This window comes from Sprattus sprattus, assembly GCF_963457725.1.
Source record: "Sprattus sprattus genome assembly, chromosome: 3".
In the NCBI taxonomy this organism is placed as follows: Eukaryota; Metazoa; Chordata; class Actinopteri; order Clupeiformes; family Clupeidae; genus Sprattus; species Sprattus sprattus.
The window spans coordinates 44,919,337-44,988,322 of NC_137922.1; the positions used below are offsets into that span (position 1 = coordinate 44,919,337).

Genomic DNA, 68,986 nt, shown 5'->3' on the forward strand with positions numbered 1-68,986 from the left:
CTCCTTAACGTTATGAGAGAGCCTTTGGGCCTATTAGTTCAGATGCTGTAATAATGATTACTTGATCCGGTAATGAAAGTCTTTCACTGAACACATGGTTTTGCAGGGCTCTCAAGTGTCACGCATTGAGCGTGACAGTCACTAATTTCGGTCTTTTGTCACGCTCTCGCCACACATCGTTATTCTCACGCTGAAAAAAACCTCTAGGCCATTTAATGTGCCGTAGCGTGCAAACATGACCTGGCCGCGCTGCCCTCACCATGGAAGAATCAAGCACGTCTCCCCGAATCCGCTGGAGTTGTACCATGAGGTGCCACTTATCAGCCAATCAAAAAAAAGAAATGGGCTACACAATAGCCAATCGGAACAAAACGTATATTTTGTATCTGTTGTATCTGGGTAATCCAGCAACCAATACAAATAAAGCATCCTGGAATGGCGCGCGACTGATCTTCCGCAACTGAAGTTTCGTTCAAACTACCGGAGCTCCGAGCATCAATCTTCTAACTTCGTTAATAGGCTATAATAAATTCGAGTAGGCCTATTAAAAATATATATAGCCTATAATTCGAACGAATGTAAGGCAGCCCTTAATATTCAATGATGTTATGGGCATTATTTTTTGTAAATGTGTTTGCTTGAACATTCTATTCAGATTCCGAAAATTCTTCACGCCTGGTGAAGTGGTGAATCGCGAACTCATTAGGCATAGGGGAGAGTGGGGTGAGTTGTGCCAGTTTTTACTTAAAGTGTCTCTTAAGCGAGGCCATGACAGTAATGCTTCCGACTAAAATATGTACATATATTTCAGGATGTGGTGCATCCTTGGGAACAATCACTTTGGATCTTAAATATAGTATTTAAGAAATATAACTTTCTGAAAAAAAGTGGTCTCGTGGCACAACTTGCCCCTGGTGCGGGGTAAGTTGTGCCATTAAAGAGAATACATTGGGGTAAATTGTGCCATTGATTATTGAAGTAAACTAGTATATTTGCATCTCAGAAACTGTGATGCTATATAAAAGCTAGACAAATTCAATGCAAAGTTACTCATTAAAGGTTTATTTAAAGTTATTTTACAACATCAAAGGCCGATTTTCTACAAGCCTATTGTGCCACATGAGCACATCAAAGGACAATTTTCTTAAACAAGGCCTAGGGCTTCCTGAACACATCAGAACAAAGTTGAGTTGAGTCAATTATATTTAAAGGTTATTTACATGAACACATGTTCAGAACAAAATGAAATTCAAATTAAGACCAAATTGAATGCAATTCTCTATACAGATCTCTGGCACAACTTAACCCAGGCCCTTTGGCACATATCACCCCAATCCCACTTTTGCATCATCCAGCTGATTTGAGCTAAAATCATGCTAGCTATATAGACTTATAGTGTAGCTTACCAAAGCACTAAAACATGTGTGAAATGTTTTCAAACTTGTCTATAACTGTTCAGACACAACAATCAAAAAACCGTGATCATAGAAATGTTTACTTTGGAAGGCAAACAACAATGTGCTTATCTCTCATGCAAAGAGGCTCTCTTCTTTGCAGGATGAGTTAAATGTCTGACTCTTCAAAAATGTGTGGTCACTTGACAAATTTCTTCTATGGTTCCCTAGAAATAAGGCTCACAACTTCCCCGCTGGCACAAATCACCCCACTCTCCCCTACTAGCATGTTATAAATATCCTGGCCATGGATGCATTAATCATTGCATCTGTCTTTCAAAGATGTCAGGTTATAAAACAAAGGAGCATCCTGTCCTTCTCTCAAAGAGGAAAGCCCCCTAAAAAGGCCAGATTAGGCCCAGAGAAGGTCGTAAACACATTAGAGGAGGAGATGGTGGACGAGGAAGAGACAGTACAGGTGGAAGAGGAAGAGACAGTACAGGTGGAGGAGGAAGAGACAGTGCAGGTGGAGGAGGAAGAGACAGTGCAGGTGGAAGAGGAGGAGACTGTGGAAGAAACAGGAGGAGATGGCTAGAACAAAAGGGAGAAATCAGTAGCCAGCATTACATAGTTCTAGCAGTGATGATGATCCGGTATATGAGTTAGCACCTTTTCCTGCTAGCCTGGTTTAAGGTTAGCTATTGGTGATGTTCCATTTGCCCTGAGTCAATCAGTGCTCAGTAGGGACAGTCAGCAATGGGGCCCCCCAGGGATGAGGCCTCTCCCCACTGCTGTTTCTTGCCCTCTACACTAACAACTGCACCTCCAAGGAGCCAGCTGTTAAACTCCTGATGTTCGCAGTTTCTGGTTGCATCAGACTCATCCAAGATGGTGACAAATCTGTATGTCAGTAGGAGGTTGAAAGGCTGGTGCTCAGATGCAACCAGAAACAACCTGGAGCTGAACACACCCAAGAGATGTCAGTGGACTTTAGGAGACAGCCCTCAACACGACTCCTTCTCACAATATCATCAAAAACCATTCAGCTATGCACAATTTTATTATCATTTGTGATTTACTGATGTCAGATCTGGGAGAGTGGCATATGCACTTACGTGGATAAAACCATCTGCTCAATAGCTGACTTTTACCTTTATTAATTCAGCATTTCAATGCGAAGATGAATTTCCCCAAATTGTTCACAATGAATCAGGCAGATGATTCGTTGTCCTCTGCTGCAGACTCCCCTGTTCTGGCGTGACCTCTCTCCATGCCTGTAGAAGATGTGGCAAGCCAAATGGAACAGCATGTGACAGGCACAGACCCTGATGGTCATTTTTTTTTTTTAGTACCAAAAGATTGTTGAAGACTCAGTTTAAGGATTATCAGTCAAGAAACAGGCTTTATTCTCTGGGGTGATGAGGATTTTGCGGCAAACTCAAATCTCAGCTAATCCAAAAAAGATCTCACGGTTGAACCGCCATTAACCCTCAAGTGAAAGACCTGAGGCACAATCAAGTATAGGATCCATGTTGTTTAGAAAGACTGAGGATTTGAGAGCAAAAATAGGGTTGATTAATCAAAGGAAGTTATATTTATCAATATATATCCTACCATTAATGTAGTCAAATACCCATACAGCAAAAGACCACTGACACCCATTCATTTAGGTGTCTTTCCCTCAATGCAGATAGCTTATCCTTCAGGACACTGGAGTATAGCATTTGTTGATGAACAAAAACTGAGACAGAAAGCATCAGTGATGTATGGCTTTTATTGCTCAGCTGAGTTGCCATCTCTAGCCATACTCACTTAGTCTGGCTACACACCATTTGCAAGGACAGGAACAGCTGGTTCAAATTTTGCTTGACTTTGAAGTAAATCGGTAGAGTGTAAAGTGGTGGGGACATACATTTGTCAGGGAGGCTGGAAGTCATTGCCTTTTCTTTGCATTTTACACAATATACTAGATCAACATAGTACTGTATGTTATTGAACACAATAAAATAAATTATTGGTACAATGGCCCCATGTCTCCGTCTTCTCTCCACAGCAATGCTCAGATCAGAAGGATGTGGTCTTTGGAGAAACATTACAGCCAATAGTATATATTCTAACCTGCTCACTCCTCTTTTGGCATTAGCTTTCTCTGTTTCTTTTCCTGTCTCTTTGTTGTCTGTAACAACAACAAAACTAAATTCCTAAAGGAGAGAGCCTCTTTACCTGATTTCACACTTGTCCGGCCTTACGTTTGGCCATTTCCCATGGAAAGCATTTCAATGATACTGATGTCTTGCCACATTAGGAGCATAGCCTCTATCCAGTGTGAATGCGCTGGTGTTTTTTCAGACTTCCCCCTTGGGTAAAACTCTTGCCACATTGGGAGCAGGAGTATGGCTTCTCTCCTGTGTGAATGTACTGGTGTAGTTTCAGTGTTATGGCAGTAATGAATTTCCGATCACACTGAGTGCACTGGTACGGCCTTTCTCCTGTGTGAATGCGCTGGTGTACTTTGAGACTCCCACTTTGAGCAAAACTCTTGCCACAAGCGGTGCAGGAGTATGGCTTCTCTCCTGTGTGAACGTGCTGGTGTAGTCTTAGTCCTAGGGCAGTCATGTATTTCCGATCACATTGAGTGCACTGGTACGACCTTTCTTTGGGCTTCTCTCCTGTGTGAACGTGCTGGTGTAGTTTCAGTCTTCTGGCAGTAATGAATTTCCGATCACATTGAGTGCACTGGTAAGGCCTTTCTCCTGTGTGAATGCGCTGGTGTATTTTGAGAGTCCCACCTTGAGTAAAACTCTTGCCACAATGGGAGCAAAGGAATGGCTTCTCTCCTGTGTGAACGTGCTGGTGTCGCTTCAGTGATGCGGCAGTAATGTATTCCCGATTACACTGAGTGCACTTGTACGGCTTTTCTCCGGTATGAACGTACTGGTGTAGTTTCAGTCTTCTGGAAGTAATGAATTTACAATCACAATGAGAGCACTGGTACGGCCTTTCTCCGGTATGAATGCGCTGGTGTACTTTGAGAGTCCCTGCATCAATAAACGTCCTATCACACTGAGAGCAGGGGTAAGGCCTTTCTCCTGTGTGAATGCGCTGGTGTATTTGGAGAGACTTCCCTTGAGCAAAACACTTGCCACATTGGGAGCAGGAATAAGACCTCTCTGCTGTATGAATGCGCTGGTGTCGTCTGAGATCTCCCTCTAGGCAAAATTTCTTGCCGCATTGGGAGCAGGAGTATAACTTCTCTCCTGTTTGACTGCGCTGGTGTCGTTTGAGTCTTCCCTCTACACTAAAGCTCTTGCCACATTGAGAACAGCGATATGGCCTCGCTCCTGAGGGAGATGATCCTTTTCCTGTTTGACCAAAAAAATAAAGCACAACTTTTCATATTATGCAGACACACAAAAATATACACAGACACAACATGGGCATACACACAAAGGCTTCCAGCCGTGCATTGTGTCCACATCCTGTTGTGTTAAACACAAATCCTTATTAAACAGAGTGGCAAGATTTTTGTCTGTTTATTTGCCTATTTATTGTCTGCCGAGATCTTATCAAACATATTACAAAGGAACTCTGGAGATATTTGTTTTTATTTAATTTTTTATTTTCTGAAAAACAAAAACTAGTATTTAGAGTGTTCAGATACACACTCCGGTTCAGAAGGTGGCGGTAATGCACAGCATGAGTTGCTTGCCAACTGCCATAAAAATCCAAAAGAAGAAGACCTTCACTTGGCTGGTAGGTATTGGCATATACATATATACAAAGATGCCCTATTAACTGCTTCTGAACGTTGCTGCGACGTGCCAACATTGCTGCCATCTTAGGGAGGTGATATGTCTATGGGTATTGGCATAGACATACAGTGGGGAAAATAAGTATCTGAACCCCTGCCGATTTTGGAAGTTTGGCCACTTGCAAAGAAATGTGTGATCTAGAATTGTTTTGGTAGGTGTATTTTAACAGTGAGAAACAGAATATCAACACAAAAATCCAGAAAACTGCATTTTATAACATTTATGACTTTATTTGCATTTGGTGCAGAAAATAAGTATTTGAACCCCCAAGCTAACAGAAGGAATTCTGGCTCCCAATGACCAGTTATGTGCCCAAGAAGCACACAGATTGGTCCTCATTAGGTCTAACAAGGTACACCTGATCTCAACTGGTGATGTGTATAAAAGAAACCTGTCCAAAGAATCATACTTCACACCTTCAACCTCACCACCATTGGCAAAGCCAAAGAGTTGTCCAAGAACGTCAGAGATAAGATTGTAGAACTGCACAAGGCTGGAATGGGCTACAAAACCATCGGCAAGCAGCTTGGTGAGAAGCAGACAACTATAAGAGCAATTATTCGTAAATGGAAGCAACACCAAACTACTGTCAATCACTCTAGGTCTGGGGCTCCATGCAAGCTATCCCCTTGTGCGGTATCGGTGAAGAATGCTGAATATGACCCCATCCCCACCGTCAAGCATGGAGGTGGAAACATTATGCTTTGGGCTGTTTCTCTGCCAAGGGTACAGGAAGACTCCACCGCATCAAGGGGACTATGGATGGGGCCATGTAACGTGGAATATTGGGCTTAAACCTCATTCCCTCATTTCCTCCCATTGAAAACGCAACCTTAAAGGCCGAATTATGCTCTGTTTTAGACGTAACGCGTAAGCACGTAATTTACACAAGGAACTTGTTTTAGACAAGTTTTGATTTAAGGTTCGTTTTAGACGCAGAGCCGTGTTGCGTGTTGCAAAGCAAATTGACGCCAGAACTGTAGATTTTTTTTTGATTAAGTAAGCCTATTTATTGCAGCAGGACAAAGGAAAAAAACTTACCGGAGCATGAAAGTGTAGTGGGCGAAAGGCTTGATGTTATGAATACATGTGTGACACAAAATACAAATGTTGGCAATTCAGTACCAGTGGCGAAAAAGACAGCACATGACGCAAAAGTTCGTTTATTGACATCTTTTAATGACTGCGACAGGCTTTAAAACAATGTGTTTATGAGTTACATTATTCAAAGATGAGGTGGTAAACGGCGAGAGAAACTCATCATGTTGTCAATGCTTGTAACTACAATGGTGCTGGCCACAAGGTAACGGCAGGTTACTGTTAACTTTTGTATGAGCAGAACGGGCTCATTCTATCAAACTCGCTGGTGCAATTGATGGATTCACGTCAATATGAACTCAATGAAAGATATCACCATGACTCACAAGTGGCGGAATATGAAAGTACCTATTTGTTCGTGAATGACCACATTCCCTCCAAACAATCGCGGGTGAGAATGGGATATTTGCGGTAATTTGAGCATCCTTATAAGTGTTTAAAGAGGATTTGTAAAGGAGTTCATGTCTTCGGACCTCTTCTGTTATGTTTGTTCCTAATCCATAAGAAAAGGCTTGAGACGGTCTGCAGGGTATTCATGATTTTAAAAAATGTCTGGGTCTAAAAAAGACTGTATGCTATTAACCCGGAAACGTGAGACTGTGTGAAAGGCTGTGGTAGCCGGTAGGGCTGAACGATCTATCGTTTTCGACCGAAAATCGCGATCTCAAGCATTACGATTTTGGGATCGTCAAAGCTGCGGTTTTTCTTGCTGAATAATAATAGCCTAGGCCTAATCATTTCGTCAATAATTCCCATGCATGCTCAATGCCGGTGTAGAAAGGCTCTGTGTCAGCTACCAATCACAAAGCTGCAGGCTGCGCGTGACCAGGTGACGTTTGCTCCACTCCAATCAGTGTAGCTCGACATTCAACTTCAAGCATATGGCTGAAGCGGGAGAAGACGCAGAGCCGACGAAATTATTGTCGAAGAAAAACAGCACGTCGGTCATTTGGCAGTATTTTGGATTTGAGGCCAAAACACAGTGACCAAAGACTCATTTAAAAGTTTGCTGCGCACAATGGACAAGAGGTATGTTCTGGCCTCCCGCACCTACTTTAACCAAGTCGCCATCCCACAGCTGTACGGAGAATGCAAGGCCAAAGTTGTAAATGAGCTGGAAAAACATGGAGTTTTACGCGTCAACTATACGGATCTGTGGTCAAGCAGAACAACCGAGCCATACATGAGTTTGACGGTGCATTTCGTGAACGAAAACTTCCAGTTGGTTTTTGTTGTTGTTCTTCTGCATCTTACCCTAAAATCCCTTATCTGCACCTTACCCTGACATGACTTTGTTCCGTTAAGAAAAGGTGTTCACTCTTTTTACTTATCTTGGGCTGGCGACTAAATTGTCTCCGATGCTCCGCCACTTGGCGAGTGACATTGCGGAGCAAATCTCCCGACTATTGCGCCCGTCATGGTTAAAAATAGCTTTTTAATACAATCATTTTGCCAGCGAATACAAAGTTCTAATACTTTGCCGGCGAATACAAAGGTTATAAAGTTCTAATATTTCGAGCGCAATTTTAAAGTTGAAACCGACTTAGTTGACCACACGCAAGTTAACGCAGTTAAACGAAAGCTAAAATAATGTGCTGATTCATTGCCGTTGCATCACCTCAAGCAAAGGTGCAGAGAACATCTAGGGTGGAAGAAACAACAGCCACAACATCAGCTACAGCTACACCAAGGGCATGTTGCAGTAGGTGGCTCATTTTATTTTGTGTAACACATGTATTCATAACATCAAGCCTTTCGCCCACTACACAGTGTCATGCTCCGGTAAGTTTTTTTTCCTTTGCTCTCGCACGCCCCCTTCAGTGAAGCAGAGGTACTGTTTGCCTTCCCTTTGTTTTTTTCAATGCGGTTTTTTGTCAGATCAGTAAGACTATAGTATAATAAGCTTTTGAATATCCATGCTGTAGTGTTAGTTGGACAATATTTATCCATCATATAAGTGTCATTTAAAAGCTTAATTTAGATTTTTTTTTTTAGTAGCCTAGACCTAATGCAGCGCTTCTTATGAGGTTAAATTAATTCATCTGAAGTACATTTTTAATAGCCAACTCTTGAATGTGCTTTAAAAAATTGTGGTCATGCAAAAGTAAATTAAATAATGACTGTATCGTGAAGGAGGGCCTTTAAGGATTCCCGGGTATAGCATACAGCGCGTGTTGCGGAAGTCACCAGCCAATTGGGCAATATTGGTTGATTTCTTTTAATCCATTCTGAGAGTGATTAACAATGATATTAAAATCATAGGTAAAGATTGTTTATATCAAACAATGTCAGAGTAGGTCTGAAATGGCAGGTTTAATTTTGCCCGGTAAAAAATATGATTGGCTGGTAAAAAATGTCATGTTGTCTGGTAAGCCAAAAAGTTAATTTCGAGCCCTGATTACCTTAATGGAATTCATTGGTTATATTCATTTATACTGGAACTTGATATAAAGAAAATAAATCGTGGTTGAAATCGAAATCGCAATCTCTACCAGAAAAATCGCAATTTCAATTTTTTCTTAAAATCGTTCAGCCCTAGTAGCCGGCCAATCACAGCCTTTGCAAGCTGTGTAGGGCCGTAGTGTTTTAGTCGCATAGTCAGGAATTTTGGGCGACGCACTTAAGCACGTAAGGGGGGGTATTTTACCGCGCAAGGGGGGGTTGTGTATCTTACGTGCTTACGCGTTACGTCTAAAACAGAGCATAATTCGGCCTTAAGGATTTGGAGAGGATCTGCAAAGAAGAGTGGCCCAAAATGCCTTCTGTGATATGTGTAAACCTGGTGACCAACTACAATAAACATCTGACATCTGTGCTTTCCACCAAGTACTTAGTCATGTTTTGCTAGGGGTTCAAATACAAATTTTCTGAATCAAATTCAAATAAAGTCATACATGTTATATAATGCAGTTTTTTGTTGATATTCTGTTTCTCACTGTATAAATACACCTACCATTACAATTCTAGATCACACATTTCTTTGCAAGTGGCCAAACTTGCGAAATCGGCAGGGGTTCAAATACTTGTTTTCCCCACTGTATAATGGTAGACGCCCAATTGACTGCTTCCGCCTATAGACATTTAGGGTTAGGGTTAACCCTAGCTTAAAGACACACAAAAGCCAGGAAACAGAGAGCTATCAGCCATGGCCCTACCTGGCTAGACACCCCCATTATGATCTACGTGGAGTACCCCAAAAAAGATTTGTCTCGATGTTACATTGAATCTCCATAGTTAGTCTGTAATCGCCATACACATACATGTACATGTGCATGTGCATATGTCATAATCGCTGCTTGATGCTCACTTTTCTTGTGCTCCCACAGCTCGCGCACTTTGAAAAGACTGAGGAGAAATCAAAACTCTATTCGAAATAGTGCTTCTTCAACTTAATTATTGACCATCATTGAGAGAAATATAACAAAATCTGCAAATAGCCTGAAAAAAATACTGAGACACTGGCCGGCAGTCTGTTTTTTATAGTTGGGTTCAAATATGTGCATTGAGAAACATAACCTTGAAAAGTGCAATTGACAATAAACAGTCATTTCACAAACAAAAACCACTGATACAGTAGACAAAGGCAACCATTAGGACTGTAACGATACACCTACCTCACGATTAGATTTGTATCACGATTCTTGACCCACGGTTCAATACACCCCACGATATTATTATTATTATTTATTTTTTTTACCTCGCGATTTTTAAAATATATTTTCTAATTCACATTAGAATAAGTATGAGCTATAAAAAAAATGAAGAAACTATTTATAACCAAATATTGAGGTTTTTATTACTCAAAGCAATGCTGTTGTAAAACATTCAACAAACTTCGGAACCTGTTATCTATCTGCAGAGCAAATGTCAGGCTCATACAAAAACATTAACGTGAATTAATTGATGCTAATACCTAGCGCGGTCTCTATAGGATTTCCCATATACGTTAGCATTAAGCTAACGCATTTTCTACCACAGTAAAACATGCAATACTATGTGATTGTTTTTAGAAAACGAATGTTACGTGATGAGATTACTAAAATGTAGTCTGCATGTCTGCTCAGTTTAGCAGTGCTACCCAAGCAAAGGTTTGAAAAGAACTTCAAGCTTCAGACTTTCTGTAATATCGTTACAGCCCTAGCAACCATACATCAAAGCGTCTGCTGCTTTCTACACTGTGTGCACAATTATTAGGCAAGTGAGTATTTTGACCATATCATCATTTTTATGCATATTTTCCAACTCCAAGCTGCATAAACTTGAATGCTTACTGGATTTAAGCATATCAGGTGTTATGTATCTGTGTAATAAGGGAGGGTGTGGCCTAAGGAGATCAACACCCTATATCAAGGTGTGCATAATTTCTTAGGTAGCTTCTTTTCCTCAGGCAAAATGGGCCAAAAAAGAGATTTAATTGACTCTGAAAAGTAAAAAATTGTATAAAGTCTTTTAGAGGGATGCAGCACTCTTAAAATTGCTAAGATATTGGGGCGTGATCACAAAACCATCAAAAGTTTTGTTGCAAATAGTCGACAGGGTCGCAAGAAACGTGTTGAGAAAAAAAGACGCAAATTAACTGCCAAAGATTTGAGAAGAATCAAACGTGAAGCTACCAGGAACCCATTATCCTCCAGTGCTGTCATATTCCAGAACTGCAACCTACCTGGAGTGCCCAGAAGTACAAGTTGTTCAGTGTTCAGGGACATGGCCAAGGTAAGGAAGGCTGAAACCCGACCACCACTGAACAAGACACATAAGTTAAAACGTCAAGACTGGTCCAAGAACTATCTGAACACAGATTTTTCAAAGGTGTTATGGACTGATGAGATCAGAGTGTCTCTTGACAGACCAGATGGATGGGTCAGTAAGGGGCACAGAGTTCCACTTCGTCTCAGACGCCAGCAAGGTGGAGATGGGGGACTGGTATGGGCTGGTATTATTAAAGATGAGCTAGTTGGACTTATTCAGGTTGAAATGAGTGTAATGGACTCAAAATCAACTCTCAAACCTACTGCAAGTTTTTAAAAGACACTTTCTTCAAGCAGTGGTACATGAAAATGTCTGCATTTTTCAAGAAGACCATGATTTTTACGCAGGACAATGCTCCAGCGCATGCATCGAAGTACTCCACTGCTGGCTAGCCAGTAAAGGCTTTAAAGATGAAAGAATAATAACATGGCCCCCTTCCTCACCTGACCTAAACCCTATTGAGAACTTGTGGAGCCTTCTTAAACAGGAGATTTACAGTGCAGGAAAACCGTACACCACTCTGAACAGTGTCTGGGAGGCTGTGGTTGCTGCTGCACAAAACGTTGATCGTCAACAGATCAAGAAACTGACAGACTCCATGAATGGAAGGCTTATTACTGTTATTGAAAAGAAGGGTGGCTTTACTAAAACAGATGAAAATAGACAAGTGAGATGGGAAATTTGTCGTTTTTCATTTAGTTGCATAATAATTCTGCACACTCATAGTTGTCCAATAATTGTGCACACTATTCACTAAGAAAGCCAAAACCTCACTTTCACTTTCTTAAATATTCAGGTTTGAGGTTATTGACATTTTGGATTGACCGAGAGCACTGTAATTGTTCAATAATAAAATGAATCCTCAAAAATACAACTTGCCTAATAATTGTGCACACAGTGTATATTTTATTCGGACACAAAGGGGAGGTCTGGCCAGGTCCATTTGAATGCTAATATATAACCATCTCTTTGTGGCTGAAGCCAACCATCAAAGTCTAATAGCTCTAGCCTCAGGCCATGTACAGACGAAGTCTAGTTTGTCTGCGTCCGTAAAGTTCAGAATACAGATAGCCCTATCATTTAGACGCTCTCACTCTCTATCCGCACACGGTATCCACAACGATCCGAATCGGGGGTAGAAAGTGAGTAGATTGGAATCGGTACGGGGGCTGGTGTTCGTCTGCACGGATTCACGCAAACTGATGACGTCATTGCCCCACCTGATCACTTCGCGATCTCCAACCAATATATATATCACTTGTTCTCCGTTTACATCTCACTCGTGGTGGGTCTCGAATTCACTCTCATTAATCCAGCCTACTGATTTTAGTTTAGTCTCCTATCTTGATCTAATTCTTTTTATTCAGACATACATAACTTTCATGACCACAAATATAAATTGGCCAGCGATTTAATTAGCTTTTTTCTTCATATATTAATCAGGGTGTCTGCAGGTTTAAAGTGCAATTTTAGACTTTTTTAGACCATCATGGGTTCAATTTAAGACCTTCACGGAGTATCAAAAAAAGAAATAACAAAGCCAGACTGCGGTCAATTGACATTTATTGTCAATGAAACAAACATATATACATCCATTATTTTACATGCTTCTAAGTTGTGCACTTTTGGTGGCAATTTCATCCTCCAGAACCTTAAGCTGTTAGAGTTTGTCTTTAGCAGCCCTCCTCAGAGCATTGGATTTTGAAAGGAGCTCTGCCATTTTGCTGCCAGCCTTGCCCTCTGCTTGCTCTGCCAACTGAGCCCAATTGATCGCAAATGCTGGACGCAGCACTAGAACTAGTACTACCGGTAGAGGTATTATTTCTGCTAGCAGCAGAACAAAACTGGGCTATACCATGCGAATTTCGCGCCGCATTTGCCGAGTCCTGGTGCTTACTTGACTTTGTGTGCGATTCCAGTGCCTTAATGCCCAGGGTCCCGAGTTTTAGAGTTCTTTTGCAGAGAATGCAGTAAGCCTCACTGTCGTTGGGAACGCGTTTCAACCAGTCCGAAAATTCCGGTAGTGAGAGTTATCATTGAGTTTGCATTTCCCCATCTTCTTCTGCCATTTAGTCGTCTTCTACTTCATAACTTCCCGCCTTGCTTGCACACAGGGAATCAAAATACTTGCTACTGCAAGTGACGAGAGTACATTTCCGTTTCACATCCGTAGTTTTCTTATTACGTTCCACTAACAGCAACATGTCATGTAGAACTACACGGACCATAACTGTGCCCATTACAGGAAAAGAAAAAACAGAACGGCGTGGAAAAGGACGTAAAAAAATATATTTTTGCATTGAAACGTAGGTCTTAAATTACTCAAACTCAATTTTAGACATACAGTGCAATAAAATCGCTATATTTTAGACTTTTTTAGGCCTAAAATGGAAAATGTGTAATTTTAGACTTTTTAAGACTTTTTAAGACCCCGCGGACACCCTGATTAATGTAGAATGGTCGGAGCAAAGCCTCATGGGAAATGGGATGACAGCCATGTCATGTTGTACTGTTCCAAACTCTTTATTATCAATAGAAAATATTATTCATTTTTGCATAACCTTTAGTCTGACCACTGATTTTATTAACCACCATAATGTAATGTTGCTAATTGGAGCTTGAATGTCTTGTGTAATGTGTTTAACCGTGTGCTATTTAGTCTTTTCTTCTACGTTTTTCACGTTTTTTCAGTTGTATGTAGCAGCGCTAAAGCGCCACCCACAGGCGTGGGGTATGTACTACAGCCCGTTCAACACAATCTGGTGGCTCCGTTTTTACGCTAATCTCTCGTTACCAGGCTCCGTCTTTACGAAATTTAAAGATTCAATTCGTGTGAAAAATGAACTCTATTCAGTGAATCTAGGTTTCATGTAAATGGGGCTTCAAGACACACATAATCTAGAGCCATTAGACTCTGATTGTTGGCTTTTGTCTGTACCTGATGCTATTCAAACCATGAATTGGGGCCTATTTGAGATGTTGTTTGGTATTTGGAGTTAAGGTCTGATATCTGAAATTCAGGAAATTCAGTTACAAGGTGCGCATTTGAACTTAGTGTTGCAGTAATTTGTTTTTCTTCCTTAGATACTATTCTTTTGTTTACAGCCCTAAGATATACAAGAAGTTCAAAGTATCATTTAAATTGTACCTGAATAGGAGTCAAGCCTTTGTTCCAGCTCTGCATTTATGAGGTTCTTCCTCTTGAGATCCTCCAGAAGACCATGCACAATTTTCTTCGCCCTCTGTTCTCGTTTCTTAGTGTTCCTCATCTCTTTCTCAAGACTCTCCACTCTAGCCAAGGCTGCAATGAGTTTAGTCTTCAGCTCAGTGGGAGATGCAGGCATTGCATAGGTGTGTTCCTGGAAGAAAGAAAGACAAATGTATTGAGTGATGTTTATATCACATCATTCACGGTCACAGCTGGTTGATGCATAGCTAGTACATAATGCTATCAGCTGGCCTTTCTTAATCTCAGCGTTTGTGTGCATGTGTTTACGTGAGTGTGTCTGAAAAGAGTGGAAAAGATCAAGTGAGAGAGAGAAGTTAGAATATGACCAGGGCCATGATGCTCACTGCTGTCTGAGGCATAGCTAGTACAAAAATACTCACAACATTAGGTAAAGGTTCAGTGTTTATCTTTGATTCCTAATCATTCAAAAAGAACACACACACAAAACATTTTCAGCAATGTGTGAGTGACAAATCCTTAGGGATGCACCTACTCTACTCATAGCTAGTACAAAAATACTCACAACATTAGGTAAAGGTTCAGTGTTTTGTAATGGCAGAGATACGTCCATTGACATGCTCCCTTCAGCATTCCTGGCGGCTTTTATAGTTCTGGTTGCCACTTCCTTAAATAGAAGGGAAAAAATGAATATGACCAGGGCCATAATGGTCACTGCTGTCTGGGGCAAAGCTAGTACAAAAATACTCACAACATTAGGTAAAGGTTCAGTGTTTTGTAATGGCAGAGAAACGTCCATTGACATGCTCCCTTCAGCATTACTGGCGGCTATTGTAGTTCTGGTAGCCACTTCCTTAAATAGAAGGGAAAAAATATGAATATGGCCAGGGCCATGATGGTCACAGCTGTTTGGGGCATAGCTAGTTCAAATACTCACAACATTAGGTAAAGGTGCAGTGTTTTGTAATGGCAGAGAAACATCCTCTTCAGCCTTCATGGAGGTTTTTGTATTTCTGGTTGCCACTTTCTTTAATGGAAGAAAACAACTACTTTAAAACAACTTGAACAGGTGTAAGTATCTCGCAGTGTAATACACAATACATCTTTGATTTCTAATCGTTCAAAAAGAACACATACACACACAAAACATTTTCAGCAATGTGTGACAGTGACAAATCCTTAGGGATGCACCTACTCGTTGGAGATGAGTTGGGTAATTGAACAGTGATGGTATAACTCCATCCCTGAGCCTGACAGTCTGACCTGTCCTGTCGAAATCCTTCGGCTGAAAGTGTTGACTACAGAGCACAGAGGAGTAGGTGGGGGAAAAATTGCCCCCCCTCGCAGCAAGTCCCCACTGCCTGTTCAACTGCTTCTCTTTGGGAAACCTTCAAAGTGTATGAAAGGTAAGCTAGCCAGTCAGTTAGATTCCTAATACAGGTTAATCTAAAACAAATAATAATATAGCATGCATGGTTGCAAGGGAAAAACTGTAATGCCTGCATTTCGGGGGAGCGACCGAGATACAGGTGAAACTCAAAATAATAGAATATCTTGGGAAAAAATGTCCCGTCATTTAATTTATTAAGTGCCACCACCTTCATATATTCTAGAACCATTACACATAAGTGACATGTTTCAAGTCTTTTTTGTTTTTTATCTTTAATCACTTTTTAAAATAAATCACAGAAAAATGTACTTGCCCACGATATTCTATTCATTTGAGATGCACTGGTGTGTCTGTCGCTCAGCCGAAACGCAGGTATTACAGTTTTACGTCGCAAACATAAATGCTAAAACGTTATAGGCTACATACATTGTGATTACTTAAGCAATAAAGCACGAGTGGGAGTGGGGTAGGTAAGGGATAATCCCACGGGTGGTGTTCGGCCGTAGCCACCGAGGCCGCCAGGCCGAGTGGCGTAGGCAACAACACCCCTGGGATTATCCCTTACCTACCCCACTCCCACGAGTGCTATATTGCTTTTATAAAACAATTCTACAGTCAACAAATTAACATTTCAACACGAAGTTATTGATTAAAAATGGTTTATTTCGCCATTGTTTCTCCGCAACAAAAATAGTATAACGGTTATCATCAATGCGAATGTTTCATCCCGGAGTGATTTATTTTTAGCTGTGAAAAGTCCCGTAACTGTAGGTATGTTGACGAATAACCTATAGCATGGAACGTCTCTCGTCCAATCAGAAACAGCTAAATTACGCGCTAGAACCCAATTGTTTAATAATGACAATCAAGTTATGGTAAGTTATACATTAACACAATTTGTATGGACCATATCTTCTTTTGACAAACGAATAGATTAACGTAGCGTTATGCTTTGCTCCCCATGTCAATGTTGTAGTATTAGTTAGAATACAGCTTAAGAACTTTCGGTATGTAACCAGTAGGTGAAGTTCAATAAAGGAACCCAGTTCTTAAGATGCAGTCACGTCTCTGCGAGTCTCCCTGTTATGTTAGTTCACATTTCACGATAGCTATTAATAGTCTGATTCTGGCGGCAACGGTGGGTGTCCACACATGCGATAACTCGATAAGGTGAACAGCAGCCTGGGGTCATGGTCAGAAAAGTAACGTTTGGCTGTAGAAAAGTGGCAAGTTCAGTTGCAGTGCTGCGCTAATGTAGCAGATTAGCTTGTGGACTCTTAAAAGTGTTAGAGGCATGCTAGCAATAGTAGTCGACTTCAGTTGAGACCTACAACATTCTGTTTGACCCCACAGCATTCGTGTTACATATAATCAACAAACCGACTAGACTAGTCTTGTAGATAACAGTTTTCCCCTCAACAGGCAGCACATCGCATCCCACTCAATCCCAATGAGCAGCACGATGACGCGTGTGCAGTGAATATCCACCGGGTCAGTTAGCTCTCAACATAAATATATATATATAAAAAATAAAGTCTTACTTGTGAAAGGTTATTCCAAGCGATTTTGTTTCTGGTGTTCTGATGATCGAGCATCCCCAAGCTGTACAATTCTGAGGCATCTTGACGCAAATTATTGCCGCTCCAATATGGCGCCGACGTAGGCCTGCGATCTAAAGGCGAATGGGGCGTCTACGTCTGAAAGCCAAACGTAGTAGTTACTTCCTGTCAACATTAGCTACCAACCATGCTAACAACTGTTTCTGGTCTACAAATATTTGGCAAGTCTGTGACAGGTTGCTGAAACAACTGGATCGTGATTATGAAGGTACATCAGCCAACATCACGGTGCAGAATAAAAAAAAACTTCGGTAAAGTTGGAAAGATATTCGAAGTTCCCGGATCAATAATTCATAAGCGAAACTTTGATAATACCCGTCAAAACGACGCCGCTCCAACGTTAGTAAGGTAGATAGCGAGTTACAACTTAATTATCATCAAAACGAGCCCTCCAAGCTGGACAAATAACATTAGTCTCTGTGCAGCCGGCTGTGAGACAAGTGCTTAGGGACCGTTTACAACGTACAACACCGAAAATATATGGACTTAAATTTGTCTAAAAAATAACTGCAAATGCACATAGTTGAGTTGCACACGTGTTTTGCAATCCACAAATACAAATGTCCTATCTGTAATTTGTGTGTTATTTTTACAAATACATGTGTATTTGTAAATATATAATTTTACATTTGTAAAACAAAAAGCCATTTGTGAAACTGAAAATTCTGTTTGTGAAAATAAAATCACTGAACAACAGTGCCATCTGCTGGATGGTGGTTGTGAATCACGAGACATTAGTTTGTTGATTTGTCACGATTCACAAACAGCATTTTCAGTTTCACAGATGGCTTTTTTTTTTCACAAACAGAATTTTCAGTTTCACAAATGTTTTTTTTTTTTTTTACAAATTTTTGAGACAAATGTAAGCCCATAAAAATATGTTACAAAAATCTCTTATACAGTGTAGTACTACCGAAATCCACATCATTCGGGTGCTGTTGGTTATAATACAACACTGTACAATAGACAATGAGCAATAACCTAATTTTCATTATAACCGAGCTATACAAATAACATTGGGCTCGGGTGCGCAGGGACCGTCTCCAATGTGAAACATCGAAAAGAAACTAAAATATTCAGGCTGCTTCACTAGGCTTAGTGAAGTGTCTCCAAACTCACTTCCCACATCAACGGTCTCCTGTTAATTACACTTCAACACTTGCGTTGGGAAAAAAAGGCTTTTGCACAATTTGGGGGATTTTTTTATTGGGAAAAATATCGAATAAATCAAGTTTATACATTGTAGTGTCACCAAATCACTTCACTTATCAATTGTCTCCCATTGGTTATACAACAACACAGAGATGGGATATTTTTTTATTGGAAAACATATTCAATAACTTCAATAACAGTGTAGTGTCACCAAAATCCCTTCATACATCAATGGTCTCCATCATTTTGAGCCATAAAACTACAGAATTACCCCCTTGGGGGGACACATTCCAAGACATACCGCGAATTGTAGCGAACAACATATTGATTTTGTTATTTATGTATGCATACATACCTGTGATGAAGTTTAATTTATAAATCACACAAAATAACACATCAACAACAATAACTAATAATAAAACAAAACAACATACTGTAAGAAAAGTTATGTGAATAAGGTCTCTCTCTCTCTCTAGAGGTTAAGAAAAAACATCAGAATCCCATTTATTCTCTCTTTCTCTCTCTCTCTCTCTAGAGGTTATGAATGGGATTCTGATGGTTTTTTTTTTAACCCTCAATGTATATATTTATTCAGTCAAGACAAATACACCTTACAAAATGACATAAGTCCACCGTTACAACACTTTAAACCAATTTTTGTATCATACAAATAAAGTTCTAGCCGGAGAAACCTGCCATGTGCTTCACTTCAGCTTTATTCTATCTCTTCTCCTTCCACATTGCAACGTGTCTGTGCATAACACAGTGTCCTCAGGCAGCCGCCCAATGCAACAACACATTTCCTCTTTTTTAAGGGGAATCATTCCTATGTAAAGCAATATAATTAAGCCTTTTTGTTTGAAACCACATCCTGTAATAGAAACAAGTCTCAATTAACTTGGCATCAGAAAGGAACAACCTGGAGTAACAACATAAACAATTGAATAACCACAGTTTAACTGCTAAAACAGCTGGCGAATGGGTGTTTAAGTTTAATGCAATTAATCCATCATGAACATATTCTCAATTTGGCAGAAAAACAAGTAATCAGGTAAACCATAAAAGCAAGGCTTTTTTAACATCATTGTTATCTTATGCTGTAAATATACCACAAATGGAAGCCATGTCATCTTTTTTCCAGTCTAATTTTAAGTGCATGGATAGGGTAGCCTATGGGCTATATAGTTTAGCCTACATATATATATATATATATATATCTATAGATATAGATATATATGTAGATGTAACATGTTATTCATTTAAACAAGAAATTCTAGGCTATTTACATACAATAAAGACAGAAGGCAATTATAGCAGAAGCACATAGCCTAAAATATATTAATGTTACAGTTCTAATCCAATACATTTTTTGTCAAATTCAGCCAATTGCTCCTCACGGTCCCCCGTCCGTTCGGTGTGTGCGTTATGGTGTTCATACACAGTCCTGGCTCTGCAAAGGGAAACAAACAATCAAAACGGTGCCTTAGGAGCATTGAAGGGAGGGTTGTCATCTGATCGGCTTGATTCGCCAGAATCGTGAACTCTGCTTAACAAAGGGGTAATATAGACTACCCAGGGACACACAAACAGTTAACAATATTGCAATACAACATGCTTAGAACAAAATTATCAATGACTATATGAAACACACACCTCAGCTAACACAACTCTTCTTTTCTACCCAGGGTCTGAAATATATACTGTATATGTATATGTGTGTGTATATATATACAGCCGCGGAAAAAATTAAGAGACCACTTCAAAATTATCAGTTTCTCTGGTTTTACAATTTATTGGTATGTGTTAAAGTAAAATGTACATTTTTGTTTTATTCTATAACCTACTGGCAACATTCCTACCAAATTTCAAATAAAAATATTGTCATTTAGATCATTTATTTGCAGAAAAATGACAATTGGTCAAAATAGCACAAAAGATGCAGTGTCTTCAGATCTCGAATAATGCAAAGAAAACAAGCTCATATTCATTTTTAAACTACACAATACTAATGCTTTAACTTAGGAAGAGTTCAGAAATCAATATTTGGTGGAATAACCTTGATTTAAAATCACAACTTTCATGTGTCTTGGCATGCTCTCCACCAGTCTTTCACATTGCCGTTGGGTGACTTTATGCTACTCCTGGCGCAAGAATTCAAGCAGCTCGGCTTCTTTTCATGGCTTGTGACCATCCATCTTCCTCTTGATCACATTTCAGAGTTTTTTTTATGGGATTCAGGTCTCGAAATTGGGCTGGCCATGACAGGGTCCTGATCTGGTGATACTCCATCCACACCTTTACTGGCCTGGCTGTGTGGCATGGAGCATTGCCCTGCTGGAAAAAAACACTTCTCAGAGTTGGGGAACATTGTCAGAGCAAAAGGAAGCAAGTTTTTCTTCCGGGACAACGTTGTACTTTGCCTGGCTGAGGTTTGTAAAAGACCATAAGGATTGAACCAAAGCCGACTGGAGGGTCTCCTAGTTCGTCTTCTCTGATGAGTCCAATTTTCAGCTTTGCCCAACACATGGTCGTCTGATGGTTAGACGGAGACCTGGAGAGGCCTACAAGCCACAGAGTCTTGCACCTACTGTGAAATTGGACTCATCAGAGAAGACGAACTAGGAGACCCTCCAATTTCGAGACCTGAATCCCATAAAAAAAACTCTGAAATGTGATCAAGAGGAAGATGGATGGTCACAAGCCATGAAAAGAAGCTGAGCTGCTTGAATTCTTGCGCCAGGAGTAGCATAAAGGCACCCAACGGCAATGTGAAAGACTGGTGGAGAGCATGCCAAGACACATGAAAGTTGTGATTTTAAATCAAGGTTATTCCACCAAATATTGATTTCTGAACTCTTCCTAAGTTAAACCATTAGTATTGTGTAGTTTAAAAATGAATATGAGCTTGTTTTCTTTGCGTTATTCGAGATCTGAAGACACTGCATCTTTTTTGCTATTTTGACCAATTGTCATTTTTCTGCAAATAAATGATCTAAATGACAATATTTGTATTTGAAATTTGGTAGGAATGTTGCCAGTAGGTTATAGAATAAAACAAAAATGTACATTTTACTTAAACACATACCAATAAATAGTAAAACCAGAGAAACTGATAATTTTGAAGTGGTCTCTTAATTTTTTCCGCGGCTGTATATGTGTGTGTGTGTGTATGTGTCTATATATGTATGTATATATCATTTCAGACCCTGGGTATTCAAATGCAACACCAATTAAGCCTGAGGAAGAAAGTGACAAGCAGTGGCAGTCAGACGTCAGTTTCCTTTCAAATTATATTTATAAAAAATAAATATAATATAAAAAATATATATTTATAAAATATATAAAATTGGGCTAGTGCTGTTCGCATAGCACAGGGCTTATGTACTTTGTTGTCTCTAATGCTTATGAGTCACCATCAGCCAGAGCCAAACTCTTTGTTTGTTTGACATACTTGGCCAATAAATCCGATTCTGATTCGGAGAAGTCCTGTCTCTGGAATTCCAAACCAGGACATACCTTCCTCATTAGGTCAAATCCCTGAATGCAAGCCGTGGAGTTAGGTAATCATATGGATCACTCCTTTTTAAGTGTGTAACCCTTGTGACACGGCTTGCTGACCTAAATCGTCCCTCACAAAGACTTGTGGATGCCACCCAGTGATCTGTTTATGGCTTGTTTCTCTGTGTCCAGGACTGGAGTCTTCATGGAAGATTCAGAAAACCCAAATTCCACCTGTGGCCCCATTTCAGCAGCAGACATCATTAAACACCCATCCTTTTAAGTGAAAATTTAACTCATCCACGAGATGACTTGGTGCTGTGGAAAAGGCGCAAGGTGATTAATAGTACATTAAGGTACATTGTATGTATATAAAACATCAGACTCTCATCATGATTTTCTTTACAGTACACATGTATGGGATTGCTATCCTTGGTCACTGTAACTACAGTTCACTTTTAATTGTCTTAAATACCTTGTGTACTGTGTTTTCGTGCGAGTTGCTGGGACAACCGAGTTAAGACAGGTAGAAATCCCACTTTGCTCCAACCATGACCCTTCCCTCAAACACCGTGGTTACCTTGGGCAACTCTAAGACAAGAGCGCAGCGACTACACACACAGAGAAAAATGGCATTGGTTTTACTCTGAAACATTGTGTCCGTCTTAATAATTAATTTTTTTATCCAACCTACACAAACAACAGACCAACATCACCAAAGATCACCACCCCACAGGAAGTCTGTCGGACTGGTCTACACTGGTGGCAGCGGCCCAGAGAACATCACCTGATTGCCTGCCACCGCGCTGAGCCGTGAGCTGCTAAAGCTGCTTACTGACCTTATCAGATCAGATGAGCTGCTGTTTATGTGCTTTGGCCAAACGAAAATACCCAAAGAAAGTTGTCCTCTTCATTCCCTCCCTCCCTCTCTCGCCTTGACCCTGCGTCTATGTGGCACTAGAAGGACTTACACTTTATTTTGACACGTTCTAACCAGTGCTTTCAGGAATGTCAAAGAATAGCTTGAGGAAATTACCTCTGGTTGACCCCTGTGTGGTCAAGAATGGCCGCCGGACACTTTTGTCAGATATTGCGACCCAATTTTTAACTATACAAGAAAAAACTCTAAACTAGTATGTTGAAAGGCAGTATAACTTTGTTGCTTTTATACACAACAGGGACAACATCTCTACCCCCTAAAAAACATCTGTAGTCCCACTAAACACCAGACTACCCCACAGTTGCATGACGATGTATTTGGGTGCACGGGTCATTCATGTGTGTCATATGTGTGTGTTTGCGGCCCATGTTCTACTGCCCATGACCCCTGACCTCACAAGTGTGATGTCCACCCTCGGCGTCACAGTTCCCATTGAGCTGCCCAGTGCAATGGCCACAGTCATGTGCTGAGAAGGACGTGGACGCAATAAGCACATAATTAGCCAGCTGATCGCATGGGATAAGGGAGACCTCATACAGAGACTAGTCTCTGGCCTCCTCCACTTAGATCTTTTGCACACACACACACACACATACATACACACATAATTGTCGAAACTAGTATTTGTTACTATTTTCATGTTTATTTAGATAAAACATTCTACACAAACACACCCTTCATATTAAAAACAATAAATATAATGTGTATTTCTGTACAGTGAAATTTCTGTGTATAACAGTGTGTCTTTGTTGTTTGTTAAAAAAGTATAATATGTCCAAATTCTACACTATTTACAAAGATAACCCACCAGTTAAAATAACAGAATGTTTGGTATAGAGATGAAACAACCCCTGGCTTTTGGGAATGGGCAGAGTGTGATTAAATTATACGAGGGAACTCTCTTGTGATGCTTGCCATAGCCTGGGTACTTTCTGTTCAATGACCTTTGAACCTTGAACTCTAGGGGCCAGAAGTGCGGAGGTCTGTGGGGTGGTTTAGCTGCCAATCAACAAATGTCCTTCTCTGTTGTGTGTCACGTGTCCTGGTTTTCTGTTCCTGTTTCTGAAAGACTCCCCTCTGCACCCCTTCCGCACAACGATAGCCCATCGTTCAAAGCATTTTGAACAACAAACAACAACAAAACCAACAATCAACAACAACAACCGCTGTTTGTGTTGCTTAGCTGATGTCTTAAGAGTATTGTTGTGTCATTTTGTGGAGTCCAACTATCACACAAAACACAAGATGCTCTTGCGAGCGCTGTGGGAAATGGAAAGATGGCCAGGTGTGTGTAAAAAAAAAAAAAGTTTGTCTCTAACAAAACCCCATTCCCATCTCTAACAGCCCAATCCAAGATGGCTAGTGACTTGGATAAATACATGTGTTCACTTAAACCCCTCCAATGCAAATGAAGACAAAAAGAATGAGACTGTACAATGCCGACCCAATACCTACACATCTGCACATTTCCCCTGCATATCAGTCAACATTTAGCACCTTCTAAATTATCCCACATGTTCAGTTACCAGTCAACTAGGCCCAGTTCGTTTAGAGCTTTTATACGTTTGAGATCGGTATTACATAGTATTTACAAGTGTTCCATTTTTCAGAAAAAAAAAGATACTTAACCCGTCCCCCCCGTCCCCCCGCCCCCCACAGCTGAGAATGAATAAGTCTTGGATTAAATATAATTTTTCCAGATGATTAGCCGATGTTAGTGTGAAAGCATATCTATCAAAAGTATGAGGTCTGAATTGCACTGAAAGCTGCTTAGTAACAGTCGGGCCTAAAAAGACAAGGTATGTTTAGTAATGGGAATATTACTGATGTTAAACAAACTCAAAATAGCATATGTTTTTTAGGTCAAATATCTACTCAAATGTCAAGCAAATAAAAAAGAAAAGGGCAATGTTTAACACAAGAAAAAATATTGTGCATTACAGCATGAATGGTAAAAATATGAGCAAGGGAATTGTAATACAAAGTGATTCAGTCATTCAGAGAGCAAATTCACATTTATACACACAATTCTTGGAAGCTGTCATGCTTGAAAAGAAAAAAAACTGTAGGGACAGAGGTTTCAGTAGGTTGTGTGCCTAGGATCTTCAAATGACACATTTAGATTTAGATATGTTAGAGTTTAATTTAGAGTTTTTACACAAAAGAAAGAATTGTGGAGAGATTTTATTGATGAGATTTTGTTCTATTATTTACATGATTTGCATAAACCTATGGACAAATATTCTAGTTTTTTGTAAATGGCTTCTCTTCCTACCCTGGCAACCCGTAGTGTGGTGTTGGCCTTAGTGAGTAGCTTTGAAGCATGTCAATGTGTTCAGTGTGTTTAGAGGGTGGGTGCTCACATCGAAGAGGCAATAAATATCTCACATTCTTCCCCCTGACAAGGGGAGTGGTCTCAGTTCGAGGTGGGCGGGGTCTGCTCAGCTCACCGTGGCAACGCCATCACCGTCCCCTTCTTCTACCTGCCCCCCCTTGCTCATCGCCTTCATCTTGGCCATGATGTCAGTGAAGGTCTCCTTCACCGTCTTCTCCAGCATCCAGCCCTCGCTCTCACTCTCGGGGTCCTCGGGGTTCACCAGAGTGGACATGGCAGTGTTGACATACTGCAGACCAATCATCACCACCCCCTACAGGCCAGAGAAAGAAGTGCAATTGTAATTTTTATAGATTTGCAGTCTGACTCTTTACCTCTCTATAACCGCAACAAAACCATATAAACGTCACGTTTCACAGCCAACAAGTCACTAAGGTGCGACATTACCTGTGCAAAGTTACAGAGGCTAAAAGAATGAAAAAACCTCAGCCTAAAAAAATCAGAAGTGCTGGTACCACAAATAATTGTCAGACCCCGAATCAATGAGGACTATAGTTTTGGCCTATTTTGATCTATGCATGGTGTAGAACTTTAAAATGTGATGTTATTGCCTATGTTTGAAATCATGAACACTATGGGTAAACATTGGTAAACAAGCCTATAATATTTTAATCCAACTGTAGTGTAATTTGTATTTGATTAATCAAACATGGGTGTCAACAGATGTTGTTAAGAGAATATCCCATCACAATACAATGCCATATTAGTTTATCTTTGATGAAGAGCTTTTTACACACAAGCCCAACAAGTTGTTGCTGCACTTAGGACTGTAAAAGGCCTGGCATTTTCGACCCACATATCCCTGCTCTCCCTCCTCTTCCAGATTAAAACATCACGCGCCCCTCCGATCTCCCTGACTCCTCAGTGTCACTCCATCTTACCTGTGTAAGCTGGACTATTTCAGGTTCAAGGTCCCTTTGGTTGCTACTGCACATGATCACTCCTGCAGATTCCGCTTGAGATTTCTCTACGCATTCAGTGCAGGGATTTAGTCATACTACTGAAAAGGCATTTCGGGGACATTTTGTAGACGATGATTTAAGTGAATTGTAAGCTTAAAAAAATACTCAATGTGGGTATAAGTATAAATTAACCTTATTTGATCAGTATTTGTTAAAAATGCTGTATTGCTACATTCAGAAGCAGTAGCTCGCATATTTACACATTGCATATTGCACTGATGCTACACGTCACCAATGGTTGACATGACATGAGAAGATGAATGTCAATGAATCAGGCTATATCATAGCATGATTACAAACCTTTATCCTGGTCATGTTCTGTGCAAATATGCAAGAGTGAAGAATAAAACAATGTGTGGACACAAAGCCATGGATAAGTTCTGCATCATAAGAGCGCAACTTTGTTTGTGTTCTTCCTCGGGATGGCTTGGCCTGTGCAGACATCAGCAGACGGTGCCAAGCGGGTCTTAGGGGACCGAATTAGTCTAAACCCAGCTACTGCTACCACACATGCCACCCTGGGGACGATTGCACGTGGCGCTCGGGAACATCTGGCTTGACCAGTAGGTGCGCAGCAGTCAACCATTAGCGCCAACCTGTTTCAGCCCAGTGCCAAGGAATATATAACCAAATGCCAGTGGTACAGGAGGTAGAGAAGTTGTTTAGTAATCAGAGGGTTGCTAGTTCAATTCCCTGTCGAAGCGTCCTTGAACATGACACTGAACCCCTGATTGCTCCTGTGCGCCATCAGTGTCAATGTAAAATGTGTATACAACCCTGTCAGTCGCTTTGGATAAAAGCGTCTGCTAAATGACTTAATGCAAATGTAAATATCCAATAACAACGCCTACGAGAGGTCCAAAGAAGCCACTGCTAGTGGTTGTGCTCATCTATAAGACAGCAGAATACCAGATGTATGCTTATAGGACATAATATAAAGAAATGCAGTGTACAGCTGAAGTGAGTCCACCCCTGTGCCATATCACTTAAATGTCAAATGATTCAAAACTGTATCGCCTCTCAATATTAGATTTTTTTCTGAGTTGAAAAGTAGATTATTTCCTCTTATGAACAATCAAAAACAAATAGCTTAGAAAGGCTACATTGAACATACAGAGTAGATACATTAAATTCAAGTAGAAACTCAATGCAACAAAGGTGAATACATCTGTGATCTCTGGCACACAAGTTAGAAAACCGCTGATCATTGAAACAAAACTGAGTACACCTGTGATTTCCAATTATGCTTAATACACAAACATGGTCTTTAAGCATGTCTCCACTTGCAAAAGCCAGGATGACCACATTGAATGCATCGTCCCGAACAGAAAAGCATGGAGGTGGGAGTGTGATATGGGGCTGCATGAGTACAAATGGTGTTGGGAAGATGACATTAATAGATGGGACCATGAATGCCTGTGGATATAACAAAACACTGGTTCTGACAGGGTAACTCCCAATCTCCAGAAGCTTGGCAGAAAAGGAATATTCCAGCATGATGATCGGAATCACACTGCTTCTAAAGTTTCTAAAGAAGAAAAAAAGTGAAAACTATGACCTGGTACCTGGCAACACTGGATTGAGTCCGTCATTAGAAATAAAGGCAGATGTACGAAGTATTGAAAAAAAAGATTTGAATCTCAGTAATGAAAGGTGTACTGACCTTTGTTGCACTGAGTTCCTACTGTGGGGCCTGCATTTTCAATATAGTACATCTAAACTGTTAGTTTTTAATTTAACATAAGAGCAACTAACCTACTCTTTAACTTGTATACTGTACATTTCCTGTGTCTGCCATTCTCAGGTCTCTCAATATAGAAGTAGAGAAGCATATCAATGCCATATATTGTCTCTTGGCAACGGATGTTCCTATTTTTCCAAAGGCCTTATCCTAAACACTTTCAGGCTATCCACTCCGCCATTACACAGTCTCCCTTCCCGTCTCTCTCCGCCTAAACGCCATTTATTAGCCTCACTCGGTTTCTCTCCTCCTCTTCCCTTCATCCTTCTTTTCTCTCCTTCTTTTCTCTCCATCTGACTCCCCAACTCACCTCTAGCAATGTGACCAGGATCACCAGTGCCCCGATGGTGTTGAGCATGCCACCATAGTAGGAGACCAGCGCCTGCTGGCACCCACGCTTCCAGATGTTCAGCTCCTCGCTGTAGTGGTCGTAGCTGTAGTGGGCCGTGTTGTTGGTCAGCTGGGCCTGGATGCAGGGCCGGGGGGAGGTGGGGTTGCAGCAGCTGAAGGGCACCGCGTCCATCAGGTACTTGCCGTCCACGTTGCTGCTGATTCGACTGGAAGAGGCACAGGTCAGAGGTCAGAGGACAGAGGACAGAGGTCAGGGTCATCTCAAGATATATAACTGGGTCTCACTCAATCTCATTGAGAACTACAAATGGCACACAAGTTGTCCATTTCTGATTGACATTAGCAGCCTCAAAGAAATAAGTACACAGCATTTTGTCTTGCTGATTCGACATCTTTAGGTTCAGAGAACCTGTACAAACGTAGGTGCACTGAACTGTGTCGAATTTATTTCACTGGAAAAGGCCAGCAGCAAATAGCATATCAACTTCTACAGATACTCTAAGAACAAAGCACACAAAACAGTACTATTGCTCCACGGACAGCAAAGGGCGTCAGTGAGAGGTCCTGCGGTCAAGTTTTCCAACAGTCTTAATCTGCTGTGCAACCAAAGTGCACCAGAAGCCACATGCGGTAAACAGTGGTGTTTTTCTTCTGTCTGGAAAGCCTATGCGGTGTATACAGACTATCAGTGAACCCTTTTAGATTATCAGTGACCCAGAAGGCTGGAGAGCCTGGTGATATCTCTTTAGAGCTTCTTTGCACTTGAAGTCTGCCAATACATTCGTCAACCATAGTGTAAGCCAACTCATTGGTTATTTGTCACCTCACCAAACTGATTTTGGGCTTGGAGGTTAAACGAATCGAAGCAAGATATGGAGTGATTTCCAACATTTGGAAACCTCTTTAAAGCAAGAGTCTTGAGATTCCTTTTTTGTATTGTAGTTGGCCCATTTGTAACCAGAGTTGAGAACATTTGAGAGATATTTGTATATGTGTATGCAAAAAAAAAAGCCAAGCGTCATTGGATCTCAGTCAACACAATACTGACAATCACTGTCTCCAATCAATAATTGATTCAATTTATAATTCAATAATTTAACTCAGTTCTTGTGTGAGGTGTGAATGAACATCACCCACTGCATGTTTATGCCGATTCACTCTATCTGTGGTAATCAAGGATTACCTTTTGCCGCTTAACTTTTTAGCACCAGAGAGAAGCATGACTGACGCTTGTAGGGCAACTGTAAATCTGGTTTAAGATATCACCTCCTGGAGTCATGTGGGGCGGCTAACACTCACAGTTCGATGAGTTTCCCTTTCTTGTTAGCATGTTAAGAGTTAAGAGAGTTTTCTGGAGGTGTTTGTCAACACCTGCTGTTTGCAATTTAGAATAGCTGATATTTCTAATTTGCCAGTTTGCCAGTTTGCACTGTAGAGTTCAATCATGCTTTTCGCACTGAACCTTGTAATAACACTCCATTATAAAACTCATTTGCGCACCTCATCAACAGTGAAGAATGACAAAATACATTGATCGAAATGTTCCTGATTGTCACGGCGAAATACCAAAAGAACAAAACAAAACAAAGGCCCCACTCAAAACCACGCCGTTGCAAATGTATTGGAAATATAAAAGGTACTCTTAGGAATAGGCAGTTGGTTGTCTTCATTACCCAGAAGTGCTAATAAGATGACCCGTCATCACCATGCCATGATGAGCCATGATGAGCCATGATGGTGATTTCAGGGTCTATTCCCAGCCAGTCGCCTGGGTCTTGGCATGATTGGAAGGGACAGTAAGCCTTGAAGGACGAGGAAATGTGATCCAAGAAGATTATCTGCTAAGTCCAAATTGGCTCGCGAGCCTGATACCACTTACACTGCACGCTGACCTCCCACACACCACCACCCCGAAATCAGACCCTAACTCTCTATTTCCCTCAGGAAAATGACCGCTTTCACTTTAGATTGATTGGTTAACTGAACCCCTCATCCCCTTTATGAGGTTCTCATCACACAGGAAATGCCACCGAAAAGTCGGTCACCCCCCCACCCCCCCATTTCATACCAAATAATCAAATGTTTCAGCAATACGTTAAGAAATGAAAACATTCACCACCTATGCATGCATGCATGCTCTATGTAGGCTCTAACGTTTGTCTGACAGACAAAAAACCTCAAAGATCAGCCAATGACTACTAGAATAGATTAAGACAAAGGGTACTGTAGAGCATCAAGCTAGAGGCTCCATGACACCGGACTCCAGTCCCACCTTTCTCAGTGATGCCATTCTTTCTGTATGTTTTAGCTTTCACTTTTGCACTACAGCACATACAAAGTGGATAAACAAGGAAAACATTTACAGAGGTTAGAATTACAAGCAAACAGGTAATTCCACTCACTCTTTGACCTCCTTGGCACTGAAGTCCAGGTAACGGTTGCTAACCCACTGAATCTCGAACCAGTCCTTGTAGTTGTTGTTGCCGCAGCACTTGAACTCCATCTGCATCTGGTCCAGCGTCCTCTTCATGTAGCAGCGGCCGGGCGTGTCGGTGTCTTTGTAGAACTTCATGCCGTTCTTCAGTCCCTCCGCCAGTGTGAACTGCAAGGGGATCCGCATCATGAAGCAGAACAGGGCAGTCAGAATCAGGAGAACCATGAAGAGTAGGCAGGAGATCAAGAAGGGCTTCATGATGCCTTTCCACTTGGCGAACTTGGTGGAGTCCAGCGAGTCGTAGCAGATCTTCCCGCCAAACGCGTTGATGCCGCAGGCCAGAAGCCCAACGGCAATAAGCAGGTTCGGCACAAAGTGGCTTTCACTGTTGTCCATCAGCTCGCTGTTCTTCCGAAGCTCAATCTTGAAAAACAGGCCCATGGCGAAAACCAGCACGCCAGCCATCACTGCAAACCAGTACATCAGCCATAACATCTGGGCCAATTGCACCCGTTTTTTCAGGTCAAATTTAATCAGGAACAGCGCCATTGTGGCTATTACTTAAAGATGCTAAACAATAAAATTCTTCTTTTAAAAATTGCAGTCCTCAAAAGTGAGTGCTCAGGCTTGATTTTTGCCTCAGTTCTCTGGTACAAAACAAACAAGCAGTCCCTCTGCTCCACTTCAGTCAGAAAAGGCACTGCCTAAACCCACTGTGTAGGTGTGCCAGTTCAACAGGCAATTCCTGATCCATCCCAGGGAAGGGCGAACCTCTTGGTTATCTTGAGTACCTCCTTAGTACACCCATACTACAGGAAATCCAGAAATGTGAACAACAGCCTAAGAACCAAGAAGACCAGCAAAAAAGAAATGTGAAAACAATATTGAAACTATAAAAATGAAACAAGAAAAGTAGACAAGAAAATTATACTTCAGGCCAGCAACAAGGCAGAGGCTGACACCAATAACAACGCACCTTTTCCCGTATAGGGAGGAGGACGACGGCAGATCCAAATGATTAAACTCCAAGTTGCAGTACGTCATCCTAAACCCTGCTAATCAGTGTTATCCCATTTAGGAGAAATCCTTTCGCCAGCAGGTGAGCCTTTGTGCTAAGCTCCTGGCATGATGTTTGATTGGCCTCACTGGTCACATGGCTCAGTTAACATCTCTTAAGAAAAGATGCAGACAAGGGGGCCCAATACCGCACGCTTAATGTGAGCACTCTTAATCATCGCTTCCGCTTTAAAGGGGTCTCCGGGTCTATGTAGTGCAGAGGTTTTTGCAGTCGCAAGAACAAACAGTTCACCGCAGAAGCTGTAAATCCTGTGAAGTGATTTAAAGTTCCTGTGAAGCTAGGAAATAGTGATCACAAGCAAGCTGTGAAAACCTGAGTTTGCTCACACCCATAAGTGACACATATTTAATTTGCCTTCTGGAAGGCGGTATCGTAGCATCCAGTCTCGTACACGCAGACTGGAGAACAGTTTCTTCCCGAGGGCCATCAGCCTGCTAAATGGACATGGGTACACCAGTGGCGCCTCCAGAAAATTATTCCAGGGGTGGCCAGTGGGGGCCACAGCAAATCTTAGGGTGGCATACAAAAAAAAACAAAAACCTAACCCAATTTAATAATCTACTATTTATTCTAATAAATCTATGTAATATGGTGTATACAGACATATTTTGATCTCTTGACTGTTAATGGCAACTCTCAAACAAGCAATCTTGTTTTACATGTGTATGTATACTATACAGTAGCCTATTTCACAGTAGCTAAATAGTAGTACCATTTATATAACTGTACTTTTCCTTGACAATTACTCTAGTTTAATTTTGACGTTTAAATGAACAACACCCCAAAAATATTTTTGATATTGCTTTATTGCGCAGTGCACAGATTTACAGCACAGGTTATAATAGGTCCATTTAAATAGATAGTTAAACTATTAAAACAATTAAACAGTTCCATCTTAGAATATTGCCTAAATATATTCACAAGCTTGCCATTTTCAACAAAATCTGTACGAACAGAAATGAAACATTAAAAAAAACAATGGACAATACATGAACAGTTCAGATACATTAATTTGCAATGAATTTGCAGAAATTGGATTGCTTTGTTTTTCCTTGAAAATAAAATTAAGATTGCACTTTGATAGAGCAAATGACCAAAAACATGTAGCCTAATCTTCTCAACCGAAATTAATCCTCAGGCATTCCTATCAAACTTTCGGATTCCTGGTATATTGAAACATGATGCCATTACATTACCGATGTTAGCCTATCTGAAATATCCATAGCACGGATATCTATTTTATCTCTGTAACTTTACCTGCTGGCCCAGGAACCGTCGCTGACATGGCGTGTTCTGTCCCTGATCTATCCACCTCTTCCAGTTCATTGCCTGTTCCTCCTCATTCTCATTCTCCCCTGGCTGTTTTTCCGTTTTTCGTTTCATCCTCTGAAAATTGACACACCATTTCAGTATTAGTTGTTAGCTATGCTAACTTTCCCGCTTAGCAATGCTAGCGTGAATTCAACAATAATAAAAACGTAATGAGTAAGTTCAGTTTTAAGAATGAAGTAAACATATGTATGTATTTCCTTTGAGAGTTCACCATTGTGTGATATACATACCCACTAGAAGTTTTCTCGTCGGAAATGTTGTCCAAGTGCTGTTCAAAAGGTGTTGTCCAAGTGCTTGTACTACTACGGTCTCCGTCTTCCACGTTTCCTTCAAATCGCTCATAGCAATCACCAGCAACGTCAGGGAGGGGGAGCTAGCTACAATGTCAGCAAGAGCAGCGCGCTGTATCTTGCTACAAAATCGTTTTCAACAACTATTGTGAATTTAAAAAAAATCTCGAGTACATTAAATATTTAAAATAAATATGCATAATAAAATTTGTCTTGCGGCTGCATGCTACAGCGTTGGGGGTTAACGGTTGCGCAAAATTTACTCGGTGCAGTTCATGCTCCCAAAGGTTGCGCGTGTTGTCATGAGCCTGCCATTTGCCTGGCAGAAAGAAAGCTGTTTCCCTAACAGAAAGTCTGAAGCTTGAAGTTCTTTTCAAACCTTTGCTTGGGTAGCACTGTTAAACTGAGCAGACATGCAGACTACATTTGAGTAATCTCATCACGTAACATTCGTTTTCTAAAAACAATCACATAGTATTGCATGTTTAACTGTGGTAGAAAATACGTTAGCTTAATGCTAACGTATATGGAAAATCCTATAGACACCGCGCTAGGTATTAGCATCAAGTAATTCATGTTAATGTTTTTGTATGAGCCTGACATTTGCTCTGCAGATAGATAACAGGTTCCCTAACAGAAAGTCTGAAGCTTGAAGTTCTTTTCAAACCTTTACTTGGGAAGCACTGTAAAACTGAGTAGACATGCAGAATATTTTAGTAACCTCATCTCGTATCATTCGTTGATAGAATGCAGGCTGCGAGGCTCGCGTAAGGGCTTACGTAAAAAATGACGCAAGTCTAGAAAAAGGGGCCGACGCACGCAAGACGTAAGAAGTCGCGCAAGGGTCGCGCAAGGGGCTTGCGCGGCCTCTTGCGCTTGCGCTTACGCTTACGTAAGGAAGCATGAATCAGCCTTTAGGGGTGGCAAATGGGGTGGCAAAGAATGATTTTGGGGTGGCAGCAGCCACCCCTCGCCACCCCTTGGTGGCGCCACTGGGGTACACTTTGCACTCGTCACTTAACATACACTGTCTCTTTTTAAATTACTGTTTGCACTACACTTACATATACTGTCACTTCCAACTTACTGTTTGCACTAGCAGTAATATTATCAGAAATATTGCACTACCTTTAACTTCCTCACTGGGTTGTCTGTAGGTTAGTATAGGTTTATTAGGTTAGCACTGTTAATTATATGTGTATTATATGTTATATATATATGTAAGTATTAGGCTATATGTATAGGTTGTTATATGTTTAGCATACTGTATTGTATATTTTGGAGGTTATGTGTTTATTACTTTTAAATTATGTTCAGAGTACTTGTACAGAGTGTATGTCATGTTATGTTATACTATGTAATGTTATGGTAGGTTGTTGTACGGAGCCATGTCCTAAGAATTTCAGTGCCCAGTCTGATCCTGTGTCATTTTTGTGCATCTGACAATAAAAGACTTGTAACTTGTAACTCTTGTTCTGTGCTGGACCCCTTCCCATTGCTATGCCCCTGCTTGGCATCTACTTCAAAACACTGCTGAGACAATGTTTAAGGACACATGAGGTTCAGGTTATCCAACATTGGTCATGCGTCATTGGGAAAAAGTTGATACTGTTCTTTACATGAGCTCAGTGGCAGTGCTCTGTGCTGTAGCATGAGAAGTACATATCACAGAGAGGAGCGTATGCAATCTTTATATGCCAGTATAAACCCTAAAAGCCAGAGCATATAAATTAACAACTAGTGAAACAGCAGAATTCGGAATGCAAATGGAAGAATGCATGTGCCGTTGCAGTTACTATGAAGAAAAGCAGTGTATGATGGAATACAAGTCCGTGAAAATAGAAAACCTGAACAAAGGGCATATTTTTCTGTCCAAGAAAACAGAAACTTTTTAATGCATGATTAATCTCCAGATGTCACACCTTTACTCAGAAACAGAATGTCTGCCCTTATAGTAATTATTCCATTCTGACTCTTTGACAATGCCACATTCAGGAAACTTGTCGTGCATATTACCATCACTGCACTACTAGGAAGAACAGGTCCTTTCTACAGTGTACTTACAAATAATAACTAATAAAAAGTAACATGTACTTGCCGGAGAGAAGCAAACCTGAACCCTAACACCCAGGACTACTATATGTCTTTAATATAACAAAGCATTTTTTTATACATGCCATAAAAATTAGATAATTGGGCATTAGGAACATAGTATCTGAGGTAAATCAATTTGTGTGGTTGATTTGACTTGTGTCTGAAAAAAAAACACTGCTTAAAACTAATTTATTTGTGCACAGAAGTGCTTGGTCTAAATCAGGGCTCTGCCCTGTGCACAGAAGACAAGAGGGCTGGGTAATCAGAGGTTTTATTTTGATCATTCACTGGATGCACATTCTGCCTAAAACATACAAATCTATTAGTATTGGAAGACATGCCAACAGTGCATATTTTCTATAAGGCTGGGTTGTGGAGGAGACTGAGAATAAGTGAGTGCAGCTCATCCCCAATTTTTAGGCAAACACTGATAACCATCTATTCAGAGGAAGCTGGAACTAAGTCATCCCAACTGGTTTTCCGGTCAGATACAGGAATAACAGTCCAATTTGGTGAAGGTGTATCAAATGCAAGCCAGTTGAAATCATCGACCTGATCCCAGTTGTTACGATTCTTGTCCAATCCAGACAGTGCAAAATCAGCATCCATGTTCGAGTATGTCCAAGACAAGGGAGCAAAGCTGACTCCTTGACAGTCCTCAATGATGGCGCGACTTGTGACGTGAAGATAGATCTGAGTGTCCTTAGTGTTGTGGGTTCGCAGCTGCTGGCAGGGGAAGGCGAGGGTGCTGTCCGTGCACTGATCCACGAAGACCGAGCTTGACACTGGCCCGCTCATGATCTCACAGTCACGAACATGTTTGATATGCAGAGTGCTCGGCGAGCCGAGAAGCCTCACCTTGCAGTTCGTCAGGTGGGTCAGCAGCACGTCCCGCTGCTGGATTTCATCCGCTTCCTTAATCAGAACCTGAGAATCGGCGTTTGAAAAAACGCACTGCACTGGAGTGACAGCTGCATCTGTGACTGTATCGCGGTTGCTGGCCGACTTGGGAAGATCAGTGATGGAGGTTGATGGGGGTTCGGCCGGTTTGCTCTTCACGTTGCGAGATTTGAAGGCAAACTTCTTTTTGGGCAAAACGTCATCTCTTTTTTCAGATATGGAGCTCAGGAGCGCTTGTAAGGTTGCCTGGGCCTGTCTCAGTTCGTATGGCGTCAGAAACATTATACTGTCGTTAAGAAACTTTTGCAGCTGTTGCGTTTTGACCGTTGCCTCTTCCAGAATCTTCGGAGCATTTTCACGGTTTGCCTCGGTGCAGATAGATAGTAGTTCATCGATGGTTGCCCTCTCAGTGTTAAATGTGGTGGAGAAAAAGTCACTCTTTTCCTCCGTAACTGACCGACATTCCTTGATGTCTTTACGTCGTTCTGCTTCTTCCAACCTTGCCTGGTCCCTCTTCAAAAGTCGGTCTGGAATCTTGACCGTTTCAATTGGTTTCACATCACCATTCCCTTGACTTGGACTGGTCTCCATTGCAAGAGACATATCGTGCCGCTATGATATGCTATAACAGGAAGTGCGCGAATGAATAACAAGTGCTCTCGAATAAAACGATTTCTAATTGGTTCTGAGGTACGAACCCTTTTGACTATACAGTGTTTCAATTGGTGGACTGCATACATAACATCCGGTTACCGGGTTTAAAGAAACTCGCACACCACACCCCTGTCACAGAATGAAGGGAGAATTGTTGAGAGTGAAGTGTTTCTATGTGTCATTTATTTGCTTTGATGTGCTCCTCGGCGAAAACCAATGTGCAATATGTACGTTTGCGTGTGTGTAGGAGGTAGCCAATCCGATTTTGTCCGATTTTTCCAAAAAGGCTGGCAATAGCAAAGTCCTTCATGTATCTCAGGCATTAGTACCAAAAATCTGATACCCATCACGCGTTCTACAACACATCAAGAAGGCTTGCAACAAACCTGACTGTTTGGGCTGCAAACAAATATACACACACTACAAGCTGTGTTAATTAAAGGAAAGCAACCACCTGATATTTTGTGTGCATTGTATTGCATTATTTGGAGATGGGTGTCAATGTCAAAAGCTAAAACAGCTTTCTAAAAAATCAACAGTGAGGTGTTTTAAAATCACGGACAACTGAATAAAGAATATGCCATATGACATTCAAATAGTGTATTTACGAGGACTTTCACTCCATGAACAACGGATTCACCGTCTTGTCCCTTGAGGTGTCAAACAATCCCTGTAGGTAACTTGTGGTCGAGGTTATTCAGTATCCCGCCCCCTATCGTTGGATGGTTGTCGTGTTTACAGTTGGATAAGTTAATTTGGTTGTTGGGGATTGATAACCATATAATAACATTTTACGACGCCTCTACTAGACTACACATAGCTGTTTCAGATTGTTATAGGTATGGCATGCAATAATGGAGCACTTTTCCAAGGAAAGATACCGCTTAGTCCTTAGACAATTATGTTATGTTTGGATACTTGTAGTTTCCCAAGGGCTGCAGATGCTGCCTTCTGGTGGAGCGGCACTGCCCTAACGGCCCGTGCAGAGATGGCGAGGAAACCCCGTTGACAAGGCACTGCTTTTTCATGACGGTGAGTTTCCCTTTGAGTGTATTATAATTTTGTGATAAAAATTTCAAGGAAAAAACACACACAACCTCCTTCCTCCCTTCCTTCGGGGAGGGAAGAGAGTGAGCGTGGAGAGAAAAATCTTTCTGAGACAGAGCAAGGACAGTGAGAAAAATATATGAGTGGGAGAGGGAGAAGAAGGGGGAGGAGGAGGAGGAGGAGGGGGAGCAAATTAAAAGTTGCCAAATGGAGATATTGGGTTTCAAGAGGAGTGAGACAGGAGTATGGGTTTGCCTCTTTTTCAGTCGTCTTTATGTTATGCAAATGGCAATAAATATTTATGGTTCCACGCGGTTCAGTTCGCTAGGTCCGTCGGCGAATTCAACCCGTTTTGAAATAGGTTGGGAAACGACACCGTTGCTAGCTCGTCGAGAAGGCCAATGTTCACGGAGAAACGCTAGCTTAAATCCGCTAGCCAGCTAAGCTGCTTTTCTTAAGCGTCAGGTTCTTTTCGTTAACGGCAGCGTCGAAATTCATCTGTTCCGCGACTCTAGAGAAATGTGACGTTTGCCATCCTGCCAGATGAGCTAAACAGAAGACAAATGGTAGCTTCTGAAACCCCACGTCCACCTCTCTAGAAAAAGAGACCGCGTCAGCGACAATCTATAACTAGGCTGAGGCAGCTAGCTAACTGTTACGTACTGTACTCGCATGAGATTATCATTGTCTGTCGATTTGGTCTATTTTTGGATGTAAAATCGCAAGCTGCATTTCCAGGAGGGGGAAAGCAGCATATTTGTTGCTTGCCCTCTTGACAAACTACTGAGAGGGAATTGGCTTTTACGGAAGCGTTTGTAGTGTCGAAATAAACCGAATCCTTCTCACGGACCGCATTTTAAATTGTTTTTGAGGGTTGCTACGTCTACTTTTCCGCCCCCTCTGATCATCATCTTAAGAGGGGAAGGAAAGGAAAATTTGTATCCACCTCCCTTTTTATTTGTCTAACACTGGACCATCTTAACAGATAACGTTAGCATGCGGAAAATATGTGAAATGGCTAGCTAAAGAGCTAGGTAGCCAGCCATGAATGTTGTTACCTACTCACTGACCCATTTTGTGTGTTGCTGACCTTGGGCTCTTTGTTAAAGGTTGCCTTTGTAGTAAATTACATTAACTTGCCCACCTTAAGTTAAACTATATAAAAACTGAACGTAAGCGAGACTTTTTACTTGCAGTCTTTATATAGTCGGACAATAAGAAAACATGCTGTTAGCCAACGAAAAGAGCAATCAACATGTTCTGTTTCTGTTCTTTGTTTGCTAAATAAAGAAATATTGCAACGGTGTTTGGTTTTATTGCAAACAAGAAAGCGAGTCTAGGTTTAAAAAAAAAAAAAAAAAAATGTGAATGAACTAGATTAGTTGGGGTGCATGGACACGGATACTCACTAGCTGCCTGTCAGAAAACTATATATACAGCTAATTGGCTAAATTATTGCACCGCATTACTATGGTGCTTGTGGTAGTTAAGTTGCCAAATGTATCATTTGCGATATTTCAACTGGATAATTTATTTTTTCTTTTCTTTTTAATGCCTAGGGAAAAGGCTTTTATGGAGAACCCCGTAGTCCACCACTGCATTCTCAACATGTTAGCCATACTTGCAAACTATCGATACGTTATTCACATCAAGACAAATATGTTTATACCTCAAGATTTAACGCTATGTTTTTCTAGAAAAAATACATTGTGGATCACTTATTAAACTGATACACATCCGATGACACCTTGTTCTTTGTCACCGGCGTTGAGCCACAGTGGGTGTCGCAGTGTGAAAACAACAGCCGCCATTTTGATATCAAAAGCTTATGTTCGGAAAAGGGACTAGAAATATTTTGTTTGAAGCTTACACTAAAGCAAGTGAGGTGTCAGTAATATCTAAATGTAGGCTTCTTGGCGAAGTATTATTATTATTATTACAGTTACTGCTCCATCAACAGTTGTTAAATTCGTTTATTTTTTATATTACATTTTATGTGGAGGCACAATTATCTCCCACATTTACAACCTACTCAACCAGTAACAATCGCACCAAGTTATGTACAACACTATACTTTTTATGTTTCCCCTTGTGTGTGCCCCCACAACCACAGTACAAAGAATCATATTTGTTCTTGGTCCATTGTCATAATCTGGTGTCAATATTATCTGTGTGGTTCTTTGCTTAGAACTAGGCTACCACATAGTTCTATCTACTGCTGTGGTGGACTTTCACCATCTGACCGATTCAAATACTTCACAGAGTGTTCATTTGAGATGTGGTTACAAACTTTCCACTGCTCAGATTTAATATCAATAAGGAAAAACATCCATTGATGTTCATTGTGGGTTTTAACCGGTCCCAAAGCGCAGAACAGCCACCTGAATACAATACGATGGAAAAACAGACAACTAAAAAACTTAAAATTGGTGAAATTATAGTCCAAGAGTCATAATGGAAACAATGTGGTATTTGTACTTTTGACACTCATTTGGAAATGGGTATGGTTCAAGCATACCAGAAAGAAAAAGAACATTTTCTTTGAAAGAGGATACACTTTTCACAGCATTGTTTTAGTTCCTTGATTAGAAGTAATAACCTTGTGGAAAGCCATAGCACTTGTGCAATTAGTGATGTGCAAAACCTGATGGTGGATCTACCTCTGCTAGTACTAGTCTAATGTCTGTGAAATTGCCTTCTCAGGTGTCATGGACGATGAGGAAGATCGGCGTCTTCTGGATATCATAGGGTAGGTCGATTTGCTCCTAGCGAGCTGTTCTTCAAATTCTCAGGGAATCTTAATGGCTATCCCCCCTGAAATGAAAAGTTTTTCATCCGTGTGTTTTTCTTTGACAGAGATGTGCAGGCTTTGAATGACTATCTTCACGGCTCTAATACCAAGACGGTGAGTGGAACACTCAAATAGACACATAAGACAACATGTTACTTTAAAGAATGTCTCCATTAATAGAAAGATATTTAGATAGTTAACTTATATAGGCCTAATTGTATTGACTAGAGCCCTCAGGATTATCCTAAAGGAATAACAGCGAGATTTAGTAACCTCATAAATATAGTAGTTTTATTAGGCAGAGATTGTAGTTTTATTAGGCAGATTCATTGTGATTGTTAATTTTAATAATTGCTAATTTTTTTCTAGATTGAGGAGGAGGATGTGACAAATGCAGCATTTGGCAACTCTAGCTCTTTTTTTACCGGTGGCACAGTAAGTATAGGTTCATTAAGCATCTCAAAATATTCCCAGAATTTAAAAGTGGCTACAACAAACATGATTGCATTTAATCTATGATATGTGCACGTCCAGGGTGGATCCAGTGCCGGATTTAAAGACAACACAAATCGTCTGGGGGAGTTCAGCGATGCTAGTGAGGCTGGCCTGCAGCTCTCCAACAGCCTGCAGTTCATCGAGGATGAGCTGGGAGGGGATGTGTCGCCTGGCGCAGTGGACCTCGGAGGCGAGGACCAACCTTTCGACATCCTCCAGAAATCCCTCTTGGAGGCGGACATCACCGAGCAGACGTTGGCACAGGAGGCTCTGCTGGACTCTCAGCCCGCTCCTGTGCCCACCACCACTGCCGCCACCTTCCCCCAGCAGCTGGTCTCGGGGGGGTTTGGTGGCGGGGCAGGGGTAGTTGCCCCAGTTGCTCAACCTCAGGCTTTCATCCAGCAAGTCCCCCAGTTGCCCATGCCAAACGGCCCCACGGGGCACATTCAAGTGCTGGGGTCTTTCAATGGCAACACACCCTCTATGATGGCTATCAACAGCCTGGAGCGCCCCCAGATATTGCTGAGGCCTACTGGGAACGCAGTGACAAACACTAGCAGCCAGGGGGCAATGTTCGCCCCCACGGCCACCAGCCAGGTATCTATGCCCTTCAAGGGTTGTGGGACATCCATACCTGTCCAGAACATTATCATTCAGAGGGGACACGCTCCTCAGACATTGGTAAGACCCATTCAGCCCAAACCCTTGCAGCCGGGGGGACAGACCGTGTACAACATTAGCAACCTGGGCCTCCAGCCCAACACCACTGCCCCCATCAACCCCGGAAGTGGGGCCTACACGGCCAGTGGTTCCCCACAGGCTCCTCAGCAGGTGAAGGTGGTCAGTCAAGCCAGCAACATTGTGGTTCACTCAAACTTTAGTCAGCAAGGTCAACACCAACACCAACAGCAGCAGCAGCAGCCCCAGGGGAGTGTTGCATCTGGGCAGTTCCTTACCCTCACCCCTGGATCTTCAGTGCAGGGCTTCCAGGCTGTGAATGGACAGGTGTTGCAAGCCAACACGCAACCGGTGGACCAGGCATCCTCGAACACCACCACCACCACCACCACCTACTCCATCTTGCCCAATCACAGCGGTTCGGTCCAACTTATTGCCGGGCAGAACTTCACAACCACCAGTGGGCAGCTCATAGTGAACCAGGGGATGGTGGCTGCAGCGGGGAACACAGTAGGGCAAATGTCCCCAAACATGGTGACCCAAGTCCCCCAAAGGTCGAGTGGCGGCATCACCACCAAAGTCTGGACGGGGGTCACAGCCAGTTCAACGTCCAGCCTGGCACCTGTCCAGGTTAACCCTGCTCAAACTCGGCTGACGTTGGTCAGCTCGTCGGGTCAGGGCTTCCAGACGCAGCAGCAGGTGACAGTAGGCCAGGCACAGCGCCTCCTGGTGCCCATGGCGCAGAATGTATCAGGGACCACACATGGCAATATGCAGGACCTGCAGTTTGAGATGCAGGCTGTGCCTATGAGTCAGGTGAGACAGGCCCTTTGTGCCCTTTCTTTGTATTATATGTATGTTATATATATTTATAAAAATAATGCATTCTGTGAGTTTAATGAGGCGTTTTATAAGGACTGGCTTTATCTTGGGGACAAAGGTAGACAATTCTTGAGGGGAAAATCTTTCATTTTGCGATTGCATTTCTCACAGTGTCTCTTTTGATTGTTTCGTTTCCCAGGAGTCCTCCACCGCTCAGAAAGCACAGCCTCAGTTGGTCAATCTTCTTGGTACCAAAGGTAGGTGCATTGATGTGTGCTGTATCCTTTCCTGACTCACATCACAGACAATGACTTGTTTAGGTCTGGTGGTTCCTTTTATTATAGAATTCTCTTATAATTCTGACTATTCTCTTATAATTCTCTTCCAGCTGCGCAAACAATGACCCCCATCAAGCAGGAGTCTCCATGCCTGGCCAGCACACAGGTGAGAGATCCGAAATTGAATGACAGAAGCCTGGTTTCAGATTGATAGATTCAGTGATACTCATCAACACTGTCCCGTCCCCCTCCCCCCCAGGTCAACCAGCAAAAGAGGCCGGCACCCCAGCAGCTCACCAGAGGAGGAATGTGAGTCATCCTGAGTTGAACGTCGTTGTGTTTCTTTCAGACAGTTTGACAAACGCAATGTGCCGTGCACTATGCCTCGGCTAGGAAAAATACATTGATAATAGGAACATAAGAGGGAAATTAGGACAGGATTGAGTAGTGTTTAAAAGTGTACAGCTACTGTGGTCAATGAGCAAAACTATTTGCATGGTTAAAAAAAAAATCATGCTGTAACCCTGAGCTGTCAACGTATCCTTGGTGTCATCATTTCTGAAGTCTGTGTTTGACACGGTCTTGTCTTGGCCCTTCCCAGGATCCTGCAGCAGCTGCGACAGGACCATGATGATGTTTTATCCACAGACCTGGCTCCATTCACCTGTCTAGATGATGTCATGTACAGACTGCTGCCCTTCCATGTGTTCCAGGGAGCCAGACCCAGCGAAGAGGAGTTTGCTAAAGGTGTGTTCTGCAGATGATAAGTGGCCTTGCGAATGTGCTGCAGACGTGGGAGCCTGTTGAATGTCTGTTTTTAATTGTTTAAGTCAGTCGAGCTGAAACTGACGTTTTCTCTCTGCCTCAACACTCTATTCGCTCTTAAGTGAAAACAACACTTTCTCTATGCGCGTTTCTCTATGCGCATGTTTCTCTACATGCGTGTTTCACTAAGTGTGTGTTTCTCTATGTGCTTGTTTTACTACGTGCGTGTCTCTACGTGCGTGTTTCACTATGTGCGTGTTTCTCTGTGTGTGTTTCTTTACGGGCGTGTTTCACTATGTGTGTATTTCGTTATGTGTGTGTTTTACTACGTGCGTGCCTTTCATTAGGTTCGTGTCTCTCTACGTGAGTGTTTCACATGAGTGTTGTTTCCCTCCTCCACAGTGGATGAGGAGTTTGAGGCAGTGGCCACGCAGGTTCTGAAGAGAACTCAAGCCATGGTGAACAAATATCGACGCCTTCTTATGGTGGAGGCCGAGGTGGGGGTAAAGAGCTGGCAGAACTGCTGTTTTATTTCTCATTGCCTAACATTGCATTTGTTCAGTGTTTTTGTTTTGATTTTAAACAACCAGGGCCGTGCTGGTGAAAATTAAAGTCTCTTAAATTACACTCTTATCATTCCTTTAGTTACACAAAGGTTTTTGATTAAATCAGTCATTTATATATTAAGTGATTTCATTATTATTTTTAATTTTTTGCAGCGATCAAGTCCCTCTTCAGAGATGGTGATGATCGACAGAACCTTTAATCAAGAGGAAAGGAGCAACTTGACCCAGGACAAACGCATGGTTCTGGTAGACCCAGGTGAGACTACAGGACCAGCTAGGGTTGTGGGTTTTGATTCATAGTATGGGTTTAATGTTGCCAGTTTCACCCAGTGCGATGACACATTAGTGCAGATACACCCTCCTAGGAACTTTTTTCTTTATTGGATCTCTTCTGTTGTTCTTAATAGGACTGGACGTTGTTTATAACTTCTTCTTAATAGGACTTGATGTTGTACTGAAATTGTTCTTGATAACCTGATCAAATTACTTGATGTTGTGCACATGTTTTTTTTTCACAACCTGATCAAATTACTTGATGTTGTGCAGATGTTTTTCTTGATGACCTGATCCAATAACTTGATGTTGTGCAGAGGTTTTTCTTGATGACCTGATCCAATGACTTGATGTTGTATGTAACTCATGCCTGTGTGTTGTTTGTGTGTTCTTCTGTTTGCGGCGCTTCTCGCAGACGGATTCTTGGAGGATTTCTGCTGCATGCCCAGTCTGCCAGCCCCAAGCGCCACCCCCAAGGTGGACCCAGCCTGCCTCAGCAGGACCCCATCTCTGGGGCCCCCCTCTTTAGGGTCCCCCTCCTTGGGATCGCCCTCGTTAGGATCCCCCTCTCTGGGGTCCCCAACCAGCTACCCTGGGAGACCAAGGGGGCAGGGAGGAGGAGGCGGGGAGGGTCTGGGCCGGCCCGTCACAGCGACACAGGACTCGGGTTACAGGACAGAGTACCAGCCAGGTTTCGAGGACCCGGGCGGGGGGGCGGAGCAGGGTGGCGGCGGGCACCTGGCTGCAAACAACATTCTACAGATGAAGAAGAGCCAGAGATGCAGCAACAACAACGTGATCATCAGCAGTGGCTACCACCAACTCCAACACCCGCACCAACTCCAACATCCAAACCCACACCCAAACCCACATCCACATCCACATCCACATCCACACCCCCACTACCAGGTCACTCACTCTTCCTCCCCAAGCTCCGCCCAGCACAGCTCTGCCCAGCTACAGGCGGCTGGCCAGGGGCGGGGCCACGGACAAGCCCCGCCGCCTGAGCATGGCCACCAGCCATTGGTCGAAACGGACTCTGTGCTGGAGGCTGCGGTGAATAGTATATTAGAATGTTAGATTGTGCCATAAGTTTTTTTGTTTTAGTTTTGTTTGTTTATTTGTTTTGTTTTTGTTGTTTGTTCTTGTATTTATCAGTTCTATTCTCCTCCCTCTTTATTACACGTTCTTTCATGAAGGTCAACATTGTGAAGCTGCACAGTCGATGGCCTGAATAAGGATGGCAAGAGTAGGAAGTGGAACGGGATGTTGAGCCTGGTAACACAGACGTGCCCATCACAAGTTATTTTTTGTCCCAGTGAAATTGACTTGAAGATGCCTTGGGTTGAAAACATTTTCCCACAGATTGCTGCCATATATGAACACCAACACACACATAGGCGCACAAGTGAATGAGTGTGTGTATTTGTGTGTTTGCCACTTTGCACACAAAGTCGTGTGGGTGTGCTGTATAGGATATCAGATCTTATTGAGCCAGTAGGTGATTGTTATTAGTGAATGAAAAGGTACACGGTCTTCTTTAAACATTTCCACTTTTTCCACTCTGGTGGGATCAGTGATCCTCAAGTTTCCAAACAGTCTTTCAAATTGTCTTTCTTTTCAAACAGCTTCTAAATCATGTTCATTCAGGACAGCCATGTCGTTGGTGATTGTGTTCACCATGTGATAGAGGTCTTGATTCTCTGTTGACTGTGGGGATGCTGGTTTGGCCTTGTCCTCTGAAGTCAACTACGGTTGATAACATGAGCAGAAGCAGCAGCACTTTGGATCAGAGTTAGGAAAGAACAACAACAATTCAATGTTTAATTTCTTTTGCTTTGAAGAGAGTTTTTACTTTCTGCGTTGTGTAATTTTGTTTCGATCTGGCATTATTATTTTTTTGTACCTTAAAGGTATATAATCACCTGCAAAGACAGAAATTCAGTGACATGGTTTTTGTGCAGGGAAGGGTAAATCCTCAGATTGAGGTTGAATATGTTACAAAGTTCAACATGTTAGGTTTTTGTTTTGTTTTTTAAAGTGATATTTGCAAGAAATATGTTGCTTTTTGACAGCACTGCTGCCCTGCAGTTCTGGCTTATAGATTTAAAACACGCACACTGGGTGTTGTGATATGTTTAGGAGCCTTCTGAAATGGGGCAATTATGTCTTTCGTTCTTTTCTGGAAGTTTTCTTAAGATTTTATTTTGTTTTCTGAACGAGTGCCACCCCTGCTGGTCAGGTTCTGGCCTCTTGGTGTCAGGCTGTGAAGAAGTCTTGTGCCCTCTAGTGGTAAAGCTCAGTTGCACACATACGCTCACAACATAGGATGCATTCATTCAGACGATGCTTTACGACTTCAAGGCTACACCTATGATCATGAGTGTAAGTGTTGTGACTGATCTTACTGGCTATGTAATTCTCACTATTCATAAGTATGGCAATGGAGGTGGAGGTTTAAGCTGGAGAAAAGATCCTCGAAATGTTTTGCAATGACAACATTCTAGAAGGAACCCCCTTTTTCTTTTGGCTATTTCAGCATTTGGTGAATGGTGGAGAAAGAATGTTTTACTTTGCCTGTCTGGTTGTGTCTATCGTATTGTGCATAAACATTCTTCAACACCCCCCCCCCCCCCCCCACTGCCCTCTACACTACAGTCTGTTCTTTTAGCCAGCAATTCTACCAAAAATGACTGAGAAGAGATGTGCATCTGTGAACTATGCTCTAATGTACCATGAGCACTTTTGAAGACCTTAAGTTTGAAGGGCTTCCTTGCCTTAGGTGAGCGCAAGTGGAAGATATGTACATGTTTGCATATTGTTGTTTTTGCGCTGCTTTGTTATTTTGTTTCGTTTTTTTTTTATTTGTTGGGTCGAGCAAGAGTGGCCTTCAAAATACCCCACAGCATCGGAGTTTAGTTTTTTTTTTGTCTTTCAACATTTCATTTTCTATCAGTATCACTCGAGACTTGATTTTTTTTTTTTTACAAAATAATAAAACGTGAAACACAAGATATTTATAATTTTTGTAAAAAAAAAAAATGAATATAAAACAAAAACAAAGGAAGTTATTTTTATTATTTTGGTTATGGCGTGTTTATGTCAGATCAATGTTATACTGTCAGTTCTCAATTTTTTTTTGTGAGTGTTCACTACAGCAGAGAAGAGAAAAAAAAAATCAATATTAAATTCATTTTTGAATACTGTCACAACAGCGTTGGTTATGATTCATGTCTAAATTGGTTTAGGCTGGTCACACAATATTGTATCTTTAAAGAGCATATAAAGGCATTTGCAAAAATAAAATACACCACAAAACATATATGACATGGTGCACGCATTGTAGGTAGCAATTGTGAGGTACTTTGTCTAACTCTTCGAAGAACCTCTCCAAGGGTTGAATATTTATTATCTGGACAAATGAACAGAGACAGAGAAAAGCTGTGATTCCATTATCGGGCCACTACTGGGGCCAACCGAAGACTGCTTTATCGCCCATGAGGTACGCCATTTTACAACCAGGGCCCAACTATCCCGGTCTGGCACAGTAAGCATATAGCTTCCCAGTTTGGTTTACATGTTGAAGCAAAGTAAATGGGTGTGTTATTCAGCCACAAAAAATATTCCAAACAAACAGCAGATCACGGCATCAATATAATCACTGGTTTATCATTATGTAAATCATGGAAAGCAAGGTCACACTACTATCCAACTAGTCTGTATGACAGGGTTCATTTTCAGCAGCTGCGCGTGTCAGCTACCAGCTACAGATCTTTGAATATGTGGGCATATAATTATGTCTGTATGACTACCCTATCTAGGAAATAACCTGTATGGAGAATGTTAGAAAATTTGACACGTTTCAACCCAATTGGGAAGATTTCTGTACAAAAATACAGAGTTTGTAAGATAGCAGAGAGAGGTGGTTGAAAGTTGACAGACCACATTCAAACAGATGGTATGAGGTTATGTAAGTGCTGTGACAGCTTGACCTTTATTGGTCTAAAAAAGAAAAATACATGTTAGTCAGTGACGGTTGATGGAGATGGAAAAACACTCCCTTAGTTCATGTACATTAATATTACATACATTAATCCATGGTGTTTAGACAAAAATACATTCCTTTTATCAACTCATTTAAATACATATAAATGCTCACATTCAAAAATGCTTAATTCATTATCACTTGTCCGTTGTATCGAACGCACAGCACACAGTATATTCTTCATTCAGAGGTGATCTGAGGTTCATCGGTCAAGGTCCCACATCAGACTGGTCCCTCCTCAATGATACTTCCTCCAACGTTCATGTTCTTTGAATGAGACACACAAATGCAAATCATAAGGTATAACAATATCCAAATCATGTAATGGTATTTCGAAGCAAGAGGTACCTTATCATGGAAAACTAATCAGACATTACAAACTGCTTTTCAGAAAGGAATCTGATACAGGGTGTGGTGTAGTGTCATAACACGTGAACTCCATAGCCATAGCTTTAATGCAAATAGTTTGACCTTTTAGACACAGCGTGCTGAAGGTGACTTTCAGGTGAGTACAATGCAATGCCACAGTAGGAAAAAATATTTAGTCTCATAGGATACAGGTTTCAGAAAGGGAAGAGTAAAAAAAATTATATTTATTTGTGAACATGGACAGAACTCACTTAGGTGTGGATAGTTCCACACGTAGCTTAGGACACAGTAGCCCGCAAGAAGCATGGATATCCCGCCAATGCCACCCTTGCGCACGTCAATATACCGCTTATAATACCAATGCCAACCTGCAGAAACAGAACCACACCAAGACAACAGGCAGTCGGATCAGTGTTTTTTTGCGTGATGTTGGGTGTGATACACTGTTAACACATGAGGTGATTTTGAAAGAAACAAACAAAAGAGATTAGCATTCTGAGCTGAAAGATGACTAGTGTAATCTTAGTCCTGTGTGGATGTTTTATTGCTGTCCTGTCTATGACTGTATTGCTGTCATCTTTCACACTGATCTCATACCGGGTCTTCTTTGTTGTTCCTGCATTGCTTTATGTCCCTACAAGCCATCTGTCTTTTAGCTGTAAAGGTGTTTCATAAAGGGTGCTGTTCTCCTTATAGAATGCCTTTTAGTATTGTATGTAGCAGCTGATTAGCATGGAAGCCTTAACTAAAAAAAAAAAAAAAAAAAAAAAAGACAATGGCAACATTACCAAAGGGTAATACTAGAAAAGACACAAAAAAAGACAATGGGAACACATGATGAGTGTGAATAGAAGCACTGACCATTATTCAACAAAGTCACTCCCCCTCTAGGTGACTGTGGTATTCGGTCTGCAAGCCAGGTTGGCAGTTCACTCAGCGTCACATCAGCAAGTCTCCTCTCTGCCAGGGGTACTACACACACCCAATTACACTGCAATTAGCATCTTCCAACAAAAACGACAAACGGCTCACACAAGGGGAAAGAAAGAGAGGAAGAGGATGGAAATATATGGAAACTGAAGGCATTTTTTTCAGTACCAAAAGATTGGTGATCAGTCAAGAAACTTGCAGTGATGAGCATCAAAGCAGATAGACAGAAGTTCCACTCAAATTCACCTATGTCTCATCTGGTCAGCCATTGAAACAGTTCAGTTTAAATATCCTACTGAAAAAAATGCCATCAAAACACACAGAGGAAAAACAGACGCTTTCACATTCACAGCACCAGATACAGGATACAGAGACAGCATACACACACAGCGTGGTGTCGGAGATGCTGCTGGGGAAACTGCAATGATGACAGGAGCAGTGGGGATAAACCACTAGGATGAATGGAAGAAGCTGAGGCCACTCTTACTGAAGAGGACAAGAGAGATGGGACGGCATTACGAATACCTGCTTACCTATGCTGGGACCAGAAGCCTGTCTTGCTGAGTTCAGAGCTGATGATGGCCCAAACGGCCTCATGGACCCACCTAAAACCTCAGATTCTAATGTACCAGAAAGGGATCATGTGTGTGTTTTTTTTATATAGTTTCCAGTGTTAACATGCAAGTACATGTGTTACGGTAATGTCATGAGCAGACTCTATAGTTTCATTTGAGCTTCAGGACCTGAATGTGACAGGCCCGAATGCATTTCTTTACTGCAAGACACTGCATATCATTTGTAGTCTCCCACTCTCCTACTGTATTAGTAGTAACTTAGTTTGTGCGCACCACATGACACTGAAGACATCAAGTCCCACCGCAACATAGTAGCACAACTCTACATTAACTACATTCTGAGTTGTACCTGGTGGAAGTTTGGGCGGTGGGGGTGCAGAAGAGGGCTTTATCCAGTCGTGCTCGTGCCCTAGGGCGGTTCTCCCTGGAGGCCTGTACACTTGCATCCCATGATAACCTGCAGTAACAGTCGACATCCACTCCATGCTCTGAGGCTTTGAGCTCGGAGCTTCACTATGGGACGCAAGGAGCCCTTGGATGGGGCTGGCTTGAGGGGGCCTTGAGGAGTCAATGGGCTTCATGTAGGGGCTTTCCAAAGCCACGGTGGTCTGAGGATTTATGAAGGACTGAGGGGGACTGATGTTGAAAGCTGAGGTTAGGGTAATTGCACTGTCAACCACAGGTTTAGTCCCAGTCAAGGACACAGTCATCGTGCCTCCATATTTCCTGCTCAGTAGACCACCCCTGATGTGATCCCATACGCTCGTTTTCACCACTTTGTAGGTGTGTGATACATTACTGTCCGTCACTTTTACATCCATCAAATCTTTGGCTAAGACCTGACAACTTGCCTTAACTTCTTCCTGGAAATGTGTTTGGACTTTGGGTTTGGAGTGCTGGTTGTTTTTTGGGTGAGGTTTGTGTAAATGTGGGGGTTCCTGAACAGATACTGTCCCTGCAGTAAGAGAAGCAGGAAGTCCACTCTCCTTTCCTGGCAGGCTAAGCGAGGCCTTTGACTTGGGTGTTTTTTTGGGCTTGGCAGGTTTGACCTCTCCCTGTACTCCTACACTGGTTGTTCCCTTCAGGACATCAGCAGCCAGTGTGATTTTTCCTAAAGCCATAGCTTTCACTGATGATTTTCTGGCTGTTTCAATCAAAAAATCAGACAGCTGCACTTTCTCAATCTCCTGGTTACTTCTACCTGGCCATTTCCTTTTAAGCTGACCAGTGTCTTCACTTTGCCTTTCTGACATAGGGTTGGTAGTTTGAAATGATGTGAGACTGGTGGGGGTATTCTGATGTGTGAACTTGTCTACACTCTGTTCTGCTGGTTTCACAGTTTTTTTATTTCTCTTTTTGGTCTTCAAATCAGACAGAGTTTCAGCATCATCCTGACTGGATGAAGAAAACTTGTCTCGACTTGTTACGGCAACAGGCTTCTTTTTGTTCTTGACTGTGGTGGTCTTAAGGAGAGCATCCCCACTCTGGGTGGCTGAGCTTTTGGAGGCTGTGACAGCGGGAGCCATCTTGCAGTGATTAAGGTGAGACTTAAGCCTCTTGAATGTCTTCCCACAGTATGGGCACACGTCTCCCACAATGTCGCCTTTCTGCTTCCCTACATTAACAAATCAATAAAAAATAAAAACATACAAGATGTGTATTGCATTAGCAAACAACTTTAAGTTTGACTTATCAGAATAAGTTAGTCTGACCTTGGTTTTCTGACACAAAACCTTGTTAATTTCAGATATGGTAACCTTAAAGTGTCCAACACCAAGTATAATTGAAGCAAACTCGTTTCTACAGGTGTGTAGAACATGTCTAGGAAACGTCCCTAGGAAAGAGTCAAAACAACGTCTGAAAGAGATAGGTAGCAGAACTCACCAGTCATCTTGGCCTCTTATTTTGATTTACTCGATGTGAGAGAAGTTGGATAACCAACTGGTAAAGTTTTGACAACCCACTTAACGTTGACTGATATTAGGGTCAACCATTCTCAGGTGAGTTGTGGGTCATCTTTGTAGCAACTCACCGCGCCCTTATATTAATTGAGTGTTAACATAATATACGTGTCATAAATAGTCTGTGAAGTCTCAAAAACAATTCGGTTTCGGAGACGATTTTACAAACCACCGTATTGACCGTGGGACGTCCATGCTGTATTATTTTCAGAACACAGCTACGAAAGCCCTCGTGGGTAGCAAAGGTTGCGCCTGTTTAGAATTCGCTGATGCTTTGATGCAAATTGAGATTTACAAAGTAATCTTCTATATGTTTCTGAGTCCACGATTTGTCATATTACAATTCTTTTTATATGTAAAAATCCCCAGCAATAATCCATCCCTCTGGTTTTCCTACACTATTACGTCAGTATTTTGGAAGATCGAAGGCAGTAGTCGCAGTTGCAGATGACCCGAGACGTAACCACAAACAGACGGGAGTGTCAGTAGATGCAGATACCGGCATGATTTCAACGTAATGTGTTTTTTTCTTGTTTTATATCTACGATGCCTGTTTGAGATGCAGGGGGTTGAAAGTTCAGCAACTAATGAAAGGTTTGTTAGATTTCAGTAGGGACAGTTGCTGTCTTTAGCTTGCTAGCGGTTGCTAACTTATCTGTGCTAAGCTAGTTGGTATTTGTTGCGTTCGTTGTAGTTAGCCTGGTTTTGTTAGCAAGCTACAGAAAGTTATCCTAGTGATAGCTAGCGCTATATCTCGTTTGCTTGCTGATAGGTAGCACCGTTGATGATCTTACGTTAGCTTACAAATCAAGGAATATTATTTAATGCACGGGCTTTTCGATGTTGTTTTATTGATGAATGGGCTACCCGTGAAATTAAGGGTTAGTGGCTTGGTCTGTCTCAAGTTATTTGATGGGTGCGGTGATACCAGATAGTCACTGCCTGTTAGCTGGAACATGTCAGTTAACTATCAAAACAAGCAGCCAAGATAGTGTTAGATAACGTTAGCTAGCTAGCCAGATTGATAGGTTGACGTTAAATAAACTTCTGTCGGTTCTCTGTTGCTGTTGCTTTGTGTGAACTTTGGGTTGAAGGATACTGTTAGTGATAGTCAGCACCAACTAGGCATTATCAGCAAACAATAGGTGGGTTATTTGAAAACAAACGTAGCTTGGCACTAGTGAACGTGTTAGTGAGCCAGCTCACGCCAGTTGGCCAAACAACACAGCTGACGTTAGCATTTCTTAAAGCTAGCTAGCTAGTTAGTTAGCTAGCTAGCTACATACAGGCCGTCGATATTGCTGCATTGGCTGTGTTGAACACAAGCAGTGAACTTGGTTTTAATGCAATCTTAAGTGGTGTTTTATCAACTTGTCGGAGAAGTTTTAAAAACATACATTTAGCAAGGATTTGTGATTTCCCAATTTGTTTGCCACTTAGTTGCCTGGCGTTTGCTCACTAGTGTTACAAGTTCCTGTAGATAGCCAAGTGAAAATACGTTCCACCATCTTGTTCATTAGCTAGTCATACCCGGACCCGGTTTCTCAAGACAACGTGATCTGTCAGTCTTTCCAAACACCATCTGCCAAATAACCAGTACGTCCGATGTTGACAGAAACCAGGTAAGACATTAACTTGACAGCCCTTGTCTTAAAAAGAGCGTTAACGATATGTATTTGTTCAGTTACGACTTGGCATCACCTGTTGTGGTATAAATTAGTGAACATTAGCTCGTTGGCAGTTACTTATTGCTAATCGACTTGGAATTACGCAATAGCTGTCAATATCATTTGGGATTACGGCGGTGGTGATGTAACTCAACATGATCGTTCTTGTACTCGAATCGATTAGTTCGAGGTGCTGCTTAGCTACCATTGCAGACTTGTGTACACCAGTTTATTAACTGTTCATGCTATTTTAGTCGGCCTCTCACCTAAATTAGCTCTTATGGTTTATGTGTAGTAATAAACTAAATGTGCATTAAGGTCTCCAGCAAATATAACGTAAACTCGGTCAGGTGTTTTTTCCCCCCGTTGTAGCTGAGTCATTGTCTTCGATTTGAAGGCAGTCGCAAAGCGGTGTAAATGGTGACTAATGTTAACTGCCTGCAAGCTATGCTCTGTTATGAGTACACGACCTTGTATAAGCAATTTGTCCAGCGTTTAAACGTCGTATGTGGTTATTTTTAGGCGTTAGCCGGCGTCACCGGCTCGTTGTCAACCATGTCGCAGCAGATATGGTGAAAGGCACAGCATTTTGTTTCCTAGCACCGATTTCAGCCGTATGTTTCTAAGGGAATAACAAAGTGAAGAATACCGGGGAATATTAGACCAAAATGCTTCTCTGTGGTTGTGTGTAGTTCAGGTTTCTGGGTTCAGTCAGTTCAGTGTCTGCAATTTGCATATAGTATACCGAGGGACAGTGGGCCTTCAGTCATTCAACATGGGCCTGTTAGTCAAGCAAGCAGTACCAAATCCTGCCTTGTCATACAGTTTTGTCATACTGTTGCTTAATTTCAAGTAACATATCTTAATGTTTGTTAAGGGGTCCTTGGTTTGGAAATAAACTCACTTAAATTCTCATTCATCTGATGGTATGTGGTAACCCACCTGTTTGTTTTCCTAAAATCCTTGCACAAATCTGCTTACCTTTCCCTGTGAAGAAAACTACTAGTTTTGGTTTCATAAATGTTTCGGTTTCATAATGTAGTTTTGGTTTCATAAATGTGCAAGGATTGCGTAGTCTACTTGGGATCTAACCCATCAGGTGTACCTCCATTTTAACAGTCTTGAGAGTCGCTTTTGATTAAAAGTTTGTGTGTGCTTGTGTGTTAAACCCCCACAGGAAGCGGAGGCGAAGCTGTAACAGTGAAGACGGTCAGGTCCTCCCCCAGGCGAAGAGGCCTGGAGCGGGCAATGCCCTTCTCCCAGAGCTGGGGCGAGATGCCTGGGACTCAGAGGTAAGGGAGCCACTCCGTTACCTCACTTCACGGTGGAGTTATAAGGCTTGATTGAACAATCCCCTTCCAAAATAATGCCTCGGATAGCCGGAAACATATTTGTAGGGTGTCCTCAACAGTCACTGTGACACCTTGCTGCTACATGGCAGTGAACCGGCCTTCCATATTGCCACATAGTAGATAAAAAAAAAGGATATTCCAAGAGCAATCTTTGGACTTGGACATATGTAGATCATTTAACGTATTTAACTTCACATGCAAATTGCTACTGAATAGCGTTCAAATCCCATTCTGTGTGTGTCTGTGTGTCTGTGTGTGTGTGTGTAGTCCTCCAGCAGTGACAGCAGTGGCATCAGTAGCCCAGAGAGGCTAGCGGGAGCCAGTGGCAGTAGCAGCATGAGCGCCTTTGGCATGGACGGCCGGGGTAACTGCTTAACCCAGGGTCCCTGCAGCCCGACTGGCTCCTCGAACCCAGGCGACGAACCGCTGCTCGCCATGAACTACCACCACATCAACCGCGTCCTGCGAGAGGCCCATTTCGCCAGCCTGAAGACCAGGAGCCACCCGGGCCCCACATGACCGCCTGGCTCCCCCTCACCCCAAACCCCACACCTGTCAACTCCTCATGGGCATTAGCAGTAACCGGGGCCCCCTGAGGACCGACTGGATGGACGTCATGGGTACTTTTCCACCTCTACCCTGCCATCACCACCACCACCACCACCACCCCTTACAACATCCACCCTGCCCCACTCCACATACACCACCCTAACGATTGTGTGTGTGAGTGCGCAAACTACCTTTCTGTGGCTTGACTACTTTGGTCCCTCATTTCCACTCACTCCCCTCCACACCACTCCCCTCCTCTCCCAACACTTCCTTTAAGGTTTTTTACATGTCCATATATGAGAGGGGAGGTTTGACTTTTTTTGTTTGTGTGCGCGCGTTCGTGTGGACAATGTATCCACTTGGGTGCTACATAAAAGAACCTTGAAAAGAGTATGACGCTTGCAATAATAAGTCTACATGTTTCTTTCAGCAATTGTTTGCCCACTTTGACAGGCCAGTAAACTTGATGCATGGAGAATCTTCTAGAGCTAGGGAGAGGATCTTTTTGATGAGTAATTTGTGAACTCTGCCGTCTTTAACTAAAGACACAGTTGACTTCTTTTGACAGTGGGTCTGTAGTTCTCAGTGTTTGGAAACGTAATACACAGGTAAGGAGAGTTTCAGAAATGTTTTGACAACATCAGTCTAAGAATTTGCTTTGGTTCCTACTTTGGTCTGGTTCCTCTGGTTCTCCTGCTTCATGGTCCTGTTGAGCGGCCTGTTCAAGCAAAGTGTTTTGTTTTTTTGACTGCAAGAGCTAATTCGCCTCATGGAGGGCCCTCAATGCTGTATGCACCCCATAAGCACACACAAACATGCAGTCTCAGTTTCATTAACCTCAAATTACTCGCCCTCCCCACCCCTGCGTCCCCAACTCAGCCACGGATACCCCGTCATGACATTCTTTTCTCCCACCCATGATGGTGTGTGTGTACGCGTTTCCCCTTGTACAACGGAGAAACAGGGATTTTTAGCTGTGTCTTGGCGGAGTGCTTTCAGGAAAAAACAGGAAAAAAACAACAAAAAAAAAGTAAGTGAGTGTGTGAGCAGTGTTCCACTTTAGCCTCTCGAGCCAGCCTAGGAGCCATAAGCACAGATAAGACAGACATATCCTTAACACTCAGGCTGGGGGAAAACACCCTCCTGTTAAAGGTGCCATGAAGCCAAAACACTGGCAGAACTTTCATTTTATTATATTTTTTGTTTCTAGGGGGAGGAGTTTGGGTGGGTAGGTGGATGTAAGTCTGGGAGCTGCACTTTGATTCCTTAGGGGGGTGGGGGGGTGGATCTTTGTGAAGGTCCCTATGATCCAAATGTGGTGAGTACTAAAAGGGTGGGGTGGGGTGGGGGTGTGTGTGCTTCGCTCTTGAATAGCCTTACTCACTTGTAGACGCGGGGCAAAGCGTCTTAGCACTGGGTTTGACTGCAGAGCTAGAAATCCAGAAATACTCAGGCGCACCGAGGTCAATGGGTTTCTGCTCTGTAACAGGACACACGCACACACACACACACACACGTATTCCCCCTACGAACAAGACTTCACCTCTATGATTAGCCTGGCCCTGAATATAGCGCACCACTGGTCGTTTAGTCCCAAGTAGTGTACGTTCTCCCGGGGATGTCATGCTCTGCAAGTGTCATTAGTCAGTGCATATGGTTTGAAGACATATTTCCATAGGGTTCACTAGGATAGAGTAGGGGTGGCACTGTTGACAGGAACACATTATTCCAAATGAGCAATGGTGTTGTGGGGGACAAATAGCGTAGTGTAGTCTCCTCTGCCCCTCCCAAAGACAAAAAAAAAATTGAAAGAGGGAGAGCGAGCGATTGGGAGAACGAGAGGAGGGGGGAAAAGGTTCTTCAGATGATGCAATCATTCTTATAAGGAGGAAGACATTTACTACTGAAGAAGCAAGTTCAGACCAATTTTCTACAGAGGTCCAAAACTTAACAGGTGCTCAATGCAGCTTTTCCTGGAGAGAAAGACGAGCTTGACCTGCGATATTAATGTAATTCTCAAGGCTTGATGGAAACCGTTTTTTTCTCAACACGATTGCCACTCTGCACGCTTTTCTTGTTTTGCATTTGTGTACGGTTTTCAAGACCAGAGCAAGAACAGGAATGCAAAACAACAAACAGCGCACAGAAAGCATAGGGATAGTGACATTCATGCCTTAGAATTACATTTTTATTGTGCGGTGTAATTTTTGTTTTCTAACCCCTTAAACAAAAATACTTCATACAGCACCTTCACTATCTCAACTTGTTGCTGTGTGTGGATGGAGGACAATAAAGATGGGCATTTTGTGAGTGTGTGTGAGGGACGCTTGCGTCCGCCCCCTCTTTGCCTACATCTGTCACTCCTGCACTGCCTCCCTTCCTCTCTCCCATTCTCTTTGCTGTTCAAATCAACCTCAAACACTGTGGTCTGTTACCGAGGAAAGACTTGATCAGTTTTAGATGACTTATTTTTTTTCATTACTACAATCATGTTTTTTTTTTCGTATTCAGAATTGTACATTAACTATAATAGCAAATATACAAGCTTTTTTTTGTTTTTGGATCATAATTATTTTTTGGAGATCTTCCTTACATTATGGAGAAATAAAATGTTGGTTTTTAATTTTGAGATTTTGTGTGACTTTTGTTCCCTCAACATACTTACATCAGTTCCCGACAACAATTCATAGTTAACATCAGATGTAAAGTTGTTAAGAAAGAGAGGCTTTGATCTTCTCTGGTTTGTTTAATGACCGTGAGGTCTACAAACGTGAATCTATGGCTTTTCCTGAAGTTAAGAACCTCAATCAGCTTTATGGATCAGGTACTCCGTTCAACACAACACTTTAGGGATCAATCAATTTCTTTGTGTAGAAACAGGCACAACACTCATACATCACTTACATGAATATTTGATATCACATCTGGGCAAAACACTCACAAACACACTTCAGACATTGGTTTTTTTTTATACCAAAAATAAAATACAGGCCTCGTCTGTAACTTGTAACATGGGGAATTGACCAGTTGTAAGTGGTAGTAGTTGCATACGTATAATACATCAAGAACGGAAGACTTTAAATAAGTGCGTTAGAACCAAGTGATCAGAGTACCAAGCACAAACCACACTCAAACAACCAGATGCAGTAGTGATGCTGAATCGTGTGGACACCATCTCAACACATGCAAGGACTGCAAATAACAGAGGTAGCTGCAGAAAAAGGATGAAACGGTGCTTGAAAATAATTGTAGGTGAAACACAAAACATTTCCGTTTCTCTTCTGCCTGAGGCAAAACCTATCCACACATTTAAGCCTGAAATTGCAGCCTTCAATGAAAAACTAAAAAAAGGACTTTAGTATGTGGTCACAGATAATTAAAGGTGAAACGTCATTCATTGAAATGTTTCCAGAGTGACACAACTCTTTGAAAACGACACAACTCTGAGAAAACATCAAATTTCTTGTGTAATATTTTAAATGTCCTGATAGTTATAATGGTATTACTGATACTACAATTTTCTAGTTGGTTTATTTATGTTGTTATAGTTTAGGTATTTAGCAGATGCTTTTGACCAATGCGACTTACAAAACATTACATAGAAAAATACATTTAGAACAGAAAATAACAATAATAAAAATGAAGTAACAGGCATGATAAAATACATAATTTATGATTTTAAACATGCATGAAAAAAGACTGAAACATAACCAAGATGCACAGAGTATATTACTATTTGAACACTGTCTTTTAATTATGATTTCAAAACGTCATTATCGAACCATTGCTTTTTTTAAGGGGGCACAAAAAACTGCATATTGTACCTTTAAAAAGAGTAAACTGATGTTAAAGGACTTGTGATGAACTCAATCTACACGTACCCTGAGAATAAAGGGCAGGACAAAAATAACATACCTCTAACCTGAATAAAACTACACCTGATACATTTTTGATGAAGATAACCTTTTCAGACTTAAATAAATATAAAAATTAATAATCAAAATTACAAGAAATGATTAGCAGCATCATTTAAAAAAGGTGTAAACAGTGCAAAATCCGGTTCATTGCTTGAGTGTTCAGCTTCTATGCTGCCTGGCGTCAGAGCTCAGAGGTTAGGCTAGCTGTAGATATCAAGAAACAGAATATCACTTCAATACTATTTACACATTCTGTGGTAAAATGTATATTGTGTATGTAGAGTAAGGATCATAAGTTGAGAAAGGAGAAGGCAGACACTTGTAGGCCATCTTGTCCAAGGCCATCACTAGGCTGGGTGTCGCTGGTGTCTTTGTCTGAAACGGAATGCTGACATGGAGCTAGTTCTGATTCAAGTTTTGGTTCCGCCTCTTCTATCTCCACCGATGTGTTCTCTGTTGTCGAGGCAACCGGCAGTTCTGTGTCAACAGAGGCAAGGCCTTGGAGATGTGAAGATGGCCTCACTGTGTTCACCAACTCCATGCCATTAAACAGCGAGAGTCTCTCCGGAGTCAGAGGACAGGAGGCGGGGGCTTCAACCTCACAAGTCTCCCTCTCTCCACCAGGGCCTGTGTCTGGGTCGTCCACCCTGGTGTCGAGCTCTACATCCCCCGACTCTGGGAGGTTTTCCCGGGGCCCCTCAGTGTGGTTTAGCGGCCCTCCTCCCTGGTCCTCCCCCAGGTTCTGATCACTGTGAGGGCTCCAAAAAGGCCCAGCTGGTGGTTCTGGTTTTGGTTTCAAATGCTGCTCTGCTTCCAGGTGATGTTCTAATTCCTGGTGAGGTTCTAGTTCCTGGTGAGGATCTGATGCCTGGTGATGTCCTAGTTCCTGGTGAGGTTCTGGTTCCTGGTGAGGTTCTGGTACCAGGTGAGGGAGCAGGAGTTCATCGGTGAGGATGGGTTTGGGGGCGTGTTCCTGGGCGGTGAGGGTGGGGCTGTTTGTGGCTGAGGACGGCAGGCTGTGTCGCGTTTGACATTGCAACAGAGCCTCAAACTGCCTCAGGAGCTGTGAAGGGTCAAAGATCATTCTGATTACTATTATCAATGACTGATAAAAATGTGAATTTAATTATTAAACAGGGTTTCTCCTAACTGTTATTGACTTTGCCTGAAAATATCTACACTGTGAGGTGAACAAATAAGTTCTGTTGACACCATTCCTAGTAATAGTGTCACTTATCCTTATTGTACCGTATCTTAGCATTCTACTGTAAATGTCTTTCAGTTGTGGATGTTCTTTTTGTTAACTGTCAAACTTTTTTATCAGAAAAGCAGAGAGAATGAAGAAGATAAAATGCACAAACACACTCAATACATTGCATAAAGGCTGTCCAACCTTGGTGGCTTTGTTTGTGACGGGCCCAGGGGTTCCCCGGCTCAGCTGTGCCAAGCGTTTCTGAGTGACACTGTAGATCTGCTCCAGAGACAGGAGGTCTGAGGACATGAGGCACGCCAGGGCACACAGCGCCCTCTGGTGGACAAGGGAGGAAATGCACTTGCATGACGATCAATTTTCAATAGTTCACTAAATACCACAATGTTCTCCATAAACAATTTTCCACAAACATACCGGTAAATAATACAATTCTATAACATAAGATAAGTAAGCAATAAAGGCCTGCCCCTAATACAAGCCTGCCCCAAATAAAGGTCGGTGCGCTGTGCAGCCTTAGTAAATAAAAGACCTCTGCCAAAATTTGAGGATTTACGGTAACCCTCTGCTGGCAGATAAGGATCAGACTTGAGATAACTTTAGAGTGGCTATGGGCAGCATCCAGATCAAGAACCATCTCAGCATCAGCTGATCTCTGGGCTCTGAAGCAATGCAATCACTGTGTGTTCTAAAGCCCTTTACATTTTTACATTTACATTTAGCCCTGCAATAGCACTGAATAATATAATTTGAGCAGTACCATTTGAACCGTTTGTGTCGACTCCTGCAGCTTTCGACAGAGAAGCTCCACCACAACCTCACAGTTCAGAGTGGAAGACCTGAGAAAAGCAGGAAGGATTAATGTCACAGACTGGAGTGAATGGCCTTCCAAAGGCACTATTTAGACCTTAAGACCAAGAACAAAGTGACAGGCAAAAATTCATGGAACCTACAGTCAATGTCTGGCCACTACACAAGTGGCTGAGTGTAAACAGTTGTAAACATTGATTAATCTTCATACTATATCTTTCTCAGTGTGTCACTGTGGTTCAGTGGACAGTCTGACAAACAACAGGCAATCAGGTAGAGATAACAGGACACAACAGGCCGAGAGCATAGTGACTGACTCTTTGATGAAGTGCTGACTCTCCTCTCTGGACAGAAAGACTTTGGAGCCCTCTGTTAGACTGGTGATGAGCGCCATCTCCTGGCCACAGTCGCCCAGCTGCATGGCTTCAACACTGTGAACAGACACCATTCCAGTCAGTCATTTCACTCATGGTCAGGGGGCGATTGGCAACAGAAAGCATCCCGGAAATTTGCCATCAAGTGGCCCCAATATAGGTTGCATATAGGTTGTTGCCACAGCACTGAACTCTAGAGTCACTTACAAGGACATGACTTCAGAGAATAAGTGGAGCAACCAAGAAGAGGGATGGTCAACACCCACCGTTCTGATAGGTCGCCGCTCTCACGGCTAGCGGCTGATTGGCTGCTGGTGGTGCCCCCTGACTTGCTGCTGGCGTCCAGTGAGGCCCTGCTGGCGTTGACGTTCTCCTGAGAGGAGTTGGGGGAGGAGCTGTGGCCGCTGTCGTTCTCCTCCCAGCCCCCACCAGCCTGACCTGGACACCTGAGCGCCTCTGCAGACAGGGCACAGAGAGAGAGACGGTTATACAGAGACAAGAGAGGAAGAGAGAGAGGCGGTTATACAGAGACAAGAGAGGAAGAGAGAGAGACGGTTATACAGAGACAAGAGAGGAAGAGAGAGAGACGGTTATACAGAGACAAGAGAGGAAGAGAGAGAGGCGGTAATACAGAGACAAGAGAGGAAGAGAGAGAGGCGGTTATACAGAGACAAGAGAGGAAGAGAGAGAGACGGTTATACAGAGACAAGAGAGGAAGAGAGAGAGACGGTTATACAGAGACAAGAGAGGAAGAGAGAGAGACGGTTATACAGAGACAAGAGAGGAAGAGAGAGAGAGGCGGTTATACAGAGACAAGAGAGGAAGAGAGAGAGACGGTTATACAGAGACAAGAGAGGAAGAGAGAGAGAGGCGGTTATATAGAGACAAGAGAGGAAGAGAGAGAGACGGTTATACAGAGACAAGAGAGGAAGAGAGAGAGGCGGTTATACAGAGACAAGAGAGGAAGAGAGAGAGGCGGTAATACAGAGACAAGAGAGGAAGAGAGAGAGGCGGTTATACAGAGACAAGAGAGGAAGAGAGAGAGAGTCGGTTATACAGAGACAAGAGAGGAAGAGAGAGAGGCGGTAATACAGAGACAAGAGAGGAAGAGAGAGAGGCGGTTATACAGAGACAAGAGAGGAAGAGAGAGAGGCGGTAATACAGAGACAAGAGAGGAAGAGAGAGAGGCGGTTATACAGAGACAAGAGAGGAAGAGAGAGAGGCGGTTATACAGAGACAAGAGAGGAAGAGAGAGAGACAGTAATACAGAGACAAGAGAGGAAGAGAGAGAGGCGGTAATATAAAGACGAGAGAGGAAGAAAGAGAGGCGGTAATACAGAGACAAGAGAGGAAGAGAGAGAGGCGGTAATACAGAGACAAGAGAGGAAGAGAGAGAGGCGGTAATATAAAGACGAGAGAGGAAGAGAGAGAGGCGGTAATACAGAGACAAGAGAGGAAGAGAGAGAGACGGTTATACAGAGACAAGAGAGGAAGAGAGAGAGGCGGTAATACAGAGACAAGAGAGGAAGAGAGAGAGGCGGTAATACAGAGACAAGAGAGGAAGAGAGAGAGGCGGTTATACAGAGACAAGAGAGGAAGAGAGAGAGACGGTTATACAGAGACAAGAGAGGAAGAGAGAGAGGCGGTAATATAAAGACGAGAGAGGAAGAGAGAGAGGCGGTAATACAGAGACAAGAGAGGAAGAGAGAGAGGCGGTAATATAAAGACGAGAGAGGAAGCGTGTGAGACAATGTGTGTGTGTGGGGGTGTGTGTGTGTGTGGGGGGCTCAGAAAGAAACAGAAGTAGTAAGACAGAAGGAACTATAGCCAATACCCTTCAAGCATCTCTAAGGCAGCTACAAACAGTGCATTTCACTCCAACATCTTGACATGGTAACCTCAAAGGTGGAGTCCTCGATCCTAGCAACAGGTTGTTGATATTTGAGCTAAACACACCATCCCCTTTGGGCTCCTGAGGCGATGCTGGGGATTGGCTGGCAGAGTGTAAGGCCCGGTCTGAGCCCCAGTCTCTGTTTCCCATTTAATTCAATTCAATTCAATTGGATTTATATAGCGCCAAAACAATTAAATTGTCTCAAGGCACTTGAGAGCATTAAATAGCCTGCAGTGTGCATGACAGTTCAGAGTGCACTCTGTGGACAGGCAGCTACATGAGCGAGAGGAGAACTTCACTACATTTCACAAAGAGTGTATATGGTAAGAATCGAGGACCTCTCCTATAACCTTTAGCATGGTAACTAAACCTTTAATGTGTGGCTCACCACTGTGGCTGTGGGGTATGTGTGTGTGTGTGTGTGTGTGTGTGTGTGTGTGTGTGTGTGTGAGAGCGAGAGAGAGCATTTATGTATGCTTGTGTGTGCGGCCATGTTAATGGTAACCTTAATCATAAGCATACAAACTGAACTCTGAAGTCTGATGGAGTGCATGATTCGGTCTCACCTCTGTGGCTGTGAGAGGGCACGCTGTAGGCACACGCTGGCACTGCCACCTCCACCACACCAGAGGGCGCCACCACCGCGCGGTAGTGGTTGTCCTGCAGACGGATGCCGGGTTGCTCAGAGGGGGGCATGACTGCACTGGCCACCACTTCAGCTGCCTTCTGGATCTTATCCAGGAATGTGCCCCCGCCTAACACTGAAAGGATGGACATTTACGTGAAACATTGTTGGCACAGAACTCGTTTTAAGAACGCATGGACGACTGAGTAAAGACAAATCAAATCATGCCACTAACGTCTTTATACTATCACAAATGCCTACTATCTACAAGGTTTATACCATCACCTAAACACAATCAAATGTATGATTATCAAAATAAAACTTCTTGATGGAAGTTTAAGGGCTTACCAGATGGCTTACCGGTGCTGCAGCCGAATCCCTGCATGCCAGATCGCGGAGATGATTCGGAGCCCATTCCTTCAGGGGGCAGGGGTGGGGATCGGAAATAAAGATGGATGATTTGGAAATGCCAAAAACAAATGATCTTAGCTGGGCAAGAGATCCTGAGCTAATTGAATAGCCTGGCTTAAAGTGGAAGTAATTGGAGTCATAAGCCCCCGCTACAGTGACAGTCAGCAGACTGCCTTCAGATGATGCAGACAATAAGGCAGATTACAGAAAGCCGGCAGCCCGCAGCACACATAACTCAATGGTTTGACAAAAGTCAGAGCCGTTGTGTTGGGTGCTTTGTGAAAGTGCCTCTGTGAGGGTGAATTTGGGGCGAACATTAAATTCAAACAGATCTTCCTGGAACTAACGCTCCAAGATAGATGCGGCATCACAGTTTCCAAAAACAAACATATGTCCTCGGCAGTATGCCAAAATTACTGTTTTGACTCTTTGATTTTGTTGGGAGATGACACACTGATCGTTGAACTGGTTCATGTCTCAGGACACTGTGCCCGTCTGAAAGCTATCCTTGTCTGCACCATAGAACATAGCGCTTATACAGTATTCCCTTTCTTTGGCCACACCAGTTAGATGAGACGCTTTAGACTTGTGCCGCCTCAGCCAAGAGATTTAACGGCCATACACCAAAAGTTGCGATGAAACATCAACTTGAAAAGGTGCCTCTAGATTCAAACCCCATCATGGAAAGAAGGCACAAACAAGAAGCAGACGAAGGGAGGGTATCACAGCGGCACAACACAGGAACGCGGTGCCCTGGGTCACCACTCAGACTTAATAGAATCCGGCTGACTCACCCGTGGTTGCCGTGACCGCTCTGCAGGGAGACAGGCCCGAGTCAGGGGACACAGAATCTGTGAACAGCACACTTGCCAAATTCTGCGGAGCAAAACAGAAAAAAACAAACCCTAACCGTAATTATACCAGCATGGTTAGGAGACACATTGTTAAAGGTGTAGTCCTTGATTATAATCCATTACAGTTTTCGATGAATTCATGGAAATTCTCATCAGGAGCCATTCACCACTGCAGCCAACCTGTGGGTTGCTTCAAAAAAATGGAAGGGGTGTGTACATCTCATTGGCTACTGAGCTCATATCTCACACCCTTTTGCTGGAATCGAGGGCTCACCTTCAATCCAGACAGCAATAGGATGAGCAAAAGTTTGAAATTGATGTGACACACAAAGGTCTGATTCTGAGAATATAGAAAGTACATTAAGTGCAAACACACACACACACACACACACACACACACACACACACACACACACACACCATGTGTGATATTAGCATAAATCTGTACCCTACCCGAGCTGCAGCTCTGGCTTTCTGATAGGGAGCATTGCCGTGGATGGGATCTGGAGGGCCGCTGAAGGCTAAGACAGAACAGAGCAGAGCAGAACTTAACAGGCACTCAGGACAGGCCACACAACGGCGGCTACTGATCAGTCTTGTCCTTTGGGTTTGTGTCAGGGGCTCATCTGATGACTGAGGGAGCTGCACTCACCGATCACCTCCTGGATGAAGGTGGCGTTGCGTCGCAGCTCTGTGGCTAGGTGAGGGGGTCCATGGCCACAAAGGTGCAGCAAGATCTTCAGGACCTGGAGAGGTGAGTAGTAATTTGTAAAAACGATGATCACGACTGAAATGACGCAGCCCAACTGGGGGACCAAGCGGACCAATAACAAGGTAATGGGTAGGACTCCCTGGGAGCACACAAACTGTATCTGTACAATACTACATGTTGTTTTGTAGAAAGGTCTCTACTAATGAATTAAATGTATATAAATAAAACAACATCACACAATCCACTTCTTCCTTTACTCTCCCCAAAGGAAGTGCAGCAACCACTGGACCGGCTTCATAAGTTGCGAGGGTGTTGGTGATGAATCCATACTGAGGTCCAATACAGTCTGCATGCTCACCTTTATTTTCACCGGACACGACTGGACCTGTAGCCGCTCCAGCAGGTACTCCAGCAGACACTGGCAGTAGCCGACAGACTCATGGGAGATTTCTGGGTTTTCAAGAAGTTAAGGGCAGCTACTTCTGTAACAGCGCCCACCCCCGTCTTATCGTTTATCAGCTGGCTACCCGTAACACTGAATTGAATCACTGTGATCGAACATATGGCCAACTAGGCCACTTGCTTATTGAAGCCAGCTAGTAAAAGCTGATTTAGCATGTTTCAAGGATACTTCCGATTTCTTCAAAGAGGTAGCCCGGACAGGGTGTGTCGTCGTCAGACGTAGCCTTCATTAAAGTTGGCACCTGAACACAAACGACCCGCACCATCAGTCTGGTGACTTATGATATCCACTGACCTGAAGACTATCTATTTCCTCGGTCAGTGGCACCAACACAGGCGGTGCCACCGTACAGATAACCAGAACACAAGTTATACTCAAACAGAAAAATGTACAGAAATGGGTTACAACGTCAATATTGATGGTGATTATGTTGAGAATCAACACACAGTGCATACAGTATGATGATGGGCTGGGTTTCTTATGGTAGCTAGCTAATACTGTATCCTCTTACAAAATGAACAATCGGTCGTTTTATTTATTAAACGTCTCGGAAAACAGTCGACATTATCAACATACAGCTCAATTTGATGCAAAGCTAAAGGGTACATACTTTCTGAAGAAAAGCAAGTCGCTCTAGCAGGGTTGCCATGATTTAGCATTCTCAAATTCTGTGTGTGTTTTCCATAGTCACGAGAGGCGGAACCATTATTCCATGAACCAACTAGATTCACCAGATTTTGCAATCCTGTATTCTCATTGGTATAGTGGTTTTGCGTAGGGGCGATCCTCTCACAAGACCGGGATAGACGTGTCGTTGGCAAATCATGTTTGGATATGAGAATTGCGTTTTTAAGGTCATAGGTCACCACCTCAAGATGGCGCCTCGCATGAATCACAACAAGGGTCAATCTCTGAAATAAATAGTAGAACAGTGGTATAATGACAGATTTGCGGGCTGACTGATTCATCCTGTGTAAGCCCATTCACTCGGTAGTGTTGATTGCTTTTGCATTGACAGAAATACTCGACCATCCCGCTGTACGTTTTTAGATATACGATTTAGAATTGCCTCGAAATGTCAGGGACAAATGCTTGGACGCGCAGCCGAGAGCGAATGAGGCTCTTCCCCGAGCTACTTGCCCAGTGTGCAGTAGAGGTAACTTTGAAATCCTCAGCAAGATTTACTTTAATACCTATAGTGTGGTTTGTGTTTAGGAAAAAAACTGATGCGTTATTTCTACACCTCTGTTATGTGACAAAACAGGCAACTGCATACGGCAAATGTGTGACAGCGACCACTGTAGGTAAACAGGAATTGAAGAGAGACCTCTGTGTGAAACAGTTTGAAGCGCTGAAGACGTGCTTTGTGTCATCGGTAAGGTTCCCCATATGTCTCTTGAAGTTGTCAGCATGAGCTCTGTGCTGCCGAGGGGCGTGGATGGTTTTACGGAGAGTTAACAATGTCCTGCATGAATAAGTTGAT

The 68,986-nt window shown here is 42.4% G+C and overlaps 8 protein-coding genes and 1 long non-coding RNA gene across 13 annotated transcripts in view; 4 read left to right on the top strand and 5 right to left on the bottom strand.

The window, feature by feature from the left end:
• Nucleotides 1-3,256: 3,256 nt before the first annotated feature.
• On the bottom strand, nt 3,257-17,283 carry LOC308362791 (uncharacterized protein). Its single transcript, XM_080835516.1, has 8 exons — nt 17,172-17,283; nt 15,436-15,628; nt 15,178-15,267; nt 14,992-15,093; nt 14,806-14,907; nt 14,202-14,412; nt 4,622-4,756; nt 3,257-4,432 (listed from the first exon to the last, which is right to left on the bottom strand). The coding sequence occupies exons 1-8, from the start codon at nt 17,249-17,251 to the stop codon at nt 3,711-3,713; spliced, it is 1,635 nt and encodes a 544-aa protein (XP_080691642.1). The 5' UTR covers nt 17,252-17,283; the 3' UTR covers nt 3,257-3,710.
• A 77-nt stretch (nt 17,284-17,360) lies between these two features.
• LOC308361495 lies at nt 17,361-23,494 on the top strand. The gene is made up of 3 exons (XR_013968553.1): nt 17,361-17,457; nt 22,092-22,235; nt 22,605-23,494. It is a non-coding gene; the product is annotated as an uncharacterized lncRNA (long non-coding RNA).
• Nucleotides 23,495-25,280: 1,786 nt separating this feature from the next.
• Nucleotides 25,281-31,271, bottom strand: prph2a (peripherin 2a (retinal degeneration, slow); the record flags this gene model as incomplete). The annotated part of the gene is made up of 3 exons (XM_080833885.1): nt 25,281-25,487; nt 28,248-28,494; nt 30,691-31,271. The coding sequence occupies 3 exons, from the start codon at nt 31,269-31,271 to the stop codon at nt 25,281-25,283; spliced, it is 1,035 nt and encodes a 344-aa protein (XP_080690011.1).
• Nucleotides 31,272-35,771: 4,500 nt separating this feature from the next.
• tbcc (tubulin folding cofactor C) lies at nt 35,772-37,019 on the bottom strand (the record flags this gene model as incomplete). The annotated part of the gene is made up of 1 exon (XM_080835284.1): nt 35,772-37,019. The coding sequence occupies one exon, from the start codon at nt 37,017-37,019 to the stop codon at nt 35,955-35,957; it is 1,065 nt and encodes a 354-aa protein (XP_080691410.1). The 3' UTR covers nt 35,772-35,954.
• A 3,728-nt stretch (nt 37,020-40,747) lies between these two features.
• On the top strand, nt 40,748-47,333 carry bicral (BICRA like chromatin remodeling complex associated protein). The gene is made up of 11 exons (XM_080833884.1): nt 40,748-40,866; nt 40,974-41,022; nt 41,278-41,343; nt 41,443-42,897; nt 43,103-43,160; nt 43,292-43,347; nt 43,441-43,490; nt 43,783-43,928; nt 44,349-44,449; nt 44,666-44,768; nt 45,201-47,333. Exons 1-11 carry the CDS (start codon nt 40,826-40,828, stop codon nt 45,863-45,865), a joined length of 2,790 nt encoding a protein of 929 aa, XP_080690010.1. The 5' UTR covers nt 40,748-40,825; the 3' UTR covers nt 45,866-47,333.
• A 197-nt stretch (nt 47,334-47,530) lies between these two features.
• On the bottom strand, nt 47,531-52,828 carry LOC308363029 (uncharacterized protein). 3 transcript variants are annotated; one of them, XM_080835790.1, is made up of 6 exons: nt 52,589-52,828; nt 51,054-52,319; nt 50,663-50,749; nt 50,061-50,171; nt 49,451-49,567; nt 47,531-49,097 (listed from the first exon to the last, which is right to left on the bottom strand). In XM_080835790.1, the coding sequence occupies exons 1-6, from the start codon at nt 52,593-52,595 to the stop codon at nt 49,069-49,071; spliced, it is 1,617 nt and encodes a 538-aa protein (XP_080691916.1). In that variant the 5' UTR covers nt 52,596-52,828; the 3' UTR covers nt 47,531-49,068. The 3 variants fall into 3 exon arrangements, with proteins under 3 accessions (XP_080691916.1, XP_080691914.1, XP_080691915.1); XM_080835788.1 differs by lacking the exon at nt 47,531-49,097 and having other exon boundaries at nt 49,167-49,567; XM_080835789.1 differs by lacking the exons at nt 47,531-49,097; nt 50,663-50,749 and having other exon boundaries at nt 49,167-49,567.
• Nucleotides 52,829-52,926: 98 nt separating this feature from the next.
• Nucleotides 52,927-58,856, top strand: LOC308362571 (protein VCF1). Of its 3 annotated transcripts, XM_080835292.1 has the most exons (5): nt 52,929-52,963; nt 53,076-53,179; nt 54,186-54,287; nt 55,510-55,624; nt 55,952-58,856. In XM_080835292.1, exons 3-5 carry the CDS (start codon nt 54,271-54,273, stop codon nt 56,201-56,203), a joined length of 384 nt encoding a protein of 127 aa, XP_080691418.1. In that variant the 5' UTR covers nt 52,929-52,963; nt 53,076-53,179; nt 54,186-54,270; the 3' UTR covers nt 56,204-58,856. The 3 variants fall into 3 exon arrangements, with proteins under 3 accessions (XP_080691417.1, XP_080691418.1, XP_080691419.1); XM_080835291.1 differs by lacking the exon at nt 54,186-54,287 and having other exon boundaries at nt 52,927-52,963; XM_080835293.1 differs by lacking the exons at nt 52,929-52,963; nt 53,076-53,179 and adding an exon at nt 53,241-53,259.
• A 417-nt stretch (nt 58,857-59,273) lies between these two features.
• On the bottom strand, nt 59,274-68,170 carry tepsin (TEPSIN adaptor related protein complex 4 accessory protein). The gene is made up of 13 exons (XM_080834713.1): nt 68,114-68,170; nt 67,672-67,744; nt 67,399-67,490; nt 66,981-67,074; nt 66,782-66,849; nt 66,269-66,350; nt 65,412-65,480; nt 65,005-65,199; nt 62,811-63,000; nt 62,488-62,601; nt 62,121-62,199; nt 61,544-61,678; nt 59,274-61,213 (listed from the first exon to the last, which is right to left on the bottom strand). Exons 1-13 carry the CDS (start codon nt 68,150-68,152, stop codon nt 60,440-60,442), a joined length of 2,004 nt encoding a protein of 667 aa, XP_080690839.1. The 5' UTR covers nt 68,153-68,170; the 3' UTR covers nt 59,274-60,439.
• A 199-nt stretch (nt 68,171-68,369) lies between these two features.
• The window catches only part of ndufaf8 (NADH:ubiquinone oxidoreductase complex assembly factor 8), a 1,339-nt gene continuing 722 nt past the window's right edge, over nt 68,370-68,986 (top strand). The window contains exons 1-2 of the mRNA XM_080835948.1: nt 68,370-68,659; nt 68,768-68,878. Coding sequence (XP_080692074.1) covers nt 68,579-68,659; nt 68,768-68,878 — 192 coding nt within the window. The 5' untranslated portion in view covers nt 68,370-68,578. The remainder of the gene's footprint in view (nt 68,660-68,767; nt 68,879-68,986) is intronic.

Bases quoted from the DNA above. Each gene is read 5' to 3' on its own strand.
- LOC308362791 (XM_080835516.1), bottom strand. From the start codon at position 17,251: ATGCCTCAGAATTGTACAGCTTGGGGATGCTCGATCATCAGAACACCA. The intron at 15,094-15,177 runs GTGAGTATTTGA...CTTCTATTTAAG, and splicing joins CTGCACCTTTACCTAATGTT to GAAGTGGCTACCAGAACTAC. The intron at 14,908-14,991 runs GTGAGTATTTTT...CTTCTATTTAAG, and splicing joins CTGAACCTTTACCTAATGTT to GAAGTGGCAACCAGAACTAT.
- bicral (XM_080833884.1), top strand. From the start codon at position 40,826: ATGGACGATGAGGAAGATCGGCGTCTTCTGGATATCATAGG. The intron at 41,344-41,442 runs GTAAGTATAGGT...GTGCACGTCCAG, and splicing joins CTTTTTTTACCGGTGGCACA to GGTGGATCCAGTGCCGGATT. The intron at 43,161-43,291 runs GTAGGTGCATTG...ATTCTCTTCCAG, and splicing joins CAATCTTCTTGGTACCAAAG to CTGCGCAAACAATGACCCCC.
- LOC308363029 (XM_080835788.1), bottom strand. The intron at 50,172-50,662 runs GTAAGCAGGTAT...GGGTGTGTGTAG, and splicing joins GGCTTCTGGTCCCAGCATAG to TACCCCTGGCAGAGAGGAGA. The intron at 49,568-50,060 runs GTCAGTGCTTCT...CTGTTTCTGCAG, and splicing joins AGTGACTTTGTTGAATAATG to GTTGGCATTGGTATTATAAG.
- LOC308362571 (XM_080835291.1), top strand. From the start codon at position 52,943: ATGCAAATTGAGATTTACAAA. The intron at 52,964-53,075 runs GTAATCTTCTAT...CTATTACGTCAG, and splicing joins TGCAAATTGAGATTTACAAA to TATTTTGGAAGATCGAAGGC. The intron at 55,625-55,951 runs GTAAGGGAGCCA...GTGTGTGTGTAG, and splicing joins GAGATGCCTGGGACTCAGAG to TCCTCCAGCAGTGACAGCAG.
- tepsin (XM_080834713.1), bottom strand. From the start codon at position 68,152: ATGGCAACCCTGCTAGAGCGACTTGCTTTTCTTCAGAAA. The intron at 66,351-66,781 runs GTAGGGTACAGA...TTTGCTCCGCAG, and splicing joins AAGCCAGAGCTGCAGCTCGG to AATTTGGCAAGTGTGCTGTT. The intron at 62,200-62,487 runs GTCAGTCACTAT...TGCTTTTCTCAG, and splicing joins AGTCAGCACTTCATCAAAGA to GTCTTCCACTCTGAACTGTG.